Source organism: Rutilus rutilus (genome assembly GCF_951802725.1).
Source record: "Rutilus rutilus genome assembly, chromosome: 12".
NCBI lineage: Eukaryota > Metazoa > Chordata > Actinopteri > Cypriniformes > Leuciscidae > Rutilus > Rutilus rutilus.
The window spans coordinates 1,621,052-1,690,288 of record NC_140217.1 but is presented as its reverse complement, the minus strand read 5'-3'; the positions used below and the strand labels follow the sequence as shown (position 1 = coordinate 1,690,288).

Here is a 69,237-nt window from a genome sequence, read left to right as displayed (position 1 = left end):
TTTGCGGAAGAGCTTTATTGACTAAACGTGACGCACTTATAAATTCTCCTCCCTCTTCACTTCGGTCACAATAATTTTAATGTATACTTTACTTTTGCAATTTATATAAACCACACATCTCACATATTTTACTTTACTTTTGCAATTTATATAAACCACACATCTCACATATTCACATATTCACATCTCATACATCCAATCAATTCATGGTCGACAAAATTTCACTTGGAAAAACGTCACAATAGGGAAGAAAAGTTAGGGAAGTTTCCTCCTAACATTTTTTTGTGTGCTGAAAAACTATTATGAACAAAGAAAACAAAGAAAATTGCAGAATTTCATATAAATATATCAGTGAGTTAAACAAAAATACAGTAAAATACAGGATACTAATAATGAGGAACAAAACTTATTTAATATAATTTTTTTATATAAAAAATATACATTTTATGGGTCTTAAAGGCTTTAGAAATTTGGAATTTGAACATTGGAGTTAGGTGTCATGATTCCTGTCCTGTGTTTCCCTTGTCTTGTGTGGACTTTTGTTATTTCCTGTCCTGTGCCATGTTTTGTAGTCCTTTGTAGTTTTTCTTGTTTATTAATCTCCCCAGGTGTTTCTGATTAACCACACCCCCTTGTTATCTTGTTTAGCTTGTTTGCCTGTGTATATAAACCTCTGTGCTTCAGTTGTTGTTTGTTGGTTGTTGTAGCTGTTTCCTGTCCTGAGTTCCGTGTTCTGTTTGTTCTATTAAAGTATGCCTGCATATGGATTCTCTCTCCGCTTCATTCCTGCCTCATCATAACAGAACGACCGACCAAAAAGAATGAATCCAGCAGCATTAAATGGGAATCTCCAGCCAAGTAGGCGGCCACGCCTGATTCTGCTTCCCAGGATGTCCGTCGCCTTGTCGCCTGAGTGTCTTCAGCCAAGAAGGTGGCAACGCTTGATTCTGGTTCCCAGGATGGCCGTCGCCATGTCGCCTAATGCCTGGCTCACACTACAGGAGTTTTAGGCCGATTTATGCCCGATTTCCTCCTCCCGAGAATCGGAGAAAAAATCTTGTCGAGGACCTTGATCGGTTCCGATGTTCGGCGCAGATTATCTGGTAATGTGAGGCGTTCGCAGATCGAATCTTGCACCTCCCGATCTGCTCTCACACAAATCGGGCTCGCCCCGATCATATCAAACATGTTTGATATTTAAGATTTTAAATCGGGATGAGCAAGTCTGTGATTACGTCAGTGCTGTCAAAATAGCCAGGAAACAAGTAGGGCTGTCGTGCTGAAGGAATTTCCCTTGAGATAATTTTGAGTGACTCGATATGCGTTTTTATCTCCTTTTATTTATTGCTAAATAAATAAGTGTTACGCTGTGGTCAGCAGGCACAAAGATAAGTACATGTTCAGTAATGAAACCGAAACTAAAAAGCGCGTTAAAACGAAGTGGATTAAAATGAAGACACAACACGTCAAAATAAGAGTCGGGGGTCCAAATAATAAAATAAACACAACATAAACCTGACAATGAGCTTGTTAGACCATTGTTATATAACAGTTAATTCCTTGAATCTCACTTTACGAGAGGCTATCTGCTGATATTTCACCAGTATTGACATTGAAAGTCTCTGCGCGTTAGAGACTGTCACTAACTGTTCATTCAACGGAAATGTAAAAATGCGGATGCATTCACAGATAGGTGCTAGATGTAATGAAACAAGCTGTTAATTATTTTAATATTTAATTTAAACTTTGAGCTCCACTTTACAAGGCTCAGCTGAGCAGGACAACATGACATGGAGGCGCCTGTGCTGTCACTTGCATTGCTCGTGAACTGGAGCGCATCTCATAATAAATTAACCGAAACTCAGTGTATGCCTCACAGTATGAGAAATACATCGAATCTTGAAATGTCTTTAAATGAAACTATTCAAAACGAAAAGAAATAGGCTACTCTCTGATTATGTAATCCATGTGCATTTCTCTCTATAGGCGCGTTCACATACGGAGATGGCGATCGTCAACTTAAACTTTGCAGCCGACAGAAAACACTAGTTTATTAATAAAATCAATGCACGCGTCACCGGATTTACAAATGCACAGCTTGTTGAACGCACACATATTATGTCGAAATAACGAGATATTTTTTGAAATAACATTATTAGCCTAATAATAATACATCTTTAATCAATATTTGATTGAATGCTGCAATGTTGTGCTTGGTCAATTTAATAAAATTAATACTTTAATTGTGACAATTAAAATAATTGAATATTAAATATTAAGTGGCCAATTTTTTTAAAAGTATTTATATAGGCTATATAGCCTATCTAGCACCCCCTCAGCACCTGCGTTAAAAAAAAAATATATATCTGGCACCGCCCCTGGTTATAACGGCCCACGTATAAAAAAAAATGGTTGGGTTTAAATCGGGCTCGGGCTCATAATTACAGTTATGTTAATGTGTTGTGTTGTGTAGGGCCGGGCCGGGCTCGGACACAACGTGCATGGGCTCGGGTAGGGTCGGGCTTGATTTATTAATTTTTTTTGGGCCCGATCTAAGCTCTTACAAAGTACCGGTAGGTTCAAAGTCTCTGTGCGTGTATGTTCGTGCGTGTGTGTGTCTCATGGCAATGCATATCCCATATGTTTCCATGCTTTTCCACTTCAGATCTGCTGCGTGAGATCACGTGAGGCGCTTCCTCTGGCACGATAATCTTAATAACATTTTGTAGTGTGTGGTGCACCGTGATTTTCAAACCTTGTAGTGTGAGCATGTTTAAGATTTGAGGGAAGAAAATCTGCAAAGATTCTCCTTAAGTGTGTGCTGCAACCAGATTTCAAAATCGGTTAGGATTTTAAAACTCCTGTAGTGTGAGCCAGGCATAAGAGATCGTCTATGGCAGAGATGTCCGCCTTCACACTTCCTGAGCTTCTTTCTATTCCTGATACTGCGTCTGTTCCTGAGTTTGAGCCTGTTCCTGAACCTGAGCTTCACATCACGTCTGCCCACCAGAGACTGTTCACGTCACTTCTGCCGATCCAGAGACTGTTCACGTCGCGTCTGCCGATCCAGAGACTGTTCACGTCGCGTCTGCCGATCCAGAGACTGTTCACGTCGCTTCTGCCGATCCAGAGACTGTTCACGTCGCTTCTGCCGATCTAGAGACTGTTCACGTCACGTCTGCCGATCCAGAGACTGTTCACGTCACGCCCGCCGAGCCAGTGTCTCCGGACAAGATGATGGCCACCGCCACCGAGACAATGTCTCCGGACAAGATGGCCACCGCCGAGCCAGTGTCTCTGGACAAGATGGCCGCCGCCGCCGAGCCAGAGTCTGTGATGGTCCTGCCCAGCTCAAAGCCCTCTTCGCCGCTGGTCCTGCCCAGCTCAAAGCCCTCTGCGCCGCTGGTCCTGTCCAGCTCAAAGCCCTCTTCTCCGCTGGTTCCGTCCAGTCCAGAGCTTCCTTCGCCGCTGGTTCCGTCCAGTCCAGAGCTTCCTTCGCCGCTGGTTCCGTCCAGTCCAGAGCTTCCTTCGCCGCTGGTCCCGTCCAGCACAGAGACTTTTCTACCGCTGGTTCTGCCCAGTCCTGAGCCTGTCTCCATCCCAGAACCTCAGCCATCACCAGAGATGGCTGCCGACATGCCAGAACCTCAGCCCTCACCAGAGATGGCCGCCGACGTGTCTGTTCTTGAGCCAGTGTCTGTTCCTGAGCCGGTGCCTGCTCCAGCCTATGACTCCGTAGCTGTCCCCAAGAAAATTTTGGGGGGGGGGCAGTAGGTCCAGCGATTGGACCATGGAGGCCGCGCCGCCATGGTCACCTCTTCAGCCAGCTCCGCCATGGCCACCTGAAGGGTGGTCTCCGCCCTGGCCGCCTGAAGGGTCGTCTCCACCTGAAGGGTCTTCTCTGCCCTGGTCGCCTGCACTGCCTGCTCCGCCCTGGTCGCCTGCACTGCCTGCTCCGCCCTGGTCGCCTGCACTGCCTGCTCCGCCTGCTCCGCCTGCTCCGCCCTGGCCTCCCGTACTACTGCAGTCTCCAGGCCCTCTTCCGCTCCACGGGCCTGGCCCTCCATCCCGCCCCCCCCGGGTCCGCCTCCGCTCCACCACCCTCCTGAACTATTTCCTGAGGAGCGTCTGGAATCCGCTCCTTAAGTGGGGGGCTATGTCATGATTCCTGTCCTGTGTTTCCCTTGTCTTGTGTGGACTTTTGTTATTTCCTGTCCTGTGCCATGTTTTGTAGTCCTTTGTAGTTTTTCTTGTTTATTAGTCTCCTCAGGTTTTTCTGATTAACCACACCTCCTTGTTATCTTCTTTAGCATGTTTGCCTGTGTATATAAACCTCTGTGATTCAGTTGTTGTTTGTCGGTCGTTGTAGCTGTTTCCTGTCCTGAGTTCCGTGTTCTGTTTGTTCTATTAAAGTATGCTTGCATATGGATTCTCTCTCCGCTTCATTCCTGCCTCATCATAACATTAGGGCACAAAACAGATAACTATATTACACATTCATATATTTTAACTGCTTAATCAAAATTATTGCGAGGGACAATTCAGTAGTCGCCATACAACCAATTCAGTATTGGTAGTAGGCATGTGACGTATCACATTTTCACCTCACGATAATTACTGAAGCTTTTATCACTATCATGATATTAAAGCAAGTTGCAAAAAAGTGTTTTTAAATTAACATTTAATTATAAGTTACAAATTACAAATGTTTCATAGATTAAAGCGTAACTCTTGCCAAAATGCAACCTAGGGTCTTTTTGTGAATTTTCTACCCGAGGCCAACTTTCGTTTAATAACATAATTAGGATGGAAACGCCACTTTTAACACTTTTAAGACAAAATACTGGCGACCGGAAACAACAACAGCTACAGTGAGTTGTTCAAAACCTTTCTTTTTAGTAAACTCTCGGTACACATACAATGTTCTCAATGCTCGAGTTCATGTGTAGAGCCCCTGGTGATACTTCGAGCAAAGTTTCATGTTGTGTCGGGCCTTCTTAGTGTTTTAAAAATAGCGATTTTGATGCTATCATAGTAGTGCCCCTAGCACTCCCATTCAAAAGGCAATTTTTTCCCGGTGGCGCTGCTCTGCTTGCGACCCGGGCATGCTGTTTACTGCGATCGTCGTTTTGTTTGTTGTTTGTGTTGGTTTGTATGTTTGTGAATGTGTTGCTGTGCTGTGGGAACGTGACGCCAACATGGCAAGATTTATTCATTACACATATCTTGTGTTGATCATTGTCGGACTATGTGTACCATGCCAAACTCATTCAGCGGGCATCCAGGCCCAGCGTCTTACTACCTATACCCGAGATGCGCTGCTGGCACTCCGATCGTCCAATCTTCCACCTGTTGATTTATCAGCCTGAGTGAGCGCTCGGCCAGCGCGGTCGAGGAAAAGGGGTCGGCGTGGTGGAGCGCGACAGCGTCTACGACGGAGAGGCAGCAGGCCTCCTCTACCTTCAATGATATTATGCAACGCAAGATCACTTCGAGCTAAAATAGACGAACTTCGGATTAATACCAGGACATGCTTTGAGTATCGCACCTCAAGTTTAATGGTGATCACGGAAACGTGGTTACACAGGGATATCCAAAACTCTCTGGTTGACACCGATGGATTTTCACTTGTCAGGGCAGACAGGACTGAACAATCCGGAAAAACAAGAGGTGGCGGCATGGCTGTGTATGTAAGTAACTGGTGCAAACAGTACACAGTTAGGGAAACACTTTGCTGTCCGGATGTCGAGATTCTGCATTTGACTATGAGACCGTTTTACCTCCCAAGGGAGTTCGGAAGTGTGGCCGTGTGCGTTGTGTACATTCCCCCCAGCGGGAATGCAGCTAGGGCCGCAGCTCGCATTGCTGACTGTGTACACCAAGAACTGCAGCGCGCTCCGGGCGCCCCCGTGTTTGTAATGGGCGACTTCAACCACTGTATACTTGAATTAGCACTCCCTGGGTTTGAAAAATATATTAAGTGCAGCACACGTGAAAACAAGACTCTTGACAAATGTTATGGCAACGTCAAAAATGCCTATGTAGCCGAACCAAAAGAGCCCCATTGGCCAATTCAGACCACAACGTGATTCACTTAATTCCCACCTACAAAACCATGCTGAAACGCAGTAAGCCACAAGTGAAAACAGTTACCGTGTGGACTGATGAGGGGATAGAAACACTAAAAGGATGCTTCTTGTGTACAGATTGGAGTGTGTTCTACGACACAGATATTGATGTTACAACAGACACAATCACAGACTATATAAATTATTGCATAGACAGCGTCCTTACAAAGAAAGAGGTTGTGGTTTATCCAAACAATAAGCCTTACGTAACCAAGGACATAAAAGACTGCATAAATCGAAAAAAGGCAGCTTTTAGAAATAAAGACAGAACTGAGCTAAAAGTGGTACAAAAGGAACTGAACCAACTGCTTAATAAAGCCAGAAAACAGCAAAAGGAAGTAATTGAGAGCCACTTCACAACCATGAATTCGAAAAAACTCTGGGACTCAATGAAAGCCATCACTAACATGGCACCAAGTAAGGTACATATAACCACTACAGATGACAGGATGAAAGCTAATGAATTCAATGACTTTTACCTCAGATTTCAAACTCAGGATTTTAACAATGAATGCATTAGTATCCTAAACTCCATCAGCACGGATTTGAACATAGGGCATGAGATAGACTGGTTACAGATACAGTTACTGTTCCAGCATCAGTGTACTAGGAAGGCTAAGGGTCCAGATGGAATCTCTGCCCGCTTACTGAAAACATGTGCGGAGGAGCTTGTTCCAGCCTGGTGCCCTATCTTTCAGCGATCACTTGACTCCCACATCATCCCAGCCCTATGGAAAAAGACTGTTATCATTCCAGTCCCAAAGAAACCCTGTCCCAAGGAGAACAATGATTTTAGACCAGTAGCATTGACATCCATTGTTATTAAATGTTTTGAGAAATATATGGTGTCTCTTCTAAAAACTGAGGTCAACAAAAAGTTAGATGCTTGGCAGTTTGCCTATAAACGGGGTAGGAGTACAGATGACGCTATAAGTAGCATCACCCACCTAGTCCTAAAGCACTTGGAGGACCCGAAGGCCTATGCACGCTTACTTTTTATAGATTTTAGTTCGGCCTTCAACACGATTCAGCCAGTTATTTTACTTGAGACACTTAAAAATATGGGTGTAAGCTCTTTTATTGTTAAATGGTATTACTCCTTTTTAACTAATAGGACACAATATGTTAAAATACACAAGGCAGTCTCAGACCCCAAATCCATCAGCACGGGGCACCACAGGGTTGTGTGAGCTCCTCTGTCCTTTTTACTATCTATACCAATGAATGTGTGAGTAAACATCCACACAATTACGTTGTTAAATTCTCTGATGACACTGCTATCCTTAGCTTATTGTATCGAGAACAAGACACAGTCTCCTACCATTCAGAAATAAAACAGTTTGTGGACTGGTGTGATGCTCACCATCTGATGGTTAACGTCACTAAAACAGAGGAGATGATATTTGACCCAAGATCAATCTGTGAACCTAATCCTGTACTTATTCACAACACACCAATACATCAGGTTACGTCATATAAGTATCTGGGTGTTTTTATTGATTGTTCCCTTACCTGGCACATTCATGTTGAAAATCTTTGCACCAGGTTGCAACAAAGGATGTACTTTTTAAGAAGGCTAAGACTGTATGGTGTTAATAGCAAACTCCTGTTTCTGTTTTTCAAAATGATTTTAGAGAGTGTGATACGTTATAGCATGCAGACCTGGTATGATAATCTTTCAGTTCAGTTTAAATCCAAGTTGGGGCGTCTGATCAATACAGCTTTTAGAATTGTAGGCTACCAAGAACAGTGCTACCTACAGTTACTGTACGAAAAATCTGTGCTCAGGGAGGCACATAAGATTCTGGATGACCCAACCCACATTCTCAATAAGGAACTAGAGTTGTTACCCTCAGGTAAACGATTTAGAATGCCGAACTGCAGGTTAAAGAGGGATAAAAACTTTTTTTTTTTTTTACGGTACAGTGTAATGAGGCATGTTTGTATTGTCTATACCCGGTGTATATTTTATGTGGTACGTTGTAAGTGTGTGTCGCAGTGACTGCAGCCCAAGACAAATTTCCCTCCTGGGGGACATTCAAGTATATTTTATCTTATCTTATCTTATCTTAATTTGACCGAAAACGAAAATACTGTCAATCTTAAAAGTGGCGTTTCCATCCTAATTATGCTTTTAAACGAAAGTTTGCCTCGGGTAGATTCACAAAAAGACCCTAGGTTGCATTTTGGCGAGAGTTACGCTTTAAAGGTTTACACTTTATTTTGATGGTCCCTTTTGAAGATTCTGTTGACTATAAGTAACTTAGCAACTACATGTCAACTAACGCTCATTAGAGTATTATAAGACTGTCTGCTTAATACCTGCTAACACTTTATTGTGATGGTCCTCCAACAGACATTCTAATGACTATAAGTAACTTTGCAGCTACATGTCAACTTATTCTAACCCAAACCCTACTAGTCTAATACTTTACTAATACTCTAATGATAGTTAGTAGACATGTAGCTGACACGTTACTTATAGTCAACGGAATGTGTTAAAGGGCAAAATAACTATAAAGAACAATAGGTAACACTTTACAATAAGGTCTCATTAGTTAATGTTAGTTAATGTATTAACTAATAATGAGCAATAGCTACATTTGTTACAGAAGTTATTATTCTTTGTTAATGTTAGTTAATAAAAAAGCAACTCATCATTGTTAGTTCATGTTAACGCAGGCCCATTAAATAATATTAACAGATAAAGTATTAGTAAAGGTTGAAATTAACATTAACTGCAGTGCTGCCTCTACAGGTGCATCAATAACTTCAATATCCTGCATTTATAGCATTTTATTTATCTAATTATCCATTTTTCCTTAACTATACATTCACAAGGTCACATTGTGAAGTGTGAAAAGTTATTAAACACGTCATCAGTTTCGCTCAACATCTTTATTACTACCTGATCAGCTCTTTGGCCCAAGGGGCAAAGTAACGGTTTATTGAAAGCTGCCGACTGACAGTCCCAAAGACATATAGGCGTCTATATGTATTTCTTGTGTCTATGGACAGTCCCACCTCCACGCCGAACAGATAATGAGGGCTTTAAAACTGTAGTGAGCTAAACGAAAAAAGCATTATGTTTAGATCGATAACAACCTTTGATCTTTTTCATCCCCACTGGTCTAGGGCAAATAGACTGCAAGAATTTACATTAAAATCTATATTAAAGTTTATAACGTGAGTTAATCTTCAAAAAGATCAGGGGCTTTTGACAATAATCAGGGGCTTAAGCCACCAAAGTAGGTACTCACCAATAGCAGATTATGAGAGGACAATGCATCTGTTGTTATCTTCTGAGCTATTCTGAGATGTGTCTGAAATCCACTGTCTTTTGGTTCATATTTAATATCTCTCCATTATGATCGCTGTTTAAGAGGAGATTAAAGGGATAGTTTACCCAAAATTGAAAGTCATCATTTACTCACCCTAGTGTTGTTTTAATGCAGAATGCCCTTCTTTCTTTTTTGGACCACAGAATGATAAATAAAAAAATAAAATGTCCCGCTCACGCCTGTGCTCGCCCATATAATGTCAGTGAATAGCAACCAGCATCAAGCTTTTAAAAAATACACAAAATGATCACAGAATGATTCCATGTGACACATGTCGTATATTCTAAAGTGTTGAAGTTTGGTGAAAACCAAACTTAAATTTAATGTATTATCTAACAAAAATCCTGACCTTGGCTGTTGGTCTTCTGTGCTAGACTGCGTGTTCATGAGACTCTGTTAGTGCCACAGTTCACTCCGACTTGCCCAGAAAAACACACAAGTTGTGATTAATCATGATTAATAAAAACGACATAAAATACAACATCTAGTAATCCCCAAAAAGTATCCGTGTGCTTTCTTCACTGAGTTAAATATCTCCGGATCGGAACTATGGTTGTCAAATGACAGTCAGAATGACAGCTGACAGATGTGAACATGATATATATCAATTTCTGGCATGAAAGGCAGAAGATGGCGCAGGCTGATTTCTCTAGATGGCGCAGGCTGATAGGTCCATAACTCAGTTTGGTAGCGATCACATCATTATCTACTTAGCACAGCTGATTGGATGCTGTTGCATCAGTGGCCAATGAGCTGCGGCTCAAGTGTTTGGTGTTAGCAGTCTACAGCGCCTTTTCAGAAACCCTCCACCTTCCCCAGCTCCACCTGTATAAATCTGCTATGGGGGTTAATTCATGTATGTTACATCTGCAGAAGCATGTCTTACATGCTCACAGCAATGTCTGTGAATGTACTCTGTACTTGCTCTGCAGCAGCAGCAGCAGCAGCAGCAGTGCAGCAGATCTATTCCGCCACGACCAAATACATTAACATTGCCAAATCCTTTACCATGCTAATCTCTATTACCATACCAGTCTCTCCGAAAGTTGTCATGACAAAACTTCTTGTTACGATGAACACAACGGATATATTCATCTCAGAGAATAAGGTTCATGGATTGTATTTCATGTTGTGTTTTTATTATTCTTGATTTCTCACAACTTGTGTTTTTCTGGATGAGTCGGAGTGAACTGCAGCGCTAACAGTCTCCCGAACACAAAGTCAAGCACAGAAGACCAACGGCCAAGGTCAGGATTTTCGTCTGTTTTTCACCAAACCCTACCGTAAACACCCAGAACACTCAGAATATATGACATGTGTCTTAAGACCATTTTTCTCAGTTCTTTGACTGGTGTGGTTTGTGAATAGCACATTGTTTTGTTGATTCTCGTTTGTGGATATTTCTCTTTTGTTTTGGTTTAATAAAGTTACGCTGCTAATTGATTTGCCAAGCTTCTCTTCGATATCTGTGTGGACTTAAACGTTACAAATATAAAGGTACCCACAGTTTTAATGTACTAACAATAACTGCAATATCTATGGCATTATTGCTAATTATGGTCTCTTTTATAAGGAAAAACATGCTACAAAGATGTATTAGGATGAAGCAAAAAAATCCCTAAAGTAAATATTCTAAGTATGTTTAATTTGCATTACCATTTCCAGTCCTTTAGCTCAAACAGAGAACATGATACTAGAAACAGCAAGGCCGTGGCTCGATTCCCAGGGAATGCATGAACTGATCAAAATATGTGGTTTGAATCCTATTCAAGTCACTTTAGATAAGAGTATGCCAAAAGTATCAATATAAATTAGGGCTGCAACGGATCACAAAGCTCGCGATAATATTACGGATTTTGAGTCACGGATTGGATCAGCAAAAAAAAAAAAAAAAAAAAAGAAAGAAAGAAAAAAAAGATGGGAGACAAATATAACTTTGCTTTCCAGTTATTACTTAAAGCTACAATCCATAACTGTTTTTGGTTAAAAATGATCCAAAATCAATTTCAAAAGAGTTTGCCACCGTTAGTCTTTGCGTCATTACGTCATTAAGTCACGTCTGTATACATAAAGGAGGAGTCCTGGCTAGTATATCACGAGTATGGATGCTGCAGGTGACGGATAGTTTTTAGCCTCTTCTTACAGCAACTGGAGCAAAAGACTCCATGAAGAGACACTAACAAATGTGTGTTTGTTTGCTCGACTAAATATTATTTTCTCACGGTATCCTCAAAAGAGGAACACCCACAGTTCTTCATGAGAACACAGAAGTGAAAGGACAACCAGTGCTTTTGTTGAGCAAGGTGCAGAGTCAGAGGAGGACAAAGAAACATCTACAAATATTGTCATTATTCAAGGTAAGTTAGTAAATATTTTAAGTTACTGACCAATGTTTAAGTATCATGTTTTCAGTAATCACAGGAGATTCATGCAGCACAACTAATAGACCTTTGTTGAATTTTACGGCTGAAACAAAGCTCTGAGTGTTAGATTACAGTCTTTACAGTGGCATCCACTGAATAAAGTTATAAATCACATGTAATTTTCAAAACTCATAACTATTTAAAACTGCTTTATAAAATATGTTTTGTGAGTTGAACAATCAGCATGTTGTTGAACAACAGTATAATCCATTAAACACACTGTATTTTTACAGTATCACTCACAGCCTCGCTTTCATTTCTGTCAAATATTAAATATGTTGCTGCCCTGACCAAGGTCTAGGACACTAAAGCAATTAAAAAGCTCTTTCTCAACAAGAGACTTACATAAACAACTATCTGACAGATACTAGTGTGTGTGTGTTAGTGTGTGTGTGTGTGTCTGGTGTCTGCTGACAATCAGGTGCTCCAGATAGTACAGTACTGGAAAAAGTTATAACTCTTCATTTTCATTATGAATTAGTATCATTCACAATCACTATATTAACTTCTAGTATTTTCAATGTGATATTTTTCTTGTAGTCTGGTTTCAAATGTGAAATAAAAAGTCTTCGAAGAAGACTAGGACAAAATGTGAAACTACTTGAGTCTAATCCTTGATACAAAAGTCTGACTGAATCTATCAGACCAAAATAATCTACTAATGAGCACAGAATGTTAAACTGAAGAACATGAAAAACCTGAAGAATTTGTTTTAGCCCTTAAAAGTAAATATATATATATATATATATATATATATATATATATATATATATATATATATATATATATTCTTAATAGTTCATCTGATCATAGTGTCATTTAATTACGCACATTTATTTGCACATACTGCATAGATCTCTGCTATAAAAGTGCAACTATTAGTAGATTTTTCCTTTTTCTTTGCTCCAACAGTCCATGAAGGAAGATGGCATCTGTTTTAGAGCTGCTTCAAGATATTCTAGAAGACCTGGAACGAGACAATCTGAAGAAATTTAGGAGTCGCTTAAAACAAGATGGACCCATTGGAGCTGGTAAACTGGAGGATGCTGGTGTCACTGATATAGTGGATATAATGATGGAGCGTTTTGGACCAGAAGAAGCTGTGAAGATCACACTGAACATCCTGAGGAAGATGAACCAGAACCGGCTGGCTGAAGAGTTACAGAACAACTACACTGAAGGTAATAAAGGAAAGAATAGAGAACGAGAGGCAGCACTGATTCATATAAATGTATATTCAGATTTAAAAAAAAGAAGATTCTTATGTTCACCAAGCCTGCATTTATGTGATCAAAAATATGTTAAATGGCTGTTTCCTATTTGAATATGTTTTAAAAATTATTAGTGATATGTAAAGGCCAATTATCATAACCAATACTCAGAATTTGTCCTCTGCATTTGCACGCACATTAGGAGTAGCGAGTAGTGAAAACACACTGCAAACCATGAACACACACACACACACACACACACACACACACACACACACACACACACACACACAAAGAGCAGCCATTATGCAACCATTTTTTCACCTCAGTCATTTCCTGCTGGTATTGAGAATCGGACCCGTGACCTTTAGTTACTAGTCTGACTCTCTAATCATTAGGCCACAACTGCCCCCATGTTCCTATGTTGCCATCACAGAAAAGGTTTCACAGCTGAATTTTCAGCATTATTACTTGAGCCTTCAGTGTCACATGATCCTTCAGAAAATCATTGTAAAATGCTGATTTAGTTTAAGAGTTTAATAGCTGTGCTGCTTAATGAAGTGTTGAAATGTGATGCAGAGCCTTTTTCAGGATAATGTGATGAACATAAAATCTCATTCTTTTCTCTCTCTCTTCACAGTGCAAAAATCATTAGAATCAGCTGAGAAACACACTAGAAAACAAGGTGAATTAATCTTAAACATCCTTACTGTGGAATCAGAAATTATTTTAGCATATTTGATGTACAGTGGTGGTCAGAATTTAATGGCACCCCTGGTAAATATGATCAAAAATGGCTGTAAAAAAATTAATCTGCATTGTTTATCCTTTTGATCTTTCATTCAAAAGATTCGCAAAAATCTAACCTTTCATTGAAGTAAAAGAATTGAAAGTGGGAGGAAAATCACATTATAAAATAAATGCTTTTCTCCAAAACACGCTGGCTATAATTATTGGCCCCCAAGATAACAGGTCTGAGTTTACTTCTATAATGCCTGAGTTTGGAGAATAACTGACAAGAGATCAGAGACCATTTCTCCATACAGAATCTCTCCAGATCCTTCAGATTCACAAGTTCATGTTGGTGCTTCTTCTGTTCAGTTCACCCCTCTCATCTTCTATAGGATTCGGTTTAGGGGACTGGGACAGTCATGGCAGAAGCTTCATTTTGTGCTCAGTTACCCATTTTTGTGTTAATTTTAATGTTTGTTTTGGACCATTGTGTTGGAAGATCCAACCACAGCCCCTTATAAGATTTCTAGCAGAGGCAGTCAGGTTTTGATTTTTTATCTGTTGGTATTTGCTAGAATCCATAATACCATGTATCTGAACAAGATGTCCAGAACCTCCAGCAAAAAAATAGGCCCACAACATATAAGATCCAGCAGTATATTTAATCGTAGGCATGGGGTACTTTTTATCCCTGTTTGCACCAAACACATCTGGTGGGTTTGCTGCCAAAAAGCCCCTTTTTTAGTTTGATCTGACCATAGAATCCAGTCCCTTTTGAAGATCCAGTCGTGTCTGACAACTGAATATGCTGGAGTTTATTTTTGGAGGAGGGAGGAGGATTTTTCTTGAAACCCTCCCAAACAACATGTGGTTCTGTAGGGGTTGTTTGATTCTTTCTGACCCCCAAGACTCAAGTAATCTCTGCAATTCTCCATCTGTGATCCTTGGAGAGTCTTTGGCCTCTCAAACTTCCTCCTCACCGTCCATTAAGACAATATATACACACGTCCTCTTCCAGGCAGATTCGTAACATCTTTAGGTGATTGGAACTTCTTAATTATTGCCCTGATGGTCAAAATGGGGATTTTCAATTCTTTAGCTATTTTCTTACAGCCACTTTCTATTTTGTGATGCTCAACAATCTTTTGATGCACATCATAACTATATTCTTTGGTTTTACTCATTATGATGGATGAATAAAGAAATTTGGCCTTTGTGTATTCGTCATATTTAACCCTCTGGGGACCAAGCTGTTTTTGGGGTCCTTGAGATGTTCTGACATGCCTTGACATTTGTGCTTTTTTCAGTTATTTATAAACATGTTAATGGCTAAGGTGTAAATTCACTCTATATAGCACAAACAGGGCTACCATAATATGCGAGCAACGTGTATGTAGATGTTTTCTATTTTTAAGAGAATAATGTTTATGCGTGGTTATTGGAAAAAATAAAAATGAAAGTTGCTGAATTAAGACCACAAAACACATATTAAATATGTGTCCACAAGACTTTTGACTAATGGATGTTGTCCCTTTGACTTCTAGCTTCAAAATGATGTGAAAATAGTCTTGCTTTATCGTTCACAAAAAAACAAAACATTGATTTAAATGGTGTAAAACAGGTTTTGCTTGGAAAGCCAATATGCGAGGAGGAGTAGTTTACACCTTAGATTACAATGTCCCACCCACTCTGCATAATGACTCTGCCTAATGAGCCATTCATTCAGGTGTGACACTGACTGAGCCACAATGCAAGGACAAAAGATGTATTTAGACTTACATTGACCATTTAAGATTTCGCTTACATCTCTCTTGTAAATATGTTTTGCTATTTTATTAAAAATGTTACAATTACAACAATAATTACAATTTCAACAATATTTCAAGTGTACTCTTTTTTTGTAAAAAAAAAGAAAAAAAGATTATAGGCCTACATTTTATCATATGTATTCATTAGTTTGAATATAGCCAACATCGGAAAATCAGACATCTTAGTCTATGACTTTATTTTTGACAAAAATAGTATTTTATATATATATATATATAATTTTTGATATGAGCAGAAATTGCTAAACAAAAGCTTATTTGATGTGGCAGTATATTCTACAGTAGCCTAAAAACTGTTTAATACGTTGCTTATACAAATATATTTTATTTCAACATATTTCAGTCGATTTTTACTCATCTCAGTAGGCTATAGCAAAGCAGTTTATTCTTTCACACACAGACGCGCGATTCATATTTAGGCTAAACAGTCTTTACAAATATGTACCCTTCATTCATCTCACAGAAAGGCGAGTCATATTATAGAAATGCGATTCATCTTTTTGCGGTTTACATAGGCCTACACTAACGTTATTCCATAACGTTATTCCATAACGTTATTCCACATCAACAGTTGAGAAAAGAAAACAGCCTACCTCACTCCTCAGCGGGATCTGCTCCTCATATCAGGAGATATTGCTCCTCATATCAGCACTGTTCTGAGGAATCTTTTCTCCATAAGGTAGGCTATATTATGCCTCACTCGCGGCGCTTTGTTTACAGCTGATGTGGGGGCGTTTCACAGACTGAAATGGTTCTCAGAATTTGCATTTGAATAGCACGCGCTCTCCGGGGAGTGGTCAAATTACTTTTGAATGGCTCGTAATGAGCTCGACTGGAGTCGCTCTCTTTTTATACAGATTACAGAAGCTGAGAATATTTGTTTTTTATATAAATTAGTTCATTTAAAAGATGCGATCTCAAGCTTTATGCCCGTGGGTCTGTTTGCCTGTTTGACTGAAATTTCGCGGAGTTATAGATCATTTTCGAACGCGTTTCAAATGGGAGTTTACTGACAGAGAGAAGGCAGAAATCGCATCATGTTCATTTTTCTTTATTTGTCAAAAAGCAAAACACTTTATTTTTATTGTGAGTATACAGAAAAAAAATAGAAACTGAACAGGATCGATTGATGTATTACACGAAAATGAAAGATCAAAATTAACAGAGCATTAAGTGTTTATTTTTCATTGCTAAAAAAAAAAACGAGCAAAACGCGCAGGTGCGTTTTTGGTCCCCAGAGGGTTAAACTCCTGAAATAAGAAGTTATAGCTAGACAATTTCATGTTCCTAGTCACCCTGGTGTGCTAAATAAAGGTAAATATTAATGGGAATATACTTCAGAGATATTTTACAACTTTTTTTTTTTTTTTTATTCTAGGGGTACCAATAATTGTGGCCGACGTGTTTTGGAGAAAAACATTTATTTCATAATGAGATTTCCTCCTCACTTTCAATTCTTTTACTTCAATGAAAGGTTTGATTTTTTGCGAATTTTTTGAATGAAAGATCAAAAGGATAAACAATGCAGATTTATTTTTTTTACAGACATTTTTGATCATATTTACCAGGGGTGCCATTAATTCTGACCACCACTGTATATTGATCTCAGTACAGAACAGAACTGCGTTCAGTATTATGAATTTAAATACCATTTGTGAAAAACCTTTGTGTTTAATTTTCTAGTGCTGTTTTGTTCACACCTTTTCCTGTTTATTTATATTTTTATAACAGATGATTTCTGGCTGCAGGAATTCTTGAAAACTCACAAAAGGAAGATGAAGGAGAAAGTAGAACACATTTTTGAGTGTAAAAAGGAAAATGAAGCACATCTCAAGGATGTTTTCACAGAACTCTTTATTACGGAGGGGGATCTTAAAGAAGTCAATCAAGAACATGAGATTCTGCAGATTGATGATGCCATTAAAACCTGTAAATCACAGAACAGGCCAATCAGATGCAATGATGTATTTAGTCTAAACAAAAATAAGAAAAAGATTGTGTTGACCAAAGGCATCGCTGGCATTGGAAAAACGGTCTTAGTGCACAAGTTAATTCTGGACTGGGCAGAAGGAAAAGCCAATCAGGATATAGACTGTGTTTTCCTGCTTCCATTCCGAAAGATTAACTGCATTAAAGCCAGAGAGATCAGTCTGCATGAGTTTCTACAGAAATTTAATCCTGAACTAAAGGACCTGGAAACAGCAAAGATGTGTAAGATATTTAGTTGTAAGCTTGCATTTATCTTTGATGGATTGGATGAGAGTCGACTCCCTTTGGATTTTGATAGTGGAATGGTGACGAGTGTTAAGGAGCGATCATCTGTAGATGAACTGTTTACAAGTCTGGTGAACAAGACTCTGCTTCCATCCGCTCACGTCTGGGTGACATCACGACCAGCAGCAGCCAATCAGATCCCTCCGGAGTGTGTAGGGTTGTTCACTGAGGTGCGAGGATTCACTGACCAGCAGAAGGAGGAGTATTTCAGAAAGAGAATCACAGATGAGACTCAGGCCTCCAGAATAATCTCACACATTAAGAAATCTCGTAGTCTCTACATCATGTGTTACATTCCCGTGTTTTGTTGGATCACAGTCACAGTTCTTCAGGACATCCCTATTGGGAACAATCCAGAGAACATCAACACGACACTCACTGAAATGTACATCCACTTTCTGCTGATACAGATGAACATGAAGAGCCAGAAGTGTGACAGAAAAACAGAAAGAGATCGTACCAAGCTCTTAGATTCCAATAAAACAATGATTTTGAAGTTAGCTAAACTAGCGTTTGAACAGCTGAAGAAGGAAAACATAGTGTTCTGTGAGGAAGATCTGAAAGCATGTGGTATTGATGTGAGTGAAGACTTTGAGTCCGCAGGAATGCTCACTGAGATCTTTCAGCAAGAAGCTGGACTTCATGAGATGAAGGTCTTCTGCTTTGTGCATCTGAGTGTTCAAGAGTTCCTCGCTGCAGTGCATGTGTTCCTCTGCTACCTGAACAATAACATGGACGAACTGGAGTTTTTCGTCTACATCGACAAGCCAGACAAATATATTGCTTTATATGATTTACTAAAGAAGGCTGTTGAGAAAGCAATGCAAAGTCAGAAAGGACATTTAGATCTATTTTTACGGTTTCTGCTGGGCATTTCACTGGAATCGAATCAGAAACTGCTCACAGGCCTGTTCTCACATACTAAATACAGCAAAGACAATGTCACAGAAATAACCAAACACATTAAAGAACTCTTACAAAGCCGGAAGCATTTCCATCCGATCTCACCTGAAACTTCAATCAACCTGTTCTACTGCTTACTGGAGCTCAATGACAGTTCATTATTTACAGAAATCCAAAGATACCTCAGATCATCTCCAGGAAGAAGACTCTCATCTTCCATGTGCTCATTGATTGCTTATGTACTGCTGATGTCAGGAGAGGTGCTGGATGAGCTCAACCTGAAGATGTACAAGACTAAATCAGGAGACTACACAAATCTCCTGCCAGCTGTGAAATGTTGCAGAAAAGCCATGTAAGAAACTTGTTAACAGCTGTTTAATTAAAGTTTTTAACTCTGAAAATAATTTTAGTGTAAGATGCAGTGTGAAGTATCTTGCTTTTGCTGATTTTGTTGAGTAAAAGCTGTATTTACTAAAATGTATTTGCTTTTGAAAGTTGATTTCACTTGACTGTCACATAAGTTCTAGCATACATGACATTTATTTAATTCCCCCCCCCCCCCCCCCCCCAGAAAGCTTAAATGTTCACAGAGAAAATGACATAACCTATCACTGTTATGACAAACACTGTTCCTACAAGACAAACACACAATAAATGCCATGGAAAAATATCCTGTTTTTACAGACTCTCATCAAGTGGACTTATTGACACCTGCTGTGAAACTGTGGCTTTGGCCCTGCAGACACCAAACTCACCCCTGAAAGAGCTGCACATGAATTACAATAAGATACATGATTCAGGAGTGAAGATGCTCTCTGATGGACTGAAGAACCCAAACTGCCAGCTAGATATACTGAGGTTTGAGATTCAGGTGTCTTTTGCTGTTAATTTGATACACAATAAGGTATGATCACTTAAATCAAACATATTATTACATGTAATTATCTTATATTTTAGTTATGAAATTAAATACAATAACAAAATGATCTGATTGTCTAATCTGAACAACATATCCTGATATTATTCCATCAATTACAAATGTGGGATGGGATGGAATAATTGGTTATTTCTCCTTGTTTTTTTTATTGGGGATAAACAGAAACATTATAGATCCAGAAATTCAACAAAATTATAGTAAACTTTTTATTAATGAATTCTTAATCCCAACCTATTTTTTTTTATAAACCGAGTGAAAACAAGAGCCCAAGAAAGTATGATGGACAGTAACTGTTTGCTTGTCATTTTAAAACAAAGTTTAAGCTACAAAATATAATAAATAACATGAGAAATCCAATGCTAGATTTTCTTTAATCCATTTTCATTAAAGCGTGAAAATTGACTTGTTAATATTTAACAAAATAAAAGAGAACCTGTAAGGACTATCATGTTATTGTTCTCAATTTTAGATTAAGCTTTGAAGAAATTTAAATAAAAAATGGACATGTAATTATTCTGTTTGATATTTTTCTGTTCAGATTGGCAGGCTGTAAGCTCACTGGTCAGTGCTGTGAAATTGTGGCATCAGTTCTACAATCATCAAACTCCTGTCTGATAGAGCTGGACATGAGTGACAATGATCTGCAGGATTCAGGAGTGAAGCTGCTCTCTGATGGACTGAAGAGCCCAAACTGTCAGCTGAAGATACTGAGGTTTGAGATTAATTTAATCCTTATACAACAACCACCTCAGTATTTCAGTCAGTGGGACATTCTAAAACACTTAACATGAAAATGCTTAAAGTGCATAATACTGCATATACAGGCAAGCAGATGAATCCAGAATTTGAATACATTGCACTAAATTTCATGTTAATAGGTTTTTCTTTATAATGGTTTCCTATAGATGGGGTTCTTGTATACAAACAATACTGGATGCGCGCACATTCAGGGGGCAAAACCGCTAACAGGTGTTATGCCGAGTAACATACTGTACAAGACATGAGACATGTGCCAGCTCGCTTGGTGTGTGACAGTGAGGAAATGTCTAGCATCAATTACTTTGGAAGCCTAGGTAGAACGGACTCCGCCAATTATATTAAGAATATTAACTCTCAGTAATGGATCCATAATCTCCTTCTTGTTTTAGCAAAGGCATGTGATTCCCTCGGAATGTTGAACATTTTAAATCCATCTTTTTGGCGGTTAGTGCAGTTACAGCACAACAGCTCCATGTCATCTCTGTTTCTGCTAGATATACCGTAAAGAGTGCTGCTTTCTGCCCCCTAGTTACACGCATATCTTTGTAATGACGTTGCACAGAAACCCATCTATGGGAAAAAAAGTATATGAAACTTTGCATGTTGTGTTCATGTTCTGGATTCAAATATTTGCTTGTACAAGGTGTATCCTAAATTTGGTCCTCCAAAATCACTGTAAACAAGATGATGATGATGATGATGATGATGAAGTCAATGAAGCATGTATTGCAATAGGGATGTTTTCTCCCCATTTTGTCCATGCTTGAGAGATGGCGTGTCAAACCTTGCTGTACGTTTCAAATATAAACAAATTAAAGTGGCATCTCTTTGTTATTAGATAATCTGACAGTAGTATATCATAACAAATTGTGCAAATCAAATTATATATTTATATTAGGGCTGTCAGTTAAATGCGTTATTAACGGCGTTAATGATGAGCGCGAAACGCCGAAATGGATGCCAATAAGATTCTGAATGGAAAGTTTACTTTTAAAAAGTTACCAAATGGTTCAATTGACAAGACCAAAGTAATCTGTGTGTTTTGTCATTGTGAACTGAGCTATCATCGCAGCACGTCCAGTCTGAAATACCACTTGATGGCCAAGCACACACACAGCTGATGCGAACTCTCTGCCCCCTCGTCAATATCAGGGCCTCGTCAGTATTTCTTTCACCCTTTTATTGACGGACAGTGTTACATTGTATGAGAGATTATTTGCTCCAAGTGAGAATGTTAGTGTGAAATTGAACACTACAGTATATGCCAATGTTGTTTTCAATACAACATTGTATTGAACACGAAATACAACGTTTTCAATAAAAAACATTTGCCGGAGGCAAGCAGATCCACTTTTCCATGTTGATAAGAGCATTAACCCTCTGGGGTCTGAGGGGTTTTCTGGGCCCTGGAGGTGTTCTGACATGCTCTGACATTTGTTTTTTTTTCAGTTATTTATAAACATGTTAATGGCAAAGGTGTAAATTCACTCTATATATCACAAACAGGGCTACCATAATATCTGATCAACATGCTTGTAAATCTTTGTATTTTTAAGAGAATAATGTTTATGCGTGGTTATTTGAAAAAATAAAAATGAAAGTTGCTGAAATAAGACCACAAAACACATACTAAATATGTGTCCACAAGACTTTTGACTAATGTATGTTGTCGCTTCGAGTTCTGGCTTCAAAATGATGTGAAAATCATCCTGCCTAATCGTTCTCATAAAACAATACATTGATTTAAACTTTGTAAAACAGTTTTTTTTGTCAGAAGAGGTTTATGCATGGAAGGGGTAATGGCCCATCAATATTAATGAGATTCAGACCAGGGGTGTGACAGACACTCCCCCAGTGGCTAATGGGCCATCAAGTGAGGCAGCCTGAACAAAGTAGAGGAGATTCAAAGGGTTTGTTTTTCAGTCTGTTCTGTTGTTATTCCTCTATGTGGAGGAACTAAATGTTCTAAATTTGCAGGTATCTCACAGTAAATGCTTATGCCCCGTTGATGCGGGCTCTAAGCAAAATAAAGCAAAATAATGCAAAATAGTGCAAAATAATGCAAAATGAGCAAAATAAACTAAAATTAAGGCAGATAGAGAGCCATTACGGAGATAGCACAAAACAAACATTAACACATTTGCAATTCATCAGCTGGGCATATTTACACATTTCAGCACACATTTGCAATAGATATTTGCAAGCACTCTTTGTTGATGATAATGAGGCAGCATAAACACTAGTCAAAATATAATCTAAACATACATAATATTTTCTAAATTAATTTTAAAATTCTAACTTTCATACAGGCCTATGATCTAAACATATCGTTGTACATATTATACAGCATGTCTAGGCTATGCTGTATAAAGTCTTCTGAAGGCACGCGCCGAAACGCGTTTGTGCAAATAAGTTTATTTATGCATGAAGCCTCTCTCCTACTTTATACAGCATAGCCTAGACCATTTAAATATAAATTACTCTGAATGGCAAGTATGGAAATGGTCCAACCAGTAAAATCTGTAGCCTACATTTATATAAAATAGCTTAATAACTAATTTCTCTGTACTGTAGGCTAATTGGCCTATGTGTTGTAGCCTAGTCATTAAATAAAATAATTTAGTTCATATTTAGGTTTAAATAAAATCATTATTTTTTTATATTTCATTTATGTTGATTATATGAAAAGTGAAAAGCATGAGTATGATCATGCGTAATCGCGAGACAAATGGAGTGGGCAGACAAGATTTTGACCATTTCATTAAGTTTATTTTTTGTATAAAACCTTTCTTTAAAGTGAATTTCGTTTTGTATTAATTGCATCTTAATTGTAATCGTTGTTTCATCAACCAATTGCCTGTATTTAATACATGAGAATTAAAAATAGCAGGCAATAAAGCTCCGTGTCGGCATGTGAACTGGAGCTCGCCTCATAAATGTACCCAAACTCATAAGCTTTGCCTAAAATACCAGAGAAATATATAGAAAGCTCGAAATGTGTTATTTTAAACAAAACTATTAAAAACGAAACAAAACAGACTGCATGAAGCCTCTCTCCTACTTTATACAGCATAGCCTAGACCATTTAAATATAAATTACTCTGAATGACAAGTATGGAAATGGTCCAACCAGTAAAATATGTAGCCTACGTTTATATAAAATAGCTTGTCAACTAATGCAAGTAAATTTAAAAAGACTTACTCATCTGAAATATTATCCACGGCTGGATCAAGTCGCTCTTCAAAATACAAATGTTCGTCGTCAGAGTCCCGCTCTTCTTCTGAGGAAAAAGTGAACTCTTCATCACTATCCACGACTAGCTTCCTCACCAGTGAATCGTGTCATCTTCCAATGGAGAAACTGTACTTCTCTTTAGTTTCATACAGATTACATTGCAGGAGAATATTTGTTTTGAATGTTAATTGTTTTATTTAAAAGTAGAAATTTAAAGCTTTCTTTAGACGCATGTTTCATGGTTGTGTGATAAGTATTAGCTGAGTTTCAGTTAATTTTCCAGAAAGATTTTTGCGGAGACAGAGTGAGCGCACCCTGTTTATTTTATTTATTTAAAAATGAATGTGTTAAAAATGTGTTAATGTTAAAAATTATTTATTAAAAGTTAATGTGAGTGTACACAAAAAAAGAAGACCCTCTATAGTTTATAATCATGTATTTATTTTATTTATATGACCATAAATGACGGGTTTTTTTATGTTTATGTTGCTGCGATGTGAAAAAATCCTTAAAACGTGCCAGCGCGTTTGCCGACCTCAGAAGGTTAAAATGAGAAAAAAATAAAGGGACAAAAAGAAATCAAGAGACATTTAGAATAGATAAAAATGTGCAATTAATTGCGATTAATCGCGAGTTAACTCTTAATTTGTTCAATGTTCAATTCTGGCAGATTGAGAGATATTGATTTTTCATCAGGGTCTTAACAGCATTTCCTTATTGAATTTCTTTTTTAGTTCAATTAAAGTTAATAAAAAATTAAGTAATTAATTTCTACAGTATTTCTAGTTTTAGAAACTGCCTTTATGGTTCCCATATCATCGGAGTGTTAAATTCAATTGGTCGAACACCTCTCGTTGTGTTTATCACTGGTAAGAGCGGCCGGCGTGAGCAAGTTAATCATTGCTGCACTAGAGGCCTGTCTCTCTCTGCACTTGCGCTGCAGATGTGCATTTTAATCACTGTTTTGTCACACTTCTGGAGCATTTGGTGTATGGTTAAGTACAGAAACCAAGTATTTGTACTTTGTTACCTTACACCAGTGGTTCCCAATTCCAGTCCTCGTGACCCACTGCTCTGCACATTTTGTATGTCTCCCTTATTTAACACACCTGAACCAGATCATCAGCTCATTAGGAGAGACTCCATGAACTGAACTGAGTGTGTCAGATAAGAGAGACCTACAAAATGTGCTGAGCAGTGGGTCACGAGGACTGGAATTGGGAACCACTGCCTTACACCACTGTTAATGAATGTGTAATTGTTCAGTTTTTTATTATTCTGTTCAGATTGGCAGTCTGTAGACTCACTGGTCAGAGCTGTGAAATTGTGGCATCAGTTCTACAATCATCAAACTCCCGTCTGATAGAGCTGGACATGAGTAATAATGATCTACAGGATTCAGGAGTGAAGCTGCTCTCCGATGGACTGAAAAACCCAAACTGTCAGCTGAAGAAACTGAGGTTTGATATTCATTCAATCCTTATACAACACCCACCTCAGTATTTCAATCACTAAAAACAGTGGGACAAACTAAAACTCTTAACATGAGAGTGCTTAACGTGCCTTAATGCACAAAGACAGTGATTTTAATATATCACATTCAGTATACACTGTATTGATAATGCATAATATATACAGGCATGCAGATAAACCCAAAATTTTAATACAATGTGCCAAATTGCATTTTAATTATTTTTCTTTATTCCTATTGGAAAACAATTTACATGAAACTTTGCATGTTGCATTCATATTCTAAGTTCATCTATTTGCCTGTACATGTATATTTTATTAATAAGGTGTATACTAAATGAGGTCCTCCAATATCACTGTAAGCAAGATGATGATGATGAAGTCAGTGAAGCATGTATTGCAATAGGGATGTTTTCCCCCCATTATGTCCACGCATGAAATATTGCTTTGTCACATCTGATAACAACAGCATTGCAAATAACCACTGCCTATAGGGAATCAAAATTGTCAGGAGTGGCCCTTTCTGCAAAAATCCCACCTATCCGGCCAATGCATTCCAATGAATTATTTTCAGGATTTTTTATTTTTAAACATTTTAGAAAGTAATCACTAATAATAGATAATATACCAAACATTTTACAGTAAAGCACTGGTTCTGAGTTCAGTACTACTATTAACCCTCTGGGGACCAAAAACACGCCCGCGCGTTTTGCTCGTTTTTTTTTTTAGCAATGAAAAATAAACACAAAATGCTCTGTTAATTTTGATCTTTCATTTTCGTGTAATACATCAATCGATCCTGTTCAGTTTCTATTTTTTTTCTGTATACTCACAATAAAAATAAAGTGTTTTGCTTTTTGACAAATAAAGAAAAACTAACATGATGCTATTTCTGCCTTCTCTCTGTCAGTAAACTCCCATTTGAAACGCGTTCGAAAATGATCTATAACTCCGCGAAAATTCAGTCAAACAGGGAAACAGACCCACGGGCATAAAGCTTGAGATCGCAGCTTTTAAATTAAGTAATTTATATAAAAAACAAATATTATCAGCTTCTGTAATCTGTATAAAAAGAGAGCGACTCCAGTCGAGCTCATTACGAGATGATTCACAGTAATTTGACCACGCCCCGGAGAGCGCGTGCTATTCAAACGCAAATTCTGAGAACCATTTCAGTCTGTGAAACGCCCCCACATCAGCTGTAAACAAAGAGGCATAATATAGCCTACCTTATGGAGAAAATTTTCTGTGCTGATATGAGGAGCAGATCCCGCTGAGGAGTGAGGTAGGCTAAGTTATCCTTTCTCAAGTGTTAATGTGGAATAACGTTATGGAATAACGTTAGTGTAGGCCTATGTAAACAAAAAGATGAATCGCGTTTCTATAATATGAATCGCGTTTCTGTGAGATGAATGAAGGGTACATATTTGTAAAGACTGTTTAGCCTAAATATGAATCGCGTTTCTGTGAGATGAATGAAGGGTACATATTTGTAAAGACTGTTTAGCCTAAATATGAATCGCGTTTCTGTGAGATGAATGAAGGGTAACATTACATATTTGTAAAGACTGTTTAGCCTAAATATGAATCGCGTTTCTGTGAGATGAATGAAGGGTACATATTTGTAAAGACTGTTTAGCCTAAATATGAATCGCGCGTCTGTGTGTGAAAGAATAAACTGCTTTGCTAGAGCCTACTGAGATGAGTAAAAATCGACTGAAATATGTTGAAATAAAATGTATTTGTATAAGCAACGTATTAAACTGCAAATTAACATTTATAGGCTATGCCCTAATATTTCATAAAAACAACGTTACAGTCAGGCGAAGTATGAAAGACAACATTTTGTTGACTAGATTTGGGTACAGTTTTTACTGTAGAATATACTGTCACATCAAATAAGCTTTTCTGCTCATATATATAAAATACTATTTTGTCAAAAATAAAGTCATAGACTAAGATGTTCCAATGTTGGCTATATTCAAACTAATGAATACATATGATAAAATGTAGGCCTATAATCTTCTTTTTTTTTTTTTACAAAGAAAGAGTACTTTTTTGCAGAAATATTGCTGAAATTGTAATTATTGTTGTAATTGTAACCTTTTTAATAAAATAGCAAAACATATTTACAAGATAGATGTAAGCAAAATCTTAAATGGTCAATATAAGTCTTATTCAAAATATATATTTTGTCCTTGCATTGTGGCTCAGTCAGTGTCACACCTGAATGAATGGCTAATTATGCAGAGTCATTATGCAGAGTGGGTGGGACTAAGGTGTAAACTACTCCTCCCCCTCGCATATTGGCTTTCCAAGCAAAACCTGTTTTACACCATTTAAATCAATGTATTTTTTTTGTGAACGATAAAGCAAGACTATTTTCACATAATTTTGAAGCTAGAACTCGAAGAGAAAACATCCATTAGTCAAAAGTCTTGTGGGCACATATTTTGTATGAGTTTTGTGGTCTTATTTCAGCAACTTTCATTTTTATTTTTTTAAATAACCACGCATAAACATTATTCTCTTAAAAATACAAACATCTACATACATGTTGCTCGCATATTATGGTAGGCCTGTTTGTGCTATATAGAGTGAATTTACACCTTTGCCATTAACATGTTTATAAATAACTGAAAAAAGCACAAATGTCAGAGCATGTCAGAACATCTCAAGGGCCCCAAAAACAGCTTGGTCCCCAGAGGGTTAATAACAACAAAATCAAAGTAAAAAGTTAACTTTTATTTTTTTATAGGGCTATGTTTAATTCTGACAAATTGAGAGATATTGATCTTTCATCCGGTTCTCAACTGCATTTCCTCATAGAATTATTTTTTTAATTCAATTGTTCAAAAAAAGTTAATTGAAATTTAAGATATTTAAGATATAGATAGATAGTGATCTAGCATTCTGCCTGATTTAAATCTGACACAGAGATAAAGTAGTGTGTAAGATTACATTTATTTGAATGAATGAATTATAACATTTATTTAAATTAATTATAGAGAGAGAGAGAGTGAGATTCTTACCTGCGTCTTTTCAGCCTCTCTCTCTATTAATGGTGGATCTGTGAGTTTAAGTACTTCAGAATAGTGATGTAACCCCCTCATTGCTGAGAAATATAATGTAACGATTCAGTAGCGAAGCTATTTTATTAATAAAAGTCGCGGGCAGTGTTGATGACAAGTTTCTGTGCTCTTGAATGTTTCTGTGTGTGTGCAGCGCGATCTCCGCTCTCTGTGTGCGAGTGGTGTATGTGTGTGCGCACTTCAATGAAAACAGCACGAGTGACGTATGCTTCTGTGCGCTTCAATGAAAACACAACATTAATATAGAACTGTGATTAAACTGACGTGAAACTACCTGGACTCTGAATGAGCCAAGTAGAGTGGATTTGAGGAAGCAGCAGCGTGGAATTAAAGGCTGTAGCTAAAATGCAGAATGGAGTTTAAAACAAGAGTGTATGGCTGTAGAGATAACTTTACTAACAATTAGAATTCACATTTACTTAAAAAAAAGTATCTTTTGAAACTGATACAAGGTATATCCCAAATTTGTCAATAAATAAAAAATAAATCTGTAATTATTCTGTTTTGTATTATTCTGTTCAGATTGGCAGGCTGTAAGCTCACTGATCAGAGCTGTGAAATTGTGGCATCAGTTCTACAATCATCAAACTCCCGTCTGATAGAGCTGGACATGTGGGACAATGACCTGCATGATTCAGGAGTGAAGCTGCTCTCTGATGGACTGAAGAACCCAAACTGTCAGCTGAAGAAACTGAGGTTTGAGATTCATTCAATCCTTATACAACAACCACCTCAGTATTTCAGTCATTAAAAACAGTGGGACATTCTAAAACACTTAACATGAAAATGCTTAACATGCCTTAATGCGCAAAGACAGTGATTTTAATATATCACATTCAGTATACACAATATTGATAATGCATAATATATACAGGCATGCAGATAAACCCAAAATTTTAATACAATGTGCCAAATTGCATTTTATTTTTTTTCCTTATTCCTATCGGAAAACAATTTACATGAAACTTTGCACGTTGCATTCATATTCTAAGTTCATCTATTTGCCTGCACATGTATATTTTATTAATAAGGTGTATACTAAATGAGGTTCTCCAATCTCACTGTAAGCAAGATGATGATGATGAAGTCAATGAAGCATGTATTGCAATAGGGATGTTTTCCCCCATTATGTCCACGCATGAAAGATTGCTTTGTCACATCTGATAACAACAGCATTGCAAATAACCACTGCCTATAGGGAATCAAAATTGTCAGGAGTGGCCCTTCCTGCAAAAATCCCACCTATCCGGCCAGGGCTCCAGACTAACTTTTTGCCTTGGTTGCACTGGTGCACCTAACTTTTTTATTTAGGTGCACCCAAATTTTTCCTCGGCTTGTGTCACCTTTAACGCCACAATTTCAAGGTCACCTTTTTATCACGCTCCATATACATTCATATATATTATGTAAATGATTTTAAGCAAGAATAAGGTGTTGGTAAATACTTTTTTTTTATTTGAAGCACAATTATACTGTATATATATTAAAAAAAAAAAAATCTTTAAAGTGCTTCACTGAGCTGCCAAACTAACTATTTTGAGTCTCTAGCTCAGGCGCGGTAGGCTCTACCTCCGTCTCTGAGTCGGATGCCATCTCAGACGAAGGACCAGGGCTGGACATCTTACCAGGGACTGGGGAGACTGGTGGCTGAAGTAGCTCCATGTCTGGGCTGTTGTTTCTTTTTGTTTTATATATATATTAAACAAAGATAAACAATAGATAAACAAAAGATAAACAATTAAACAAAGATACACTTTATCTAGGCCTACACAGTGCTTTCATTTCAGGAAGGTCTACTAACATTACTGTTCAGGTATGGTCTAAAAAGAAATCTAATAAAGTAATCAAATGTAAAATAACACTGCATAATTTATCATAAATAGATTCATTCTTATTAAAGCTGAAGTTATTAAGTTAAGTGATTTTTCTCTTGTTGTTTGATTTGCAGTAATGGCGCAATCGTCAGCATGTTTATTAGACTGCGGCCCTTTTAAGACCGAGTGCAGATCTAATAGGCTACTGATGCACCATATTCTCCCAACTATTTCCATAACTACGTCCATTTAAGACATAAACTGTTTTTAGTGAATCTCCAAGCCGGTCATTTTGACATTCTTTTGTGTACATTTGATAGTTTTCTGACGCGCACATGAAACCCAAAGTATAATTTGCTTGTCTCGGTCTGTTTCGGAGCGTGCGCCGCCTTGCGAACAGCATCTCTTGCGGAGATTTTTGTGCTTTTAATAGCTCTTTTAATTATTTAACGCATCCCGCAATTTAGCAACAGTAACTAGACTGCATTTTACAACAATCACCGATCATGCTGATTCTGTCATTACGTTTGAGTTTTAGGGAGAAATGACAGTGTAATGCTGCGAAGGGAAAAAGTTGCGCTAGACAGAATGTGGCAATAGTTTTTAATGGTTTTATCTCAATATATTATTTTTTATAATCTTTGGAAGCCGAAATCTAAAATAAAATCAGACTAATATCACAGACCTTAAGTGTAACCAGGCTACATTTGAATGTTTAATTCTGTCCTCCGTCGTCACTCATTAAGCAGGGCTGTAGTGTTGTGCGAGCTGTGGCACTGCGTGAGAGAAGAGTGTGAGTTCCCATGAGAGTGAGTTCCGTCAAAGGAGAACAAACGCTTAGTTCGTGGAGAGGCAGCGGATGTGAGGACGTTAGGTGCACCGGTGAGACCTAGGAAAAATTTTAGTCACACCCTTACAAAATTGTAAGGCACTCTAGAGCCCTGCCGGCCAATGCATTCCACTGAATTATTTTCAGTATTTTTTCTTTTTCAAAATTTTTGAAAGTAATCACTAACAATAGATAATATACCAAACATTTTACAGTAATGCACTGGTTCTGAGTTCAGTACTACTATAATAACAACAAAATCAAAGTAAAAAGTCAACTTTTAATTTTTTATAGGGCTATGATTAATTCTGACAGATTGAGAGATATTGATCTTTCATCCGGTTCTCAACTGCATTTCCTCACAGAATTTATTTTTTAATTCAATTGTTCAAAAAAAGTTAATTGAAAATTAAGATATTTAAGATATAGATAGATAGAGATCTAGCATTCTGCCTGATTTAAATCTGACACAGAGATAAAGTAGTGTGTAAGATTACATTTATTTGAATGAATGAATTATAGCATTTATTTGAATAAATTATAGAGAGAGAGAGAGAGAGAGATATTCATACCTGCGTCTGTTCAGCTTCTCTCTCTATTAACGGTGGATCTGTGAGTTTAATTACTTCAGAACAAGCGTGCCGCACAAGCCCTCAAAAGTGAAGCCAAAACGTCTCGATCGCCCCCCGGTGACTGGTCCTAGTATAGGTTATAAGTCCCGCCTCCCCGTGTTATTCAACGGGACGTGAGACCAACTAAACAATTAAATTACACTTCAAATATCTTTTTTCCAAAGGTGGTTTCTTTCATTTGCTGTCGTTTTTATCACGCTGATGTAAGTTCAAGTGTCCGTTTCAAAAATAAGTTGGCTTTTAGTTAGTTACGTGATGCGGTGGTGTAACGTCATGATTGACAGCTGTGATTGACAGGTTCTCTGAGCGAAGTAGTCACTGAAGCACCAACGGACATTTTTTCGGGATCTTCGGAGGACTGAGGAGATTGTATTTACTATATTTTAACAAGCCTCTTGTCTAACGGCAATCAGTTTGTAAAAAAGTGTGCAGAATCCACTCTCCCTGAGTGCATTCTGCGAGAGTGAGGGCGGAGCGTTGATTTCGCGGCTTTACTTCCTGCTCACGACTGCGCAGGTCTGGTCCCGAGATCGCTACTGCGCAGACTCAAGTTCCAATATGTCAGCGCCATATCGGGACTCTGGCGGCTTCAGTTCTCATCAATGGAAGAGAGCGAAGGGGCGTTGTCCATATTTTTTTACAGTCTATGCTTCAGAATAGTGATGTAACACCCTCATTGCTGAGAAATATAATGTAACAATTCAGTAGCGAAGCTATTTTATTAATAAAAGTTAAACAGCGTTGATGACAAGTTTTTTGGTCTTGAATGTTTCTGTGGGTGCGCAGCGCGATCTCCACTCTGTGTGCGAGTGGTGTATGTGTGTGCGCACTTCAATGAAAACAGCGCGAGTGACGTATCTTTCTGTGCGCTTCAATGAAAACACAACATTAATATAGAACGGTGATTAAACTGACTTGTTTAGCAGCAGCGTGGAATTAAAGGCTGTCGCTAAAACGCAGAATGGAGTTTAATTTATTAGGGCATTCCATTATTGGTTAAAGTGGTTAAAAAAACATATAAAGTAGAATCAGACATTGTTTCCTGTTAGGCTTTTTCATTACAGTAAAGTAAAAAAATAAAATAAAAAATAAAATTATATTGCAACTTATTGCTTTAGTATATTCTTTTAGATTTGTTGCATGATTTTGCATGATGTGAGTGTATCAAGATTTATTCCCTCACTGGAAAACAAGAGTGTATGGCTGTAGTGATAACTTTACTAACAATTAGAATTCACATTTACTTTTAAAACAAACAAGTATCTTTTGAAACTGATACAAGGTATATCCTAATTTTTGTCAATAAATAAAATGAATCTGTAATAATTCCATTTTTTATTATTCTGTTCAGTTTGGCAGGCTATAAGCTCACTGGTCGGTGCTGTGAAATTGTGGCATCAGTTCTACAATCATCAAAGTCCCGTCTGATAGAGCTGGACATGAGTTACAATAAGCTGCGGGATTCAGGAGTGAAGCTGCTCTCTGTTGGACTGAAGAGCCGACACTGTCAGCTGGAGAAACTGAAGTTTGAGACTCATTATTCAGTTTATTGAATCATCATAAATTATGACAATATATATATATTTTTTGTCTATTTTTTAATGCATGAATTTTGTATATGTATGTACTGTATTAGAGTCACCCTCTCTAAAAAGAAAGAAGAATATTGTTGTGCAGAAAACAATGTGTCGAGTGTCAACACCACAGTTTAAGGCACTGCTGATGCAGCATTTCATTTACTCTGAACCTAAAATCCAAACTTACTCGAACGATACAAATCTATATGCTTATGATCCTCAATATCTGGTAGATGGCTGTAGAAATCAACTGGTGATCACAACCATATTCTTTTGTCAGTAGAAGTTGTAGTTTATGAAATGAGAGATATTTAACTCTAAGTTTATATTAAATTAATGTATACTTATTCAGTTTTTTATTATTCTGTTCAGATTGTCATTGTGTAAACTCACTGGTCAGAGCTGTAAAATTATGGCATCAGTTCTACAATCATCAAACTCCCGTCTGATAGAGCTGGACATGGGTGACAATGAGCTGCAGGATTCAGGAGTGAAGCTGCTCTCTGATGGACTGATGGACCCAAACTGTCAACTGGAGAAACTGAGGTTTGATCCTTATACAACAACCACCTCAGTATTTCAATCACTAAAAACAGTGGGACATTCTAAAACACTTAAAGGAACACGCCGACTTTTTGGGACTTTAGCTTATTCACTGTGTCAGCTGGGGGTACTGAGGTTTGAGATTCAAATGATTATATGTTGTGATACACATAAGGTATGATTAACCAAATCAAGCACATTATTGAATGTAATCATTTTATCATTTATGAGTTTTGAAATTAAAGACTGCCAGAATAATCTAATTGTCTTCTAATATTACTCCATCAATTACAATTAAGTTAAACCTCGCATGACAAGACAAAAGAATAAACAGGAAAAGAAAGCATAAATAATTAAGGAATTAAAGAAAAATTTAGCAATTAATAAAAAATAACCGAGGAAGCAAAATATGTTTTGTTAGTAATCTATAAAAATAATGTTGTGCAGAAAACAATGTGTGAGTGTCAACAGAAATCAACTCGAACGATACAAATCTATTTGCTTATAATAATAATAATAATTCGTTACATTTATATAGCGCTTTTTCTGAGACCTCAAAGCGCTTTACATATGGAAGGGGGGGAATCTCCTCAACCACCACCAATGTGCAGCATCCACTTGGATGATGCGACGGCAGCCATATTGCGCCAGAACGCCCACCACACACCAGCTTACTGGTGGAGAGGAGACAGTGATGAAGCCAATCAGTATATGAGGATGATTAGGAGGCCATGATGGACAGAGACAGGGGCAAATTTGGCCAGGATGCCGGGGTTACACCCCTACTCTTTTTCGAAGGACATCCTGGGATTTTTAATGACCACAGAGAGTCAGGACCTCGGTTTTACGTCTCATCCGAAGGACGGTGCTCTTTTGGCAGTATAGTTTCCCCGTCACTATACTGGGGCATTAGGACCCACACAGACCACAGGGTGAGCACCCCCTGCTGGCCTCGCTAACACCTCTTCCAGCAGCAACCTGGTTTTCCCAGGAGGTCTCCCATCCAGGTACTAACCAGGCTCAGCCCTGCTTAGCTTCAGTGGGCAACCAGTCTTGGGCTACAGGGTGATATGGCTGCTGGCTTATGATCCTCAGTATCTGGTAGATGGTTGTATAGATCAACTGGTGATCAGAACTATATTCTCCGTTCAGCCAAACTTATAGTTTATGAAAAGAGAGATATTAAACTCTTATCAGTTTATATTAAATGGATGTGCAATTAATAAAAAATAACTGAGGAAGCAAAATATGTTTTGTTAGTGATCTATAACTTACATTAAAGGGTTAGTTCACCCAAAAATGAAAATTCTGTCAGTAATTACTCACCCTCATGATGTTCCAACCCCGTAAGACCTTTGTTCATCTTCGGAACACAAATTAAGATATTTTTGATTAAATCTGAAAGCTAGATCACTCTTCCATAGGCTTCAGTGATGCGCGGGTTGATCCGAAATGAGCGGGTGACTGCGGTCACCCGCGGTTACCCGCGGTTACAAGTCATCCAAAAATATTTTTAATGATATTCGGGTCGCGGTCGGTCGGGTCGTTTGAAATAAAGATGCCAATTAAACCTTTGTAATTTATATATTACTAGACACTATTTTCAATGAAATACATAGGTCTACACTTTATTGGCTGAATAACTGGCAAGAAGTACGATGACGCACGAGCTCAGTCTGCAGGTAGAGATGTAGGCGGCAAGAGAAAAGGTGAAGACTGGGGAGTGGAAGCTGTGGGAGTGTGGGAGACATTTGCCGAAATAATGAAAGATGATGACCAAAGTGCTGGTTTTGTCATGTGTACTTCTTGCGATGCTATTTACACATTTGATAGCCACAAAACTGGCACGACCAACCAGGCACGGCGCCAGGATTTCAGTTTTGGATAAGCCAGACCAATTGTGGGTGGGCCTTAAATTAAAAACATTAAATAAAAAAAATAAAAAACGTTATCCAATCACTGCTTAACTTAATAAAAAAAATATTGACTAATATAGCTGTTATTATCTGTGCGTGCGTATACATAATATAGATTTTAATAGCTTGATGCTCTTTAAATATTTTGTTGCATTGTTAAAAGTTTCGGTGCATAGGATGGACCTATCTGCGATCGCTCTCCATGGTTCTGACCAAAGAAGAGTGCTTTGGAATCTCCATTACGCATCATACCTGGGCTGCATTTTCCGAAAATATTGTCTATTAGCGCGCTACGAAGACTCTTAAGGTATAACTTAACTAAAGTTATACTACCACTAATGTATAGGCTATCATTGCTAGGCGTCTTCATCATCCACTCGCGAGGCAGAGCTGCTGAGAGGCAGAGGCGCTGGCGCCCTCCTAGCAACGGCGCTGTTTTTGGTAAAACATGATTTTGACGACGTTTTGTTTTATTGAAAACTCTTTTTAAAAGATTTTCGTTTTGTATAAATTGTATCTTAATTTTGATCAATGTTTTATCAATCAATTGTCTACTTTTAAACGAAAATATTCAAACCAAAATAAATAGGCTACTCTCTGATTATGTAATCCAAATGAAATGTACATTTCTCTCTGGCGTTCATGGCGAGTCCGAATTGTCAACTTCATCTTTGCAGCGACACAGAAAACACCAGTTTATTACTAAAAAATTAAATGTCTCCTTGCTAATTTAGACACATTCATAATCATTACTTTAACCGGTTCTTTGTGGCAAGCTTTATGCGTGCGGTCATAACGCTTATTATCCATAGGCTATAGCCTATTTAAGTAGGCTAATTAAATTAATATAAAGGGGCGATTTGTCCACGAATGGCTTAAATGAACAACTACTAGTCGACTAGAAAAAGAAAAAAAATAGTCGGAGGTAGCCCTTATTCCACATATTTTCGAACCAGCAGGCCATTCTGGGTTGAGCGAGCGACCCTGCGGACCTCACTGTCTGCTGAACTTGCACAGAAACATCAAAATAGACATAGCCAGCTTTTTAAAATTGTTGTTAAAACTAAACATTTAGACTATTTACAAATTATGAGCTTATTGACGATTTTTTAGAATTCTTGACAAAATTAGAATAGCCTAGGCTATATTCTTTTTTTTCCCAACGACGCAACGAAGAGCATTTACTACTTTAAAAAAATGCGGGTCAGGAAGCGGGTCGGGTACAATATTTTCTTTTTCTTTTTTTTGCGGTCCGAGTTGCGGGCGGGTTAGTTTAAAACGTCGGTCGGGTGTGGGTTGTTTATACATTGACCCGCGCATCACTGATAGGCTTCTAAGGGACTGAAACTTGCTGGCCCAGAAAAGTTATTAAAGAGATCGTTAATATAGTCCAAGTGACTACAGTGGCTCAATCTTAAGTTTATCAAGCGACGAGAATACTTTTTGTGCGCAAAAACAAACAAAAATAACGACTTTATTCCACTATTCATTTCCTTCTCTCTGGGCCTCGAGTTTTTTCACGTAGTGTTTTAGCTCAGCGCTTCTGTGTTGTATATCACACGCATCACACACATGACCAGCGTCGGTCAATAGTGAGCCTACGTGGTGACGTGTAACACAGACGCGCTGTGCTAAAACACTACGTGAACTAACTCGAGGCCCAGAGAGAAGGAAATGAATAGTGGAATAAAGTCGTTATTTTTGTTTGTTTTTGCGCACAAAAAGTATTCTCGTCGCTTGATAAACTTAAGATTGAGCCACTGTAGTCACTTGGACTATATTAACGATCTCTTTAATAACTTTTCTGGGCCAGCCAGTTTCAGTCCCTTAGAAGCCTATGGAAGAGTGATCCAGCTCTCAGATTTAATCAGAAATATCTTAATTTGTGTTCCGAAGATGAACGAAGGTTTTACGGGGTTGGAACAACATGAGGGTGAGTAATTACTGACAGAATTTTCATTTTTGGGTGAACTAACCCTTTAAAGGCAGACTAAAATCAGCAGCTAAATGTTTATTTACCTCATTCAGGTAAGATTTTGCAAGCTTTAGTCGTGAGTTTGTTGTCACAGATATCATCATTGTTTCTCTATGTGTTTGTAGATTATCTAGCTGTAAGGTGACAGATGAAGGCTGTTGGTATCTGGCTTCAGCTCTGCGTTCAAACCCCTCACACCTGAGAGAGCTAGAGCTGAGATACAATCATCTGGGAGAATCAGGAGTCGAGATGCTCTCTGATCTACTGAATAATCCAAACTGCACACTGAACAAACTCAAGTATGTTAAGCAGTAAGATTCATCTCACCTTTCAAAAGTATCTTTCAAAAATTATCCAAGGTACATCCCAATTTTGTCAATAAATAAAAAATTTATGTGTAATTATTCTGTTTTATATTATTCTGTTCAGTTTGGCAGGCTGTAAGCTCACTGGTCAGAGCTGTGAAATTGTGGCATCAGTTCTACAATCATCAAACTCCCGTCTGATAGAGCTGGACATGAGTGACAATGACCTGCAGGATTCAGGAGTGAAGCTGCTCTCTGATGGACTGAAGAGCCCAAACTGTCAGCTGGAGAAACTGAGGTTTGAGATTCATTCAATCCTTATACAACAACCACCTCAGTATTTCAGTCATTAAAAACAGTGGGACGTTCTAACTCAAATTGTCAGCTGGAGATACTGGGGTTTGAGATTCATTCATTCAGTATATTGAAGCATTATAAATTATGACAATATATTTAATGTTTAGTAGATTCTTTAATGCAGTAATTTTGTATACAGTATGTATGTATAATAGCCACTCTCTCTAAGAGGAAAGAAAAATAATGTTGTGTAGAAAACAATGTGTTAAGTGTCAACAGCACTTCATTTACTCAGAACCTAAAACCCAAACTTACTCGAACACGATTATTTCCTTCAGGAGATACAAATCTATTTGCTTATGATCCTCGGTATCTGGTAGATGGCTGTATAGATCAACTGGTGATCAGAACCAAATTCTCTGTTCAGCCAAACTTATAGTTTATGAAAAGAGAGATATTCAACTCTTATCAGTTTATATTAAATGGATGTGCAATTATTCAAAAGACTTAACAAGATTTTGTTGAGAGTTCTAATGTCTCAGATATCTTCATTGTTTATTTTTGTGTTTGTAGATTATGTCGCTGTATGGTGACAGATAATGGGTGTTGGTATCTGGCTTCAGCTCTGCGTTCAAACCCCTCACACCTGAGAGAGCTGGAGTTGAAATACAATAACCTGGGAGAATCAGGAGCCAAGTTGTTCTCTGATCTACTGAACGATCCGAACTGCACACTGAACAAACTGGATACAAATAAGTAAGATTAATCTCATCCCGTGAATGTTTGTATTTGTATTTCAGTCTTATCATCTACAAGTGTACAGTGGAGTGAGATGTTGAAAGGGTCTGTAGTAGAGCTGCATGAAGGGAAAAAATACTTATTTACTTTGTTACAATATCAATCTCAACGAGTAGGCCTTCTTAAAAAGATAGTTCACCCAAAAATATAAATGTCTGTAATTATTTACTCACCCTCACATCATCCAAACCTGTATGACTTTATTTATTCTGTGGAACACAAAATAAGACATTTTTATTTTAAGTAAGAAAAGTCTTCGCGTTTTTTTGCCTTTCAAATGGAAGTCAGTGGTCACCAAAACTTCAAAATACCCAGGGTTGGGAGGGTTACTTTTAAAATGTATTCCGTTACAGTTACAAATTACTTCATAAAAAAACTATTTACTAACGTCATCCAAGCACCACATTATTGGGAGTTCCTCTTTTCCAGCTCATTTTCCATTAGAAACTTACATATAACTGCGATCATATAAACTATGGAATTTTAAATCACTAACAAACACTACATTTTTGCTAACATGATTTCCATGCTAGTCGTACCTGCGAATGTTTAAGTTGGGTCCTTTGATAAAGAAAGTGTCTTCATAGCTGGAAGGCATGGTTTGCACTATACAACTTTATTGTTTCCTTTTTCCTCTTTGAAAACAAAATAACTGTGAAATTTCTGTGAAATGAAAATGAGTTTCCCCGCGGGAAGCATCGTAATTAATAATTTAGCCGCATCTCAACCTTTAAATTGTAGACAGGTGTTATTTGAGCATGCACCAGCTGATGGTTCAAGTGAATCATGACTGGCAACAGAACCAGGAACTATAAACAAGCAGCGCTTAATATAGCGTTATGTCAAAATACAAATGTATTTAGTTTTAAAATAAATCATTGTAATCCTGATAGTATTCCCATTTTTTGGTTTGGAACAACATGAGAGTAAGTAAATGATGACAGAATTTTCATTTTTGTGTAAACTGTCACTTAAAAAAAGGGTAGCAAGTTTTTATTGAAAACGCAACATTTCAACCGTCAGGTCTTCACCAGGCACAATACCCATGTGAAAAAATACAACTCTTTATAAAAACAGATAATCACCTTAATGAGACACACACTCCAAAACATGTGACAATTAATTCAAATCGTGTGACACACACACATATAATAATAATAATACCTTTCAAAAAAGAAATAAATATATACTGTATATACTAAAGCAAAAAAAAAATATATATAATAATAATTTATTCACATAAGATTACACACCTTTTTTGTATTTTTAAAACTAAAATACTCCCATATGATTGAGGTGTTTTGACATGGGATCTTCTTCTGCAGCTTCATTGTCTTCACCATCAAGGGATCATTTTGACAAGCTAACACACGTTTGAGGTCTTTCACACAGAGTTCTTTCATCTGTTTCCACTATTTCTTATAAACAAGCATTAGACAGTTGTGATCCTTGCTGCTTTTTCACTCTTGCTTATGTGATATTGCTTAATTAGCTTTATCTATAAACCACAGAAATCTGGTATGTCTTTATATATTAATCATTAAACATTTATAATATAATTATTCTAATTAATGTCCTCATATGACACACACACACACACACACACACACACACGCACACACACATATCTGTGGTTAATGTTGTTTTGTTCTTTCTTCTTGTCCTCAGTTAATCTTACACTGGATCCAAACACAGCAGACACTCGTCTCATTCCGTCTGAGGAGAATAGAAATATGACACACGTGTTTGAGGATAAACCTTTTACTGATCATCCAGAGAGATTTGATGAGTGTCGTCAGGTTCTGTGTAGAGAGAGTCTGACTGGACGCTGTTACTGTGAGGCTGAATGGAGTCAGTGAATGAATATCAGTTACATATAAAGAAAGGAAGGAGACACTGTAAATTTGGATTCATCAAAACATCCTGAGAACTATCATATCTGCCCCTTCATCCCCTCTAACAGAGTAGGAGTGTTTCTAGAGTGACCGGCCGGTACTTTGTTCTTCTACAGCGTCTCTGACACTCACACACATCCAACACAATGAGTTTATATGTTCACTTCTGAGTGATTTGTTCTTTTTTTTCCCTCGCTGGTTCTCCTACAGTCATGATTATTTACTCTTAATATGTTTAGATGTTTCTGAGGAACAGGAAGAAGTAATCTGCTTAAAAGCTTCTTTTATATTTTTGTTTTCGCTGCTGTTTCACAAATTGGATAATTTCTAAGGTTAGTTTTATGAAAGAGCTTTACAGGGACCTGAGATTGAGAAGATCTTGTGCTGACAACCACTAAATCATCCATAAGCCAGTTGTACAGAATATCATCTGCTTTGCTTTTATGTTTGATGAATCAGAAAAAGAAAAAGAAAAAGACTTTTTCCTTATGTTTTATCATTTGCTTATGTTTTATCATGTAATCATCATATTTTAAGAAATCATTATTATCAGGTTGATGTGTTTCTCATTACTATCATTTTGATGTGTTTACCATATTATCATTTGAAATGTATGTTTAATACTTTTCTTTTATTAATCTTTATGCGTCAAATGTAGCTGATTGACTTAGGGTGAACGTTTGTACTTGTTGTTTAGATGAGGGCAAAAGTCTAGAAGTTTCCTATAGACAGACCACAAATGCTTGAATGTCTCAGAATAAAATAATAAAGGGGTAAATGAATGTTATCTTAGCTAAACGTCTTGCAGAAGAGACATGTTGTGCAGAAGTTCTTTATTGTGTATTGTATTAATATTAACAACTTTCTGACACATTTGGGGTATGAGAAAATGTAGATTCCCCCCCCCCCCCCCCCACACACACACACAAAACCACAAAAGAACGATATGCCTTGGTCTTCAGTGTCTGCTCAATATGACAGAACAGAGGAACTTAGCCCTGTGCTGATCAGCAACTGCATAAGAGAATGCGTCTTTACAAAGAGAGATCTCTCAACCACTTTAATTATCTTTAAGATAGAATATTATACACAGAGTGTGTTAATTATATTTTACTTAGAAATATTAGAAGTAATTTTAACTGTTCATTTTATGTTTCTTTATTAAAATTTTAATCCTGATTATGGACTATGAATTAATTTGACTCTTCATTTATTATTTGATTGTCTGCTGTTAAGAAATAAAATATGACTTAATCATCTGACTGGATCTCCTCCCTGCATCAGTGTTTAACCAGAAAGTCAAGAGCACATTCATTCAAGCACTATGATGCTAATTTGTGCACATCTTTATGTAGATAGCCATTTTTATTTGTCATACAGACATTCATAGTTGGTGAGTTTTGATTCAGGTGAAATGTAAAGATTTAGATAATGTTCACATACAGTTCATATAAAGACATTTTTAAGAAACCAAATATAATAAAGATACAAAATATAGTTTTGGGTATAGGACCTAAGCTACTTAATAAAGATGACTTATTTAAAATGCTGAGAATTACAGCTTTTAAAGCAATACATTTTTTTTTGGAGAAAGCAAGAATCCCCAGTTTTAAATGACTGATTAGATTTAGTTTCTAAAGTACAGATGGCTAACATGAAATTAAGAGCAAAAGTATACATTTTGAAAAATTATGGGCAACTCTAAAATCAAAGAATATTCCATAAAATAAAGGAATACATATTAGTCTAAATTAATTACTTTATATATATATAACCCTCCCTCCCTTTTTATTCGAGTTATTTGTTATTTTATTTATTTACTTATTTAATATTGTTATTATTTGATATTTAAATAATATTACTTGAATAACTTATTAGAAATTATGTGTAATTATACGAGTTTGATATAAATGATATATAAATATGTGAATATTTAATTTTTATTTTATATATATATATATATTCTTTTTTTCTAATTTTTCCCACATGTAAAAGTGGTCTACCTGTACTTATTGGTTATTGTTCTAATTATGTGTTTTTTATGTGTTGGTGTATATTATCACAAAAGGAAAAAAAGAAAGAAAAACAGTTGAAGAAAAAATAAAGCATACTTATTGGGGAAAAATATTGTGTCTTTAAAGTAACTGTCCATTTGTATAATTGTGTTAAATGTGCTTGAATTTAAAGGCATAACAAAGTACATAAAATATATACAGTGCTGGTCAGAATTATTTGCCCCCTTGGTAAATATGATCAAAGATGGCTGTAAAATAAATCTGTATTGTTAATCCTTTTGATATTTTATTATATATATACAAACATGCATAACATACAAACACAAATTCAAACATTTAACACCTCATAGCACTCATGTCTCTTTCCCTCTTAAGAAAATGGTACTTTCAGGCTAGCACTAGGCTGGCACTCTAGTGATGATATCATTAGTTCATCATCACAATGTGATTTTCCTCCCACTTTCAATTCTTTTACTTCAATGAAAGGTTAGATTTTTGCTGTTTATATAATAAAATATCAAATGAATTAACAATGCAGATTTATTTTTTACAACCATCTTTGATCATATAATTACCAAGGGGACAAATAATTCTGACTAGCACTTTATATGCTAAAATATGTGCCTTATTTGGAATTTTAAACCTACAAGTATGTGTATTTTTATGATAGCAATAACTGTAAAGGGACTTACCAATATACCAAATAATTCATAATAATAATGTATACATAATATGTATACATAATACATAATAAAAATGTACTAGCTGCCAAACAAAACCAGAGAGAAATGTAAAACTTAAATCTTAAAAACAATCTAATTAAAGCTTGGGCACAAAACATTCAGCCAGTAAGAAAATAAAACCTGTATATATATATATATATATATATATATATATATATATATGAAGAGTTCAGATGCAAAAGCCTTTAAGTGCCATCTGAAATTTTCTTCTAGAATGATCTTTTTTATCAACCTTGTGTATTTGAAATTCAGTAATTTCACTTAAATGGCAATGAAATTACCTATTAATTGTCATTTAAGTGAAATTACTGAACTTATATATACAAGCTTGATAAAAATGATCATTCTATAAGAAGATTTCAGATGGCACTTAGAGGCTTTTGCATCTGAACTCTTCATATATATATATAATGATTGTCTCATTTATCATTGTAGCCTTATTTAGGTTGATTTTCTGTATACTGTATATTTATATTTGGACTGATAGTTTAGTAAAGTCAAATAATGGTATGCGAGAAAGTCAGTGGTAATATCACTGTATTCCTGGTGGAACGGTATAACAACTGACAGTTAGCCTGCCCTGGACCAGGTTAGTTTCCCAGCATAAGTTGCCAGAGTAACTGAGTTTAAACTATTTTAAGTTTGCTTTATGAAACAGAATCAACCAACAATAAGTCTGACTAACCAAAATAAGCCTGGCTTGTTTTCTAATCTTGTTTTATGGAACAGCCCTCATGTCCAGTTGATTCAAAAATGAAATAGTTTGTAATTAGAGATGGGCACAAATACAATACAAAGTTTTGTTACAATATTAGAAATACTTGCTCTTCAAATGTATCAATTGGGAGGAAATGTATTTATTTAAAAAATTCAGTTACTGTATAATTTCAAAATACAAAAGTATCTGTAAGACATGCAGAAAATTGAATAGGTCGTCTAATTAGGTCCTTCACAGAAATGAGTGAGAATAATAAAATAAAAATAAAATAAAAATGTTACACACTGTTGCTGATTTTTCTCATTCCATTTTCAATATTTTAGTGATATCCTCTAAAATAGTTCTCATGAAAAGCTTACGGTATACTGTGTAAGACGCTCTTCAGGCGAATAAACATTATTTAAGGCTATTCTATTGGTTAGGATATATTGACATAAATATGAAAATCAGTTTCACTCACTTTCATTCACACCTTTGGCTGTTTGTTGTTCGGCACCCTCTGGCGGATCATACTGCAGTGCATATAACACTAGACTAGTATGAAATCAAATTTGACAATTCTTGTTTTTATGGAATATTTGCAGTGTTTAATATAAATGACTTATCTGTGCACATCATTATTTTATTAATTTCATGTGCCTGGTAATCTTGAATCAGAATAACAGCAACATCTCTTCTCTGATGACGAGGGTGGGGCAACCTGTCACTCACATGAGATCCACCAATAGCAAACCACAATCATCCATCCAATCAATTCCCCACAGACAAAATCAAGGCCCGCCCTACATTTGTACTTCCGTTTCATTGTAAAAAAAACAAAACAAAAAAAGTTTGCTCACAATTACCTATGAATAAAGAAAACTAAAAAAAAATATATAGAATTTCATAGTAAATTTTAAATAAATACATCAATGAGTTAAGCAATAATGCATTTTTTTTTTACATTTGCAAATATCTTCAATAGTATTTAATGTCGATTTAATATTATTTATTACATTTAGATTTATTCATTTAGTAGACACTTTTATCTAAAGCGATTTATAGGCCTAAATGAGGAATAAACATCATAAAAAAACTACATAAAACTAGTAAAAACTAGATAAGCACACAGAGGAGATACAGAGAAGAAGAATCCATCTGTCGCTGGGATAACCCAAAATAAAAATAAAAGGATCTGTTGTTTCTGTTTTCTTTGTGCAAACTGATAAATCTTGATACAATGTGGTTACAGGTGTATCATTTTTGTAAGCAGTTCTTAATGATTGCGTTGTCAATGTACAATAAATCTTTAATAGAATTATTTGTGTATTTCTTAATTCCATCCAAACATCCAAATAACATCGTGACTTCATCACGTCTCGTCTGCTATTGGCCAGCACAGGTCACGTGATCACAACAGTGTCATGGCGGCGTCCGCAGCGGTCCGGACGGGCGTGAGATTCACTCAGCGGTTCGTCCGAGTTTCTCCGGTCTGCAGCATCTGCCCGCTTCACCGGTTAAAGGTTTGTACGGGAGTCGCTGTTGGACGAGTTGTCGACGGGTTTTCATCTCCCAACAGGCGCCTGCAGACCAGCATCGGTGCGTCCTTCACACATACACACATCAGCCGCTGATGGCGTATTAGTAGTTTGCGTAACTGTGTGTTTGTGTGCGTCAGGTGTGTGTCAGAGTGAAGACAGCAGCTCACCTGAGGAGGACAGACACGAGCATGTGTGAGTTTACAGACCCTGCTGTGTCGATACACTTAAACTGTGCTGCTGGACTGACTGATGTATTTAATCCTTTACTCTAGTGTTAATGTTGTGTATATCGACCGTTCTGGACAGAGGATTCCAGTCAAGGGGAAAGTTGGCGATAATGTTCTTTACCTGGCACACAAGCATGGCGTTGATCTTGAAGGTGAGTTCAAATATCTTCACTCTGTCTTTGAGGTGCATATTCATAATATGTAAGGACGTATGTTTGATTTTTACATTGGTGGGGACATAAAAGCCTTTGCCATAGACTTTTGACAGCATGTCATCTAAAAAGCCTTTAATTACAGTTGTGTTGAGCTGTAAATCCTTGACCGGCCTTTTAAATTGCTTATACATTTCTTATACTATCACTAAATACTGGATTCAGTCTTTTTGTCAACTTGCAGGGTTCGTGTAAGGTGCTTAAAGTGCTTGAAACCCCTTCAAAACAGCCATATTTATGCAAAGGTACTTGAAAAGTGCTTGAATTATTAAAAGACAATATATGTGAAATTAGTGTTTGATTTTATCCACGCAAAATTAACGCTGCAGCCCGTCTGATAGAGATATAGAGGCGTTTCGCATGGCTATGAGCATGGTATTGCTCATATAAATATCCAAGTATATGATACAGCTTTCATTCTAAAGGGTCAATAATTTATTCATGGGGAAAAAAGCGATATATTTGTCATACTTTGTGCTGTACTTTATTTGTACCATTTTGTTTTATTAGTTTATTTTTATTGCTCTATTTTCCTTTTTTTATAATTTGAAAGATAATGAAGAAGTGTTTCATGTGTCTCTGTTCTCAGGGGCCTGTGAAGCGTCTCTGGCCTGCTCGACGTGTCACGTGTACGTGAACAGCGAATACTGCGATAAACTTCCAGATCCTGAAGAAAGGCAAGTAGAATACAACATTATGGTAGAGCTGCACGATTAATCGTTGAAAGATCGCAATCTCTATTCAAACACCCACGCAATCTTATTCCTACATGACACTGATTCAGCTAAATCGGTTACAATAATTCAAATTATCACAGAAATACTGGGATTATAAGTTTATAGTTCGGATAAAGACGCTGATGTCTACTGTAGCAATCAAAATATAGTAAATCACCTTTTGAAAGCAACTTATAAATACTGTATCAATTACATTGTTACACCAGTAGGTGGCGACAAGTGACTGTTAAAAATGTATTTGGCAAGTGAAGTCTTTATGAGTGAGTCATTGAATGATTCATTCTAGAGATTCGTTTATAAACGCTGATTCATCCAGTGATAAAACAAGTGAAAGGTGTGTTCAACTTGAAGCGGCGCTGCGCTGAGCGATCGGTTTATGACACACGGAGCCGTCTGTTCTAGGGTAGGGCAGATAGACGATACCATCGTCCATCGCGATGGCTAACAGACATCACGATGTTGAGCCGTCATCGCATGCTTGGCACGTGATTCACCGCAGCCAGAATAGCGCTGTATGACAGATGTAGCGCATTTGTTTCTAAATATTAACAAATTTGCTTACCATGTCATCATCTATCTTCTATTCCGATTCTCAAATACGTGTAAGTGAGTTTGTCATTTAAAAACCTAAATGATCTCGATCTGTAACGGGAGATTTCGGGAACAGTTCAGAGATTCCTGTCTGTTGGATTTATTACAGCACGTGAATTCATCAGTTTCTCCCCGAAATGCATGAAAGTGGCCAGTGAACTGGGAGAAGAATAGAGTAAACTTTATAGTTACTTACACTGTGTATCTGATATGAATAAAACACGTCGGCAAATATAATTTGAATGGATTGTTATTGCTGTTTCCATAGACACCATTGTGTATTTTAGCAACTATACATGTATTGTTTTGCTATAAATTATATGTATTTAAATGTCTGTAGGGCTGGTCCGAATACCATTTTTTGAGCTTCGAAGCTTCGGTAGTAATGAACATCGAATGTCCAAAGCTTCGGAGAGAGGGGGCTGAACATATTCTTCTCTCTAATAAAGGCAGGACTCTCGATGTGTCTGTCTGTCCGTTTTTGCATTTTGATTATTTCGAGAACCGTTCATCCAATCGACTTCACAAGGGAGTGCAGTGTCGCTTTTGGTGCGATATAGATGGACACGCGAGACGCGACACGTTCAGAATTAATAAACTTTTAATAAACTAGAACAACGTGAGTGGGAAGCGGCGCGCCTCACGCGGGCAGGGCTTATATGCTCCGAGAACGGACACTGCACTAGTGATATTAAACACTCACACACAGGTCTGTTATCTTAAGCAATACTTTTAAGGTAATCTAATATTTTTCTGACTAACAAATTACTGACACAGTAAAGGGTAGATTTAAATAAAGAAAAAAGAAATTTGAATAAACAAAAAACAAAATTTAAATAAAGAAAAAAATGAAATTTAAATAAAGAATAACAAAATTAAGTTAAATTAAAAACGAGATTAATTTAGATTGATAATAAATGGTAAAAAGCTTAATACATTTTGTTTCTATTATTCTATTTTCCACAATGTCAAAGCAACCAAAACACAAGCTCAGGCATGCACTTCTGTCCACACACACACTCCGCTGTTCTGCTCTAGCCAGAGAATACTCCCGTTGCAGGAACACTTTAGTAGGCCAAGAAGAAGCAAATATATTTATTAAGTATAACGAGGTTGGGTTCCTTCAACTGTCCATCCTATTTAAAAATGGCTATAGGCTGCATAAGATAATTATAAAAAAAGAGTATTGTATTTTGTCACATTTTATAGTGTTGAACATATTCAAGCGCGAATGGGACCCGTTTCGAGGAGAGAAAAAAACAAAACAAAAACACGAATATTCGAATGTCAAATTTTCAAATCGAATACCAACCCACCGAACGAATATTCGGGTCCAGCCCTAAATGTCTGAAACCTAAAATAAACATTATGTGGTTAAAAACACTGAATAGTTGTGATATGACAAGTGCTGAGCGTCTCTGGCTCCAGCCATAGCGTGAAAGCACAGTTTGAATCTGGCAGTGATGTCACGTCACTGTACAGTCGCTCCTTAGTGGTCAGCGTGCCGACATCGACATTGCTATTGCTGATGAGATGTAGAGGAAACTGTCTCGTGGAAAATGAGAATGTTACGTGAATCTTTCATTCAAGAGATTTGTTCAAAAACGCTGATTCATCCAGAAATTAAACAAGTGAAGTGTTTATGAGTAGGGGTGCACCGATCCGACTTTTTCAGTCCCGATACCGATACCGATGCCTGGGCTTTGTGTATCTGTCGATATCCGATACCGATCCGATACTATAGTTGAATTAATAATAAACTGTATACCTTCCACCTTATACCTTCCTTGAAGAGACTAAAGGCACCAGACTTTACTAACTAAACATAACTAAGACAAAATAACAGATGTATGTAATGTGTTGTATTCTTATTTATTTAAAAAACAATTGTGCATTCAAATCGAAAATAGAATATAATCAAACTTCTTTAAATAAATGTAAAAAAAATCAAATTAAAATGTAGCGGTGGAAACAAAAAAACTGTGTTTCCAAAAATTGTAAACATGTAAAAATATAAAGTGCAAAGTCCTGCAACAGGAATTTAAAATGCAACATAGCAGCTGAACCTGAGAATAAAAAAATAAAAAGTTGGTCGAACAACAACTTGATCACACATACAAATAATAATAACCAAACATTGTAATGTGTGTCACACCACCATCACAAACATGACCTGTGAATGCTCACTTAATCAGCAATGGCAAATTTAAATGTCAGTTTTAATGATCATTATGTTTCATATTTTTAAAAATGAAAACAAAAAGAAGCAGGGTTGTGTTTTATATTTCGTGTTGTTAATATGCAGTAAAGATAATCAATGTACGCGTTTGCCTGAACCACATTTATGTGGCCATTAATATGTTTAAGATTTTTTTTTTTTAAATGAAAAGAGGCAGAGTGGTGTTGTATAACATACTTCGTTTTATTTTTGGCTAAAATATACATAAAGAGATTACCGGAGTAGCCAGAGCGAGCTGAGTGACGCGATCAAGAACGCATGCTGTTCCATTTGCAGAATAACCGGACTCGCGTCCTCTCGTCCTCGGGAGTTCGTTCTCCTGAGTCGAACTTGGCAAGTCCGAACTACCAAGGAGGACGCAAGTCCGAAGTTTGCGTACTTGGTATTGAGAAACGGCCTCTGGCTCGCTCCATGTTGCTTCTAGCATGCGACACGCGTGAAGCTGACGAATGACGTAGGTTCTGCTGCGACGACGAGAAAAAAAAAAAAAACCTGGATCGGCCCGTGGATCTGTTATTTTTTCCGATCCCCGATCCAGCTATTTTATCAGTATCGCGGCCGATATCCGATCCTAATATCGGATCGGTGCACCCCTATTTATGAGTGAGTCATTGAATCATTCGCTCAAGAGATTCGTTCAAAAAAGCACTTCCCCTCGGGGGAATGGCACCATTGTGAAGTGCGTTCAACTTCGTCAAGTGGGCGAGGGAAGATTATCTGGACAGACCTTCGACCCCTCGATTTTGACAGAGGGAGCAAGTCTACTAATGTGCACATCAGGCAGATCCATAGACCACAATGCAACACGATTGTGACGTCACAGCAGATCGCTCTTAATTTACTCCCACCCCACACAATTCTTGTGTATGATGTTAGTTATTTTGACATTTACCCCACGTAATACTTGTAGCTACCTTAAGATTGCTGTTTTTACACAGTTATAGTTTATTGTATTATTTTCATTTGCAATTTCTTACATTTTCTTCAATAGCCCAAGCACACATACAGGCCTATAGAATGGTGCAATAAAAACATTCACAAGGAAAATACTGTAAATAATAAATCAGCTCCATATCGAGTTCCAGTTGATCAAGAGCTTAGATTGTTCCATTCCATTTAAAGGGTTATGTGACGTTCATTAAATCATTCATTCAAGAGATATGTTCAAAAACGCTGATTCATCCAGTAATGAAACAAGTCTTTATGAGTGAGTCATTGAATCATTCAAGAGATTCGTTCAAAAAAGTGAATCATTCATTCGAACCAATTTTCAATACATAATAAAAAATACAAAGATATTTTTAAAAATAAACTGTAGCAATCAACATCTTGTAAGACCCTTTAATAAATGACATGTTATTTTGTTTCAATGTTTATTCAGATTCGTAGGAGAATCATGATCTCTCTTTAAACACATACATCATGATTCTCAATTTATCCAGAATCGTTACATAATGGTTTTCACCATCGCTCATGTAACGAGCGTCGTGTGTGTGTGTGTGCGTGTGTGTGTGTTGTCGCTGCAGGGAGGACGATATGTTGGACATGGCTCCGCTGCTGCAGGAGAACTCTCGTCTCGGCTGCCAGATCATCCTCACGCCGGAGCTGGACGGCATCGAGCTCACGCTGCCCAAGGTCACCAGGAACTTCTACGTGGACGGTCACGTGCCCAAACCTCACTGAGCGCCGGGGTCACGAAGGACAGGTCAAGCGAGGTCAGGGGTACAGATCGCAAAGCACTGTGGGATACGACACTAAACGTGAGCAGGTTGTAGTCGTTAAGGGCTTGTTTGCTGCGGGACGGCCCGTTGGGGAATCTCTCGAGAACTCTTGAGCTCCTGCTGAATTTGGACCACAGGCATTTCCACACTGACTCTGGTGTGATCGTTCATTATCCTTCATATAACCAGTCTGATTTACATTTATAGATGGTATATTTTTGGCTTAAATGCACTGAACACATCAAAATCCAAGACCTGTTTCTCTCTGTTTCTTTTCTTTTGTATGAATAAAATTAGCCTATTTTAAGACCATTTAGATTTTTGGCATTGTGACAGTTTTTATGATAATTACGCTCATATGTTTCGCATGACTGACATTTTTCTTGATGGCTTCCTGTACTGCAGGAAAATAATTAGTTTTTCCAAATTCTGTTGATATACACTACCGTTCACAAGTTTGGGGTCTTGAAGATTGTTAATGTTTGTGAAAGAGTCTCTTCTGCTCACCAAGGCTGCATTTATTTGATCAAAAATACAGTAAATATTGTGAAATATTACTACAATGTAAAACAGCCGATGTGAATATAAAGTGTAATTTATTCCTGTGATCAAAGCTGAATTTTCAGCATCATTACTCCAGTCTTCAGTGTCACATGATCCTTCAGAAATCATTCTGATATGATGATTTGATGCTCAAGAAATATTTATGATTATTATCAGTGTTGAAAACAGTTGTGCTGCTTCATATGTTTATGGAAACTGAGATATATTTTATTTTTCAGGATCCTTTGAACAGCATTTATTTGAAATAGAAATCTTTTGTAACATTATATATGTCTTTACTGTCACTTATGATCAATATAATGTGTCCTTGATGAATAAAAATATTAATTTATTTAAAAACAATCTTACCCCAAACTTTTGGACCGTAGTATACACTATCTTTCAAAGATTTGGGGTCTATTTAACAACTAATCCTGAAAAAACTGTTTACATGGTTAAAATGGTTTACACAAAATTAAGTAGCACAGCTGTTATTATATCATCATATTATAATGATTTCTGAAGGATCATGTGACACCGAAGACTGGAGTAATGATGCTGAACATTCAGCTTTGATCACAGGAATAAATTACATTTCAACATAATTCACATAGAAAAATGTATTTTACATTGTAATAATATTTCACAGTTTGTACTGTATTTTTGATTAAATACATGCAAGCCTTGTTGAAAAGAAGAGACTTGTTACAAAAACAACAAAAATGTTGCTGACTCAACTTTTGATGGTTGTGGAAGTAAAAAAGGCAATAAAAATAATTACTTTAAAAGTAATTAAAAGGCAGTGCAATGATGTATAAATACATTTTAAAAACAGGCTTTATTTTATTCATGCAAAATATAACTTCTTTTTTCCAGGGTGAAGTATGACATGTTTCATGAGGTTCACCAAAGAATACAGAAGCATTCCACATTACAAATCATTTCTGGTTTTCATAAATATGAACATGTTCCGACTCTTTCTGTGTGCAACTGTAGAGCGAGTTATTGACTGCAGAAGCGGCAGTTCTCCTCGTTTGCTCTGGTGTTTGATGATCAGTTCATGAAACTGTTTTTCAGTAAATGCTGTTCTGAAGTTCATTTCATTACTAATAAACCCTGAACACACAAACCTGTCAGATGTCACACACGTTTCTCCCGCCTCCGCTCAGGTCATTGTACGCACAGATGAAATTATTTATCAGACTTAAGAAACCACAAATCTGTTGAAGCTTTGTACAATAATAAAAATCATGCTTGATTTTTTTGATGTATGAAATAAACAGTAATGTGTCATATTACATGTGTTTGGAGTCTGAGATGAACAAACAACTTCTTCACAATGAATCCAAGATCCACTTCACACAATGTTGTTTAGTGAAAACTCACTTTCAAATAAATGTTACATAAAAAGTAATCAAAACACTTTAAAATAAGGTCTAATTTATTATATTGCATATGTATTATATTAACAATATTTGTTAGTTCACAACTAATGTTAACAAATACAACTTTGGATTTGTAAATGTTGAAATTAACATTTACTAGATTAATAAATGCTGTGGAAATGTTCATTTTTAGTTCATGTTTGCAAATAAGGACAGGTGAGATCCGGAACACCTGCTCATCATCACGTCACGTGACAGTCGGAATTACATGTGAAATGATTTCGTTCCTCACAGTTCTGTTACAGAGTCACAGCGGCTTGTTCTCATGTGGTGAGTTTATTTACATCTGTTCATAAACACACACACACACACACACACACACACACACACTCACCTGAACATCTTGCGTCGCTGAATCAGCTCAAAACTGCTGAGGAACGTGAGCGCGCGCCGTGCGCGGGAGTTTTACTGTTACTTTGTTGCGACTCCTGAGAGAAAACTCGCTGATCTGATACATTGTAAGTTATGAAGTTTTTGACCAATTTTACTCTGTGTCTGAAACATTCGAGTGCAGAACTAAACTGAGGGAATTTATCTTCAGTTTCCAATGTTTTATTTTTGGCAGTTTTGCATCAGTTCAGATATAAATGTGATTCATTAAACCCCGTTATTCAAGAGTGCCATTACAGTGGGTCTATAAAATATATTTTGAAGCATATCTATTATATAAACCACCTTATGGACAATCCTGTATGACAGTCTTTTCTGTGTTTTTACGATGGTGATATGCGTCTTCAGTTTACTTCATAATCTTTACTGTAGTGAACAGATGTGTCACTCTGGGGGAAAAGCACTGGAATATAGTGGTGAATTGAGGTTGATTGGGACACTTTTTTTGCTGTTGAGATGTTTGGGAAAAAGTCTTTTAATCTTAAAAAAAGAAAAAAGAAATTCATATTTTTATTGAACAATGACGCATTCAACTGAAAAGGTGACAACAAATAATGTTACGAAATATTTATATTTGCTAAATGCTGTCCTTTTTAACTTTCTATTCATCAAAGAATCCTGGAAAAATCACAGTTTCCACAAAATATGAACTGTTTTCAACATTGTTAATAACGAAAAATGTTTCTTGAGCAGCAAATCATCATATTAGAATGATTTCTAAAGGATCATGTGATACTGAAGACTGGAGTAATGATGCTGAAAATTCAGTTTTGATCACAGGAGTAAATTACACTTTACTATATATTCACATAGAAAACAGCTGATTTACATTGTAATAATATTTAACAACATTACTGGTTTTACTGTATTTTTATGTAAATAAATGCAGCCTTGGTGAGCATAAGAGACATCTTGTGATTTGTGTTTAAAGGGATATTTCAACCAGAAATGAAAATTCTGTCTTCATTTACTCACTGTCAAGTTGTACCAAACCTGTATGAATTTCTTTCTTGTGCTGAACACAAATATATATTTGGAAGATGGACCCCATTGACTTCCATAGTATGGAAGACAAAAACTTCTATGGAAGTCAATGGGGTCCATCTTCCAAATATCTTCTTTTGTGTTCAGCACAAGAAAGAAATTCATACAGGTTTGGAACAACTTGAGGGTGAGTAATATTTTCATTTTTGGGTGAACTAATTCTTGAATACTATTATTCCATATTTGAAAAGCTTCAGAAAGGCTTGTGTCTCAGTTCATGTCCTTCTCTTTTCCAGCAAGCCGACGAGGGAACATGAGCTCTCATGTACGTTCTCCTCGTGACCCTGCAGAAGATGCTCAGGTCACGCAGTCCACGATCCTCCTCCTGCTCCGGGAGGCCACGAATCTCGATCCGCCTGTGGATGACGGGATCTCGAGTTCGGGAGAGAATCCAGACGGCAGCTCCGGCCCGAAAGACCCTGGTGAAAAAAAACAATATTTACATGACAACATTCTTTTGGGGCCTAAAAATGCTAACTTTTGAAAATGTTTCAAAGTGCAAGTTTTTGAAAACGATACCGTTATTGTCCCTGTGTAAACTACAGAAACACAAATTTGTGTGGGGGGGGGGGGGGGGGGGGGGGGTTATGCATTGTTGTCATGTAAACTTACTTTTGGTGTGGGTTGGGAAACACTGTGTTAGACGAACGACAAACTAAAACGTCAGAAATAAAACGTTCCATGAACAATGTATGAATAATGTTTTTGTTTTTTTGAGAACGTTATTATTTTTATAATATTAGAAAAATATATTTTTGTTAGCTGAGGACTTAGCAATAATTTAAAGCAATAATTCATTAAATAATGAACATTCTGTCAGCATTAACTGAACTTTCCCTGGTGAAAAAATTATATACTAAGTATACTTGGAGCCCGACTAATTCAGTATACTTCAAGCGTAAAAATGATTGATTCAAGTGTGTTAATGATTAGTTAACTTGAAGTGTGCTATTTTGGAACAACTAATTTTGTACTAAGTATATTTTAGTTGTAATTAAATTGTAGTAAAGTATAAATTTAAGTGTATTTAGTGTGCTAAATTGGAACAACTTCAAGTAAACTTTAAGTATATGCCTGTAGGGACTAATTACATGCTTGATTAGTGATATTAAAGTTTACTTTATTTGTGTTACAGGTACATTACAAATTGATTATGAGTGTAGCAATATACCATAAGTGTATTATATTTGAGTAAAAGTATATGCTCAGTAATACCTTTGGCTTATTGAATCCAGACGGCAGCTCGCTCTTCCTCTCCGGCTCGAAAGACCCGGGTGAAAAAAACAATATTTACACGACAACAGCGTTTTGGGGGCCTGAAAATGCAAACTTTTGAAAATGGGTTTCAAAGTGCACGTTTAAAAAAAAAAAACGATACCATTATTGTCTCTGTGTAAACTACAAAAACACAAATTAGTTTTTTTTAATGCATTGTTGTCATGTAAACGTACTTTTGGTGTGGGTTGGGAAACGCTGTGCTCGACGAACAACTAACTAAAACTAAAACGTCAGAAATAAAACGATCCATGAACGGGATATTGTTGTTGTGCTAACGTTCTGAGAACATTATTAAAGACCAGATAACTGAACGAATGTTCTATTAACATTACTGGAAGAATGTCTGCTTATATAACATTGAAAGAACTTTCTGAGAACGTTAGCTGGTTACAGTCACTCATCTCTGTGAAGAAACATCGGTTCCACAAACAGTCTTTCATCTTAAAACGAAGTGTTTAAATTATGTTATAACCATCATTATTATGTACATCCAGCCGGTTGTTATCTCAGAATAAACCCCTTCAGGCTGATGAAGACCTGATCCTGATCACCTGTCGGGTTTATTCTGAGATAACAACCGGCTGGATGTACATTATCCCTTAATTAACTAATGGACCTTATTGTAAAGTGTTACCACTTTTTTTTCACTAGGGGACTCAGAGTTCATGGGCTCTTTCTCTATAATGCGAGAGTCGGACCGCAGCAGCGCATGGGAAGTGATGCGTCTGATCAACCAGCAGTGCGAGCGGCTCCTGCAGTCCGAAGGTCCGGTTGATCTCGACCCGTCAGACACCGTTATAACGTCCAAACCTCCCGAGCGTCCCGCTGTTTCTTCCGGCAGCGTCCCGTCCAATGCATGTTTCTCAGTCTACAGCTCAGAGCCTGCGACGGATGTGGAGGAAACTAAAGGAAGTGATGATCTCGCTGAGCTTATAAAGACCAGCATGAGTGACGTCAGTGAAAACTGTCTGACTGAAAACGAGTCCAGAGACGAGGGCTGTTCGGATCCGGGCGAATCTGTTGTCAGGTTCACAGGAAGTGATTGTCCTCTTGACTTCACTTCCTGTTTGGTGTCTGATCGAGATGCTGAGAGTGCATGGCTCGCTCTGAACGCATCTGAACATGCATCTTCATTTGACATTAACAATAATCTCCAGAGTCCGAATAAAGAGATCCACGATACGCAGGCGGTTCTGACGGCATCATGGGACGCCCACAGACGCACCCAGAGGAAACAGCCTCGACCCGCCCGGAGCCCCGACCCGCAGGACCCGGATGTGCAGGGCATCACGTTCAGCATGTGTCCCGAACTGGACATCCACACGGATCAGAGCAGACTCGTCATCACCTCCAATTACAGGTGAGATGCACGATTCTGGATAAACTGAGAATCACAATTTTTTTTTTTTTTTTTTTTTTTTTTTTAAATCTAGATCACGATTCGCCCATGATTCTGAATAGACTAAACAAAATAAGATGTAATTTCCTAGAGGTTTTTACAAAGTGTTAATTCACCCTTCTCCGGGAGTTTGATTTACAGGCGATCTGACCAATCATAACACAGAATCTACCATTTTTGTCTGACAAACCAGGCTAGAGAGTTAGTAGATTAACATGGGTGAATGATTCAATGACTCGCGCATAAAGATGTCACTTGTGTTATTACTGAATGAATCTGCGTTCTTGAATGATTGATTCAATGACAAATATAATTTTTTTTTTATAAACAGTCACTTGTCGCCTCCTACTGGTGTAACGATGTAATTCATACAATCTTTATTTGAAGCATCAATTTACTTTCAAAAGGTGATTTGCTCTATTTTGATCACTACTATAGACATCAGTGTTTATATCCGAACTATAAACTTTTATCCCAGTATCCCTGTGATAATAAGATTCATTGTAAGACAGAAATAATGATACTATGTGGTTGAAAAGAGTGTTTTTAAAGCTGTTTCATACCTAAACATGACAACTGCTCTCTCTGGGTGACAACGCAGATTTGAATGTTCGCTGTGATCGTACTTGTCAAAGGTTTTGTAGATATTACCGAATTGCTGTCATTCAGGAATTATATCAACGTGTGGGTGTTTGAATCGAAATCACGATCTTTTAACGATTAGCCGTGCAGTTCTTGAATGAAAACAGTATTTCTGTAAGATGAGCCTGATGTTGTGTTGCCCTCTGCCCAGCGAGGAGATCAGACGCTTGAGACGAAGCCGGAGCAGCCGCTGCCGATCCCTACAAACCTGCCAGAGGAGCAGCTCAGAAGAGGAGAGCGACTCCTGCCAGTCCAGTCAGTAACACACACACTCACACTCACACTCACACTCACACTCACACTCAGTAACAGACACACACACACACACACACACTCACACTCTCACACACAGTAACAGACACAGACAGACAGACACACACACACACACACACACACACACACACACACACACACACACACACACACACACACACACACACACACACACACACTCTCTCTCTCACACTCAGTAACAGACACAGACACACACACACACACACACACACACACACACACACACACACACACACACACACACACACACACACACTCTCTCTCTCACACTCAGTAACAGACACAGACACACACACACACACACACACACACACACACACAGTCAGTCAGTACCAGACACACCCACCAGAGGGCGAATCACACTCACACTCACACTCACACTCTCACACACACACACACACTCAGTAACAGACACAGACACACACACAGACACACACACACACACACTCACACTCAATAACAGACACAGACACACACACAGACACACACACAGTCAGTCAGTCAGTCAGTACCAGACACACCCACCAGAGGGCAGCACACACACACACACACAAATCAGTCAGTACCAGACACACCCACCAGAGGGCGACATACACACACACACACACACACACACACGCGCACTCACACACTCGTTCTCACACACTCGTTAGTGCCGCTCACTCGCTCGTCACTAGCTCTAGAACACATACTGATCAAACTTGTTGCAACTCAACTTTATTTATGTAGCGCTTTTTACAACACAGATAGTTTCAAAGCAGCTTTACAGTGATAACAGGAAAATAATGCAACAAAGTTTGCTTCTAGAAGAAAATAGTGTCATAGTCCAGCTTAAGTACGTTCAGTGATGGTTCATTTTTGTTGTAAAAAGTTAAACCGCTTTAACCTGCTGGATCAAGGATTCACAAAGTTTGTTGTCAGCCTTAGACATAAAATATTTACTTGAAGCCCCCATGTGATTTTATTTTAAGTTAATATTTCAATAATATAACAAATTTACATGCTCACAGTTCTATAATGTAGGTTAATGGTCACATGACATGCAGATAAAGGTATTTTTATTTCAAAATATTTATATATGGGCTGCACAAGAAATTATGTTGCAATTATTTGTCATATATGGTGATTTTTAACAGTGATATGCTGAAACCAACTAAGACCTTTAACAGGGTCTTCATTATTATTAGGCTATTATTATTAGTTTGGCAAACACTCTTATTTGTTTACATTAATGCATTAATATGAGTTAACAATGAGCAATGTATTCTTACAGCATTTATTAACCTTAATGTTAGTTAATAAAAATGTTCATAGTTGGTTCACAATGTTAACAGATACAACTTTTGACATTAAATGTTAAATTAATAAATGCTGTAGAAGTTCATGTTATATAATGTAGTTGACAAATTCTTGTAAAGTGTTACTATTAGTTTTAACTCTAATTATAAAAATTACGACACATATTATTGTTGCAAATTACAGTTGTATTGTAAAATAAATTAATAATATTTGATAATTATAAAATAATTTGTAACTCGTTACAATAAGGTCTCATTAGTTCTCGTTGATTGTTGCATTAACTAATATTAACAATGAGCAAAACATTTATTCCAGTATTTATTACGGTTAGTTAATAAAAACACAACTGTTCATTATTAGTTAATGTCAGCTCAGGTCCATTAATTAATATTAACAGATACAAAAAGATGATAATATATTCAATTCAGTTCATTTATTTGTATAGTGATTTTCTTGATCTATATTTTTTTTCACAGCAGCTTTACAGAATATGCTTGTTTTAACGTCACAATTTGGAATTCTTCAGTTTCAGGCGTTTAAACTCTTGAGCTTTTTGAATCCTCAGTCGTTTATTTTGGCAGAATGCTGGTGATGTCCACCCACCGAAATGTTGAGAATTATGTGAATGTGTAAATAAAGCGCACACTGTGTTCCCAGAAAGAAGTTTGACGGAGGGACCCGTGACTCTTCATTACTATTATATCTCATATGCAACAATCAAGCTTTCCTGTAGCTCAAACAGCAGAGCGTTGGCACTTGCAACGCCAAGGTCATGGGTTCCCAGGGAAAGCAAGAACTGATAAGAATGTAAATGTGTAGCTTGAAATGCAATGTAAGTCGCTATGGATAAAAACATCTGCCAAAATGCATAAATGTATATCTAGTTATAAGCATTTATTCAGAGGGTTGTTCAGGGTCTCAGTGTTTGTAGAGTCACACTGTGGCGATGATGAAATGATCAGTTCTGGTGTGTGTGTTCCTCAGGGAGTAAGATGTGTGCGTCGTGCTGTACGAGGAAGACTCCTCTCTGGAGAGACGCTGAAGACGGGACGCCGCTCTGTAACGCCTGTGGGATCAGGTGAGGAAACTCTCGCCGCATGTGGATTCATGTTCCCAGTCTTAAGGGCCGTTCACACTAGAGCTGCACGCGATTTGGCAAAGGCTGCGATTTTATTTTATGCGCATTTGTTTGAGAGTTGAGTCTCTCTCTAAAAGTCATTAAATGGATTTTGTGAAAATTAAGGCCTTAAATAGCATTTTAATCCTACAGGCATCAAAAATTTAGATACAGGTTTGAAGATGATGTTATACTATCCATTTATTTGAATATAGCCGTCATAATTAATATTTTTTTTGATTTGCTGTCGCAAAATATGTACGTTAGTGTGATAAACATGCGGAACCGGTTTGGTAATTGCTTCCGGCCGGAGATGCGACGGTGACCTGGGTCATTTTTATCCAGACATCAATAGCTGCATTACTACCAGTGAGCCTGACCTTCATTCATAAAAAAGATGCCATTAAACAAGTATTTGAAATATACTGTCTTTATGTTGTTTCTGTTTACATATGTTTGTTTATTTTTGTTTTTTGCAGGTACAAGAAATATCGCGTGCGATGTCAGCAGTGCTGGAACATCCCGAAGAAAGAAGCGAACACCAACTCGCAGTGTCAGAAATGTGGAGACGTCCTGAAGCTGAAGGGCGGCAGCTGGTAGGACTGTCATTACCGTCATCTTCACATCTGAGCGTTTCTGAGAGATGAACGTGTCACGCTTCATCTGAACGTGTGTGTGTGATGTGATTCAAACTGAATCATTCTCAGGGTCTGTTATTGTGAACGGAGAGCCATTTCTCCTTGAGCTGTTCAGTTTCGTGCTGTATATGACCATTGATTGTTCACTTATTTAATTTCCCCATTTTTCTTGTTTGTGACATCATATTTATTAATGAATTATTTATTGATTAATGTATTTTCTTTGGTCACAGTCATCTCTCTGATTTGTTTTTCCACTAGCTGACCATCACATGTGTTTGTGTTCAGAGGTTGTTCTGTGCGGGATTAAAATATATTAAATTGTATTTATTATAGTGCTCTATTGTCATGTGCTTTCTTAAACATTACATAGACGCTTTATCTAATTAATAAGACGGTACGTTCAGTTCGACATGAATCATGCCATGATGTATGTAGATTAATATTAAAGTCAGCATGAAACGGAAGTCACTCTTTCTTAAAGTTCCGGTTATCCGAGTGAAACGCTTCTGGAACAAGAACAAATGTGGGCGGGGCTTGATTGTGTCTGTGGGGAATTGATTGGATGGTTGTGGTTTGCTATTGGCTGATCTCATGTGAGTGACAGGTTGCCCCGCCCTCATCATCAGAGAAGAGAAGAGATGCTGCAAGAAGTTATTCTGATTCAAGATTATTAAAACGATAATGATGCGCATCCATAAATCATTTACAATAAACATGTTCCATAAAAAAAAAAAAACAAGAATTGTCAATTTTGATTTCATGTTGACTCACCGACGATAGAATCAGATGGTTTATGTGTGTGTGTTCAGTGTTGAGTTGGGATTGTGAGCGTAACTCAAATGTTCTGCTGTAAATATGACTAATTGACTCTGGCATTTGATGGGAATTAAGCATTTCATTAATTTACTTTTTTTTCCAAGGCCAAAAATCTTCAAGTTGCTCCTCGTCCATCTGCATAATCTGAGAATGATTCAGTTGTTCAGATTCACATGTTCAGTATGGTTCTCTATAGAACTCTAGGGTTCTTGACTTAGTTTTAAAGAACCCTTTATGCCAAAAAGGCTCTATATAAAGAGAAATGTCTTAAATGATTGCATGCATTTTTTTTTTTCTGTGTTAAATTGTTTACTAGCTGTTCATTCATAAAATGTAATGAGTAAAAATTAATTAAAACAAAATTGATTAAAACTAAATTCTTAAAATGATTCCTAAAAGTGCCATTTCATAAACCCTTTTCTTTTAAAGGGGTCATTTTATAATGTTTCCTGAAGTGCACTGGTATTGTTAGTATGATATCAAAAATATATCAAAAATTGTCAGAATTTAGAAATATATCCTGATTTTAGCCTCTGTTTTGAACACTCTGATAGAAGGGGTGTGTCTTCAATGTAAACGCCCCCTCCTGTGATTGGCCAGCTTCTTTGCATATGAAATGAGTATTACATGTGGAACTCTAAAATCTTTTACTACATCTTTACTATTACAGCTCCAAGATTGACTGATCGTGAAGTGTTGATTATGGCGTTATATTTAGATCGACTCCCGTCGCATGAACGCTTGCAGCGATGACAATCACATAGTTGAAATAAATAAGCACTTTCCTAGCATTAGGATCCTTTGGAAGGTAATGTTATTTTTAGTCCAGTGACCCTGTATCGCTCCTCTCTCCTAAAAGCTGTCTTTGGACTATCGAGGAACTTTTGAGTTCTGAAGTGTACAGGATGTTTTTATAGTACAATGACCTCTTGAATGCCAAAAGATCAAGGAAAATTTGATTTCTCAGTTTATTATGTTCAGGTCCCAGATCAGAACCGCAGTGGTTGTGTTTGCTGTGAATCTCTGTTGTGTGTGTCAGTTTGAAATGTAAGGAGACGGTGATAGAAAAAATATAGAAGGGAAAATTAATAAATTAATTTTTAGTTTTATGCTTGCTCTCAAATTTCTCCCAGAAACACTGCGGGAAGGGCAGTGAGAAATTACATGCAGGATTTAGGATGTTTATTTATTTTATTTTGCATAGTGTGTGTGTGTGTGTGTGTGTGTGTGTGTGTGTGTGTGTGTGTGTGGTGCGTTTACTGCCAGGTTTATAGAGGAACACGAAGTCCTTCCTGACGGGTCATGTCATCCTTCATTATCAGTAAAACCCGAGGAAACATTCAGTACATTCAAATATCGGAGAGCATTAATGAATCATAAGATGTCTAATGTTCACTCAGTTCTGTCGTGTGTCAGAAACATATGTTTATGCATGATGTCAGAAAATTGGCGAAGTTGTTTTTACCATTTGGTTTCAGTAAATGCTCTGAAAGTTTGCAGTGTGTTTCACTGAACTTGACAATCAAGAACAATCGGATTCCTCATGAAATCAGCCCTTAACAGTATACATGTAGTGTGTAATGCAGCTGTTTGTGAATGTAAAAGGTCTGCAAAGTTTCAAAGATCAAAGTGCAGATAAATGAGTTTTTTTTTCCTAAAAGCGATTCTGAACTGTAACGAGTCGTCAGTAATTCCAGTCTCACTTCCTGCTGAACCTACATAGGCTTGAAACTCATTTGCATAAAGGTCTTGATTGGCTGAACAGCGTCTCTTTGCCCCGCCCTCAATCACTGTAATTGTATCTGAGACTGGAAGAGTTTGGTTCGTGTTGTTCATGTCGAGAAGACGCTCTTTGAGATTGATACGGTAAAACCCACGCCATCGTTACTGTTCGTATCACTGTGTATCAAGAGCTGAGCTTCAGATATGCTAATGAGCATTTGCTTTCTGACCAATCACAGCAGACTGGCCCATCTGACCAATCAGAGCAGAGCAGCTCTCAGAGAGGCTGGGTTTAGAGAGACTGAATCCTTGATCGAAGCGTTTCAGACACTGAGAGAAAAGAGCTGATGCTGCAGTGGAGGTTATGAGAAAATTAAAGTGTTTTTCGACCTTTGCATGTAAACATGTTGTAGGAGACGCCAAAACACAATTAGGAACCTTTAATAATAGCATAATAGGGGCGCTTTAAATAACCCCGTCTTTATCTACACGTTATCATTCAAGTTGTACGTTTGAACTCCTGTTGTCCTTTTGAACGATGCTAAAGCTTTTATGAATTTGGCCCCATCCCATCGGCTCCACCTCGTTAATCGGAAACCCGGCGGCCTCTTCACAGCGTATTAAGAAATGAGTTATGAATAATGAGCGTTCGTGCGCTCACACCTGTGACCGCGGCAGATATATCCTGTTTGGAAAATGGCCGACGGTCTCGCCAAACCCTCCCGCCCCGAGCGCTCCAACAGGAAGTGTGGACAGGAAGCAGCTGTCGCTGACTTCCTGCCTCTGCTGCTCCAGGTGCATCCTGGGTACTCGGTGCTCACCAGAGCAGACACAAGCTTTATCTGTACAAGTCCGTTCGTTTTCAGCGAGCGCTGACCGATGGGGTGCAATGTAATGATTTACAGTCAAACCAAAACATTTTCAGACACCTTCAACATTACGTTAATCTCCATCACTTTACCACAGTTTATTCGCTATAGTTTAGAAAATGGTATTAAAATACGACAAGAACTTGATATTTCTCTGGTTTTGTCCATCCTTCTGTTAGACTGTCTCACTAATGAATTATGTTGAATATCTATCAGCTGTTAAATTTAACTACACAATTAGATAATACGAATTTAGGTCAAACAATTACCAAGCAATGCTTAATTTTGTTCAGTCTGTGATGTAAATGGTCGCATTAGCAATTAAAGATAAAACATGGTCAGGTTAAAGGTCCCAAATGTTTATAAAATTTACTGGTAGTCCGCTATGAATAATTCTTTGGGTATAATGTGTCACAATTTACTTTTATTTAGCTATCCTCACTTACATAAATTAACTATAGTGTCCTGCACCCACTAGTAAAAAAATATAAAAAATGATATCTGGTGTCTGAATAATTTTTGGTTTGGCTGTATATTTGATGTCGTCTGAATGAATCTGGATTGAACACGCAAGCGCTTGTAAAGTCTGATTCTCTCACTGTTAAACGCAAGAGCAGCCGCGCGTAAAGGATATATTTAATCGTACAACGGTTTCTGCATCTTATCAAACCGCACGACTCTTGAGTTCGTTTAGTCCACATATGCTTCGTAATGTTTCTGATGTGTTTCATTGTCATGAATCATTTCATGTTTGGTGGATAAAAACTGGCTGAACATCAGAGCTGATGTGTTTTAATCAAATGTAGGATATTTGAATGGAAATATGGAAGCTTTACAACAAAAAAAAAGTAACAAAAAAAGTTTACTGTGCAAGGTACTTGAGTGACTTGCAATTGCGAATTTCTCACAATTGTGAGAAAAAGTCAGAATTGCGAGTAATAAATGTGCAATTGTTTTTTTTCCCCTCAGAATTGAGAGAACTCAAAATTGCTAGGGAAAAAATAATCAGACACAATTAAATATAATTGCGACTGATTTTTTTTCGTGCAGTTGCAAGTGTATAACTTGTAATTCTGACTTTTTTTCTTCAGAATGGTGAGATTGAAAAGTCGCAATTACGCTTTTTGTTTTTTAGAAACAGACTTCCGTACTCGTGACATTTCAACTCTAAATCATATTTTATAAGAATAACGTTAACTAGATGTCTTTGTTTCGGAATGCTAGGGTGTTGTGGCTGGTTGCCGGGGTGTTTCTATGGGGTTGCCAGTTGGTTTCTAGGGTGTTGCTTGTATAACTGCGCTCGTAAAGTCCTTTTCACACAAGAGCAGCCACGCGTCAAGGATATAATTAATTTTACAGTGGTTTCTGCATCTTATCAAACCACACGACTCTTGAGTTTGTTTAGTCCACATATGCTTCATAATGTTTCTGATGTGTTTCATTGTCATGAATCATTTCATGTTTGGTGGATAAAAGTCGGATGAAAAACTCACAATTAAAGATAATTGCGACTCTCGCATTTCTGACTTTTTTTCTCGCAATTGTAAGTTTATAATTTGCAATTCTGACTTTTTTCCTTCAGAACTGAGATTAAAAGTCACAATTACCATTTTTGTTTTTATTCCATGGCAGAAACAAACTTCCGTAATCGTGACATTTCAACATAGTGACATTTTCAATCATATTTTGTAAGAATAACGTTAACTAGATGTCTTTGTTTCGGAATGCTCTGGTGTTGTGGGTGGTTGCCAGGGTGTTGCTATGGGGTTGCCAGCTGGTTTCTAGGGTTGTATAACTGGTCTGTTGTTGTTGTTCTATGATTTGTTCAATGGTGGATCTGATCACTTAGTAAAGCAGCAACACACTCTCCTCAACAACACGTGATTTGAGGAATCATTCATGTCTGGAGCTCAAACACACTCAGCTTTAACATCTTAAGGCTGGAATACACTATTTATTTGTACTGATTCTTTGTCCCAATTTGCAGACTGGACGAGTTATGCTAGTTGGTGGAAGTCAATCAGCACATGTTGGTTAGTCGGATTTGACAGATTTAACACAAAATTGCCCACTGTGTGATAAACAGATTTATATTTTATTTTATTTATTCATTTGTTTTTTGCTTCAGACTGTGATTCCATCCGGTCGGATCAAATTAGACGTTTGATATTTTGAGTCGATAATTTTCATGTTTCAGAGCCACGAGCTGTGAGTTTTTGAAAGTTTTCATCTGTAACCATTTACAAAGTCGGCAAGTGTATTATGCGTAGTGTTTCATAATCTGATGTGCATTTCAGCGTTTAGTACTGAAGGTTTCATCACTAACAGCACTAGAACTAGTGATGAGAGACTCTGTAAACAACACTAATTAAGAAGAATGACTAACCTCATCTGAGCACGGATGGCACACAAACACACGCACACACACACTCACTCACTCACTCACACAATCTCTCTCACACACACACACAATCTCTCTCACACACACACACACACACACACACACACACACACACACACACACACACACACACACACACACACACACACACACACACACACACACTCTCTCACGCACGCACGCACAGACACACTTAGACAAATACACAAATACGCACACTTGTATTGCTCTAAACAATTAAGCCTCACTGATCTGTATCTCTGACACACAATAGTGTTTACATGGATGGAGGAAATGTGTGTCGAGCGCAAGTGTGAGTTAGCAAGAAAAGTTTAAATATTGCACAATAAGTGTGTGTGTGTGTTCTCGACGCGCTGAGTGAGTTTTTGTTTGTGATTTCTTTCTTTCTTTCTTTCTTTCTTTCTTTCTTTCTTTCTCTCTCTCTCTCTCTCTCTCTCTCTCTCTCTCTCTCTCTCTCTCTCTCTCTCTCTCTCTCTCCTCTCTCTCTCTCTTCTCTCTCTCTCTCTCTCTCTCTCTCTCTCTCTTGTTCCCTCTCGTTCTCTCTCTCTCTCTCTCTCTTGTTCCCTCTCGTTCTCTCTCTCTCTCTCTCTCTCTCTCTCTCTCTCTCTCTCTCTCTCTCTCTCTCTCTCTCTCTCTCTCTCTCTCAATTCAATTCAATTCAATTCAATAAAGCTTTATTGGCATGACAAAAATACATTTGTATTGCCAAAGCATGAAAACAACATATAAAATGATTTTGAACATTTAGTACAAAAAAAAAAAAAAAAAAAAAAAATAAATAATAATAATTCAATAATAATAATTCAATTAAATAAAAATAATAAATAAAAATAGTAAAACAGTTTATGAACATTTCAAAATTCTGTGAACAACTTAGAATTCAGTGTGTAAGTGTTTGTGTGTTTGTTTTGTGTACAAGCGTGTGTGTGTGTGTGTGTGTGTGTGTGTGTGTGTGTGTGAGCGCATCACTGATTGGTCGTCAACTCTCTCTTTTTGTGGCAGGCATCGATGTATCTTGCCGCTAGTAGGATACAATCTCTTTTTTCACCTAATAGGTGTTGGAATTGTGTTTTGTTGTTCAATTTTAGGAAGTTAGGGCAAAGTATTTCAAATTTTGTGTAAAAAGTCCCTCTAATGTCCTCATAGTTGGGACAGCTGGTGAGAAAGTGTTGCTCTGTCTCCACCTCTCCCTGGTCACAGTACGGGCAGAGGCGTCTCTCTCGGGGCAGCCAGCTCTGCCTGTATCTGCCCGTCTCTACAGTCAGGCTATGGTTGCTCAGTCTGTACCTCGTCATTCTTCTTCTGAGTGTACAGTCCTTCACTGCACTCAGGTATTCTGCGGTTGTGTAGTCTCTGTTTAGGGCCAAATAACATTCTAGTTTACTCTGTTTTTGTGTTGTTTCAGTCCAGTAGGTCAGGTAATGCTCTCGCTGAGCTTTTATAATGTGGTTGGGCCGGATTGTGTGGATTGTGTCTCTCTCTCTCTCTCTCTCTCTCTCGTTCCCTCTCTCTCTCTCGTTCCCTCTCTCTCTCGTCCCCTCTCTCTCGTCCTCTCTGTAACCCTCCGTCTGATGGTCAGATCATTTACACAGATGAAAAGTGAATATCTTTGAAACGTAAACACACACAGTCATTTATTGCTGCTTTGTTGTTGAGTTTGTTTAGACAGACGGACAATACG

At 37.4% G+C, this 69,237-nt stretch overlaps 3 protein-coding genes across 8 annotated transcripts; all 3 read left to right on the top strand.

Annotated features, from left to right (window-relative positions):
- Positions 1-11,685: 11,685 nt before the first annotated feature.
- On the top strand, positions 11,686-40,892 carry LOC311300674 (NACHT, LRR and PYD domains-containing protein 3-like). Of its 2 annotated transcripts, none has more exons than XM_084425113.1 (14): positions 11,686-11,826; positions 12,805-13,073; positions 13,744-13,788; positions 17,393-19,190; positions 19,523-19,696; positions 20,314-20,487; positions 25,056-25,229; positions 28,854-29,027; positions 32,958-33,131; positions 33,556-33,729; positions 37,743-37,916; positions 38,047-38,220; positions 38,793-38,975; positions 40,686-40,892. In XM_084425113.1, exons 2-14 carry the CDS (start codon positions 12,818-12,820, stop codon positions 40,687-40,689), a joined length of 3,678 nt encoding a protein of 1,225 aa, XP_084281239.1. In that variant the 5' UTR covers positions 11,686-11,826; positions 12,805-12,817; the 3' UTR covers positions 40,690-40,892. The 2 variants fall into 2 exon arrangements, with proteins under 2 accessions (XP_084281239.1, XP_084281238.1); XM_084425112.1 differs by having other exon boundaries at positions 37,743-37,928.
- A 4,872-nt stretch (positions 40,893-45,764) lies between these two features.
- fdx2 (ferredoxin 2) lies at positions 45,765-53,471 on the top strand. Of its 4 annotated transcripts, none has more exons than XR_014629359.1 (6): positions 45,765-45,966; positions 46,046-46,100; positions 46,181-46,287; positions 46,937-47,024; positions 51,441-52,213; positions 52,761-53,471. XR_014629359.1 is itself a non-coding variant. In XM_084425137.1 (5 exons), the coding sequence occupies exons 1-5, from the start codon at positions 45,792-45,794 to the stop codon at positions 51,595-51,597; spliced, it is 582 nt and encodes a 193-aa protein (XP_084281263.1). In that variant the 5' UTR covers positions 45,765-45,791; the 3' UTR covers positions 51,598-53,471. The 4 variants fall into 4 exon arrangements, 1 of the variants encoding a protein (XP_084281263.1); XR_014629360.1 differs by having other exon boundaries at positions 51,441-52,239; positions 52,704-53,471; XR_014629361.1 differs by having other exon boundaries at positions 51,441-52,260; positions 52,704-53,471.
- A 351-nt stretch (positions 53,472-53,822) lies between these two features.
- zglp1 (zinc finger GATA like protein 1) lies at positions 53,823-62,189 on the top strand. Of its 2 annotated transcripts, none has more exons than XM_084425127.1 (6): positions 53,823-53,893; positions 55,294-55,479; positions 56,987-57,695; positions 58,528-58,631; positions 60,954-61,047; positions 61,566-62,189. In XM_084425127.1, exons 1-6 carry the CDS (start codon positions 53,839-53,841, stop codon positions 61,684-61,686), a joined length of 1,269 nt encoding a protein of 422 aa, XP_084281253.1. In that variant the 5' UTR covers positions 53,823-53,838; the 3' UTR covers positions 61,687-62,189. The 2 variants fall into 2 exon arrangements, with proteins under 2 accessions (XP_084281253.1, XP_084281254.1); XM_084425128.1 differs by lacking the exon at positions 53,823-53,893 and adding an exon at positions 53,932-54,081.
- The last annotated feature ends 7,048 nt before the right edge of the window (positions 62,190-69,237 follow it).

What these genes read in the sequence shown, in the direction of transcription:
- LOC311300674 (XM_084425112.1), top strand. Translation starts at nt 12,818, where the DNA reads ATGGCATCTGTTTTAGAGCTGCTTCAAGATATTCTAGAAGACCTGGAA. An exon ending in TGCCAGCTAGATATACTGAG is followed by an intron (nt 19,697 to 20,313) that starts GTTTGAGATTCA and finishes TTTTCTGTTCAG; the next exon opens with ATTGGCAGGCTGTAAGCTCA. An exon ending in TGTCAGCTGAAGATACTGAG is followed by an intron (nt 20,488 to 25,055) that starts GTTTGAGATTAA and finishes TATTCTGTTCAG; the next exon opens with ATTGGCAGTCTGTAGACTCA.
- fdx2 (XM_084425137.1), top strand. Translation starts at nt 45,792, where the DNA reads ATGGCGGCGTCCGCAGCGGTCCGGACGGGCGTGAGATTCACTCAGCGG. An exon ending in GCGCCTGCAGACCAGCATCG is followed by an intron (nt 45,967 to 46,045) that starts GTGCGTCCTTCA and finishes TGTGTGCGTCAG; the next exon opens with GTGTGTGTCAGAGTGAAGAC. An exon ending in GCATGGCGTTGATCTTGAAG is followed by an intron (nt 46,288 to 46,936) that starts GTGAGTTCAAAT and finishes CTCTGTTCTCAG; the next exon opens with GGGCCTGTGAAGCGTCTCTG.
- zglp1 (XM_084425127.1), top strand. Translation starts at nt 53,839, where the DNA reads ATGATTTCGTTCCTCACAGTTCTGTTACAGAGTCACAGCGGCTTGTTC. An exon ending in CAGCGGCTTGTTCTCATGTG is followed by an intron (nt 53,894 to 55,293) that starts GTGAGTTTATTT and finishes TCTCTTTTCCAG; the next exon opens with CAAGCCGACGAGGGAACATG. An exon ending in TGTAACGCCTGTGGGATCAG is followed by an intron (nt 61,048 to 61,565) that starts GTGAGGAAACTC and finishes TGTTTTTTGCAG; the next exon opens with GTACAAGAAATATCGCGTGC.